The sequence below is a fragment of the Suncus etruscus genome, chromosome 9 (assembly GCF_024139225.1).
Source record: "Suncus etruscus isolate mSunEtr1 chromosome 9, mSunEtr1.pri.cur, whole genome shotgun sequence".
Lineage (NCBI taxonomy): Eukaryota > Metazoa > Chordata > Mammalia > Eulipotyphla > Soricidae > Suncus > Suncus etruscus.
The window spans coordinates 109,368,706-109,429,653 of NC_064856.1; the positions used below are offsets into that span (position 1 = coordinate 109,368,706).

Consider the following 60,948-nt stretch of genomic DNA (forward strand, 5'->3'; position numbering starts at 1 on the left):
CCCTCCCAGAGCAGCTCCTTGTTCTGTGGGCCCCATGCATCTCTTACTTCCAATGTATCTCTTACTTCCGAGATCGGACACAGCTTCAAGATCAGTGCTCGGCACCTCCTGTCCCCTCGCCTCCAGGCCCACTTGTTTCCCACCAACTCATTTCATTCTCATCTTTGTGTTTCAGGACAAGTGCACGATGTCAGTGGCCCTGTGAGTACCCATGGGCTTTGTGTCATGGGGCGGGCCCTGAGGTAGCACAGTTGTGGGGGACCCTCCTAGTTGGACCTTTGTATGGCCTGGGCCTTTCACAAGCACCATGGGCCCTGCCACACCCCCTTTAAGCACCCTGAATCTGGCCAGAATTCTGAGTTGTTGCAGCTTCTAGCCTGAGTGAAAACAGCTGAGATGGGGTGTGTGTGACGTAAAGAAATGGGTGTGAGGGGCCAGAGAGATAGCATGGAGGTAGGGTGTTTGCCTTGCATGCAGAAGGATGGTGGTTCAAACCCCGGCATCCCATGTGGTCCCCTGAGCCTGCCAGGAGCGATTTCTGAGTGTAGAGCCAGGAGTAACCCCTGAGCGCTGCCGGGTGTGACCTCAAAAAATGGGTGTGAAAGGGAAGGGAGGGGTCTGTCCCCCCTGTGAATGCACAAGATGCTGGGCTCAGCCCACTGCCGTTGGCACAGACCCCAGTAAAATTTCACATGGTCCCAGGGCTTAGGAACATCTAGGGGGGTGGGTTCCCCGGGGCTTTGGGGCTAGCAGGAAAGCTGAACTCAGGACCACCCATCAGAAACACCGAAACAGCTTCTTGGGGCCTGTCCTTGGGGTCTTGACTCCCTGGGAAACGGCTGTTTGTGCTTCAGGACCCTAGAAACAGCTTTGAGATGCAAACTGTTCCTGTGGTGGCTGTGAACGGCCAGTACAACCCCGAGGAGACCCACAGTCTGCTCTCTGGGGGAAATTCAGACTCCGCCCCGGACTGTGCCATCTCTGTAGTGCCGGAAGTGATGCCCCAGAGTGGGTCCCCCGAAACCCCACCGCCTGTCCAGGTCACACTGGAGCAGGTACGTGAATTGCAGGCTCCTCTGAGGGTGGCAGTGATGAGGACATGGGTCCCTCGCCCAGCTTGTGATTGTGCACCAAACCCCGCAGACAGTGTCTCCTTTGCCTCCTCCTCATCTCCTGGCATCCCTGACCACCGGCCACTGCCACTTTTCCTCTAACCCAGACCTCTGGCCACACTGCATAGATCGCTTATATACTGGATGGATCCCACCTCCCCATAGTGATGTGGCTTTATGATTGGTCCCACCTGATTCAAGCAGCCAATCAGCTACTATATGCTAATAAGATGCAGTGTGGGCTCACCATTTTGGTTTCACCTGCCCTCAGTTGGGTTTGTAAAATGAGTTCCTGTCCCTTTTGCAAATTTAGTCTGCAGAATGCCCAATGGCATTCAGTATGCAGATGAGTGTTGTGAACCGCCTATCAGCCCTTGGTCCTGTGCCCTTTCTCCATCTTCCCAGGGGATACCTGACTTCCTTATAACTGGAGTGTTCCCCTGAGGACCTTGGTCCTGCTCTGTCCTTTGGCCAGATAAGTTTGTTCGTTGACATAGGGTACATAGGACACCCCCAAGGGGCCACCTTTGTAGGGCTAGCTTATGCTGGGAAAGATAAGCCCAGGACATCCCACTCCTAAGTAAGGACAGCTGGGTAACAGAGTCACTGTCCTTGCCCACAGACTTACCAGTTTTCTAGGGAACCCTTTGGGTCCCCAATGACCCACTGGACATGAGGTCATTAGCACATATGTGAGAAGCCAGATTTGGTCTCAGAGTCTGTTTTCTTTTTCTCTCTAGGAACCCGGATGCACCTCAGTTGCCAGCAGCCTCTAAACAGTGGTGAGTGATGGGACCCTTGGCTCTGGGCTTGGGGGGCTCAGGGAGAGCTATGTGTTGAGGCTCACTTCTCACGGCACAATCAGTGGGGACTCTGAGGTTTCGTGGGGTTCCTGTCACACATTCCTGTTTTCCTGATCAGATCTGGGGGACTCTCCCAGTGCACAGGGTTTAAATTCGATAAAGGAATCCTCAGCCATATAGAGCACCAGACTTGAAGGGGCTGAAGTGATAGTCCAACAGTACAACATGTAGCTTGGGAACATGAACATGAAGCAATCCAGGTTCCATCCCCAGCTCCTCTTCTGCAAAAGCCTGCAGAGCGTGATTCCTGAGCACAGAACTAGGAGTGAGCTTAACCATCGCCAGTGTCACCTGAATATTAGAAAGCAACAAAGTTGTAAAAGGCACCAGGCTGGAGATCCAGCTGGCCCTGGGGTGCCTGTGCAAGCCTTGGTTCCTTGTAGAGGCTGAAGCTGGCCTGGACCACGGTGGGGCTTTAGCAATGGAGGCAGAGTCGCCGCAGAGCAGAAAGACTTAGGAGCCACTGCTGGGCCTTCCAGAAGCTAAACAGACTCTTTCTCTCTTTATTCCTCAGCCTCAACAGACTTGACAAGATGTATTTTCCTCTACTTTGTTTTTGGGTCACACCGAGTGTGCCCAAGGCTCAGGGATCCTGACTCTGCACTCAGGAATCATTCCTAAGGGTGCTCAAGGCCCAGAAATGAATGCCAGCGCGAACCAGAGTATTGCCCCCACTGTCTGGTCACTCTACTGGGCCGTTGGAGCTGCCAAAAACTGGTAGACGGAGGGACTGTGAGTGAAATTAAGCTTTGGAAGGAGAGAAACAGGAAGCACTTGACAGAGCCCTGTCCGCAGATGCTTGTGCCAGCAGGCGACAGCAGGGGATGGTGCGTCTCTTCAGACTCAGGTGGCCGACTGTCCAAGAGCCAGGCCTGTGTTCAGGGATGCCCTCCAGCCTGGTGCTAAGATCTGAGACTTCCTGTTCACAGGTGGCTGTGTTACTTTCTTTAATTTTATGTTGTTATTTTATTTGAAAATAACTTATTTTTAGTTCAGTAAAGTAGTACTAATACTGTGAACTTGGGTGGGATATTTTTATTTTTTGGCTTTCTAAGCCTCACCCAGCAAAACTCAGGGACTTAGACCTGGTGGTGCCTGGAACCAAACCTGTGTGAGTGGCGTGCAAGGCAAGCGCCTCTGCCACTGTCCTGCTGCTCTGTCCCGGAACTGTGATGGGTTTTGTGTATATCACCAACCCATCACCATTAGTGCAAAATCCTTTGTGCAAAAAGACAGCTACTGGTGCTCCTCATGGTGCTCGAGGGACCAAACCCAATGGACCAGCTATCACAGCGTGGATCTCACATGCAGAGCCTGTGCTCTGCGACCTGTATCTCAGCTCCAATTCCCATCCAGGGTTCCCTGGGACTGGGCCTTTTTGCAGAATCAAAGTTTTAGAACGGGGCCAGAGAGATAGCATGGAGGTAAGGTGTTTGCCTTGCATGCAGAAGGTCTGTGGTCTGAATCCCGGCATCTCATATGGTCTCCTGAGCCTGCCAGGAGGGATTTCTGAGTGTAGAGCCAGGAGTAACACTGAGCGCTGCCAGGTGTGACCCAAAACCAAAAAAAAGTTTTAGATCAATTTTCTAAGGGGTGCACTGGTGAAGGGTGGTGGTCTTTGCAAGACTGAAACCCAACTACAATCATATTTGTAATCAAGCAGTTTGAATAAAGATATATATTTTAGGGCCCAGAGAGATAGCACATCTGCTTTTGCCTTGCAAGCAGCCGATCCAGGACCAAAGGTGGTTGGTTCGAATCCTGGTGTCCCATATGGTCCCCCGTGCCTGCCAGGAGCTATTTCTGAGCAGACAGCCAGGAGTAACCCCTGAGCACTGCCAGGTGTGGCCCCCCCCCCAAAAAAAAAGATATATATTTTAAAAAAGTTGCCTACACAATCATTTAGCCTACAAGAGACTTGTAACTAGAATTTTAAAAATAATTACAATTCACCAGTGAGCCAATTGACAAAGAGGGTATATTTTCCAAAAGAGGGTACATATGTGTCCAATAAGCACATGAAAAGGTGCACAATATAATTGTACATGAGGAAAATGCAAATTAAATTCCAGTTATACTTAACACAATGCTGATAAAAATGACAAACAGCGGGCCCGGAGAGATAGCACAGCGGCGTTTGCTTTGCAAGCAGCCGATCTAGGACCAAAGGTGGTTGGTTCGAATCCCGGTGTCCCATATGGTCCCCCGTGCCTGCCAGGAGCTATTTCTGAGCAGACAGCCAGGAGTGACCCCTGAGCACCGCCGGGTGTGGCACAAAAACCAAAAAAAAAATTAAAAAATGACAAACAGCAAGCAGTGGTGAGAATATGATGGATCTAGACTCATATGTCACTTGTGAGAATGTCACAGTGTTTAAATTGTTCAAACTCTTTCAAGAACAGTCCAGGAGTAACTAAAGAAGTTTAACATGACTGTATAACTCTGCAATTCCAATCCAGAAACACGTACAAAAATTTGTGCACAAGGGCCAGAGAGGTAGGGCCTTTGCTTTGCATGCAGAAGGACAGTGGCTGGAATCCTGGCATCCCGTATAGTCCCCCAGCCTGCCAGGAGTGGTTTCTGAGCATAGAGCCAGGAGTGCCGAGTGTGACCCAAAAACAAAAAATTTGTGCATAATTGTCCCAAGCTCATAATAGTGAAAAATGGAAACAAGTGGAAATATCTGCCAACCAATGAAAGGATCCAGATCATACATGATATCCATAGAAGTAATATTACTTGGCCATACAAATGAGTGAAAGAATCTATTATGGTGGGGCTGGGGAGGTGGCGCTAGAGGTAAGGTGTCTGCCTTGCAAGCGCTAGCCAAGGAAGGACCGAGATTCGATCCCCCTGCGTCCATGTGGTCCCCACAAGCCAGGGGCAACTTCTGAGCACTTAGCCAGGAGTAACCCCTGAGCATCAAACGGGTGTCGCCCGAAAAAACGAAAAAAAAAAACAAAATCTGGGCCCGGAGAGATAACACAGCAGCGTTTGCCTTGCAAGCAGCCAACCCAGGACCAAAGGTGGTTGGTTCGAATCCTGGTGTCCCATATGGTCCCCCGTGCCTGCCAGGAGCTATTTCTGAGCAGACAGCCAGGAGTAACCCCTGAGCACCGCCAGGTGTGGCCCAAAAACCAAAAACCAAAAAAAAAAAAAAATCTATTACGGATGAACTGAGATGTGGATAAATCCTGAAAACATGCTACATGAGTGGTCTTATGTTATTTGACTCCTCTTAAATAGTGTCCAGTGCTGCAGGCGGCTTCTGTCCTAAAGCGCCAGTGGGATTTCAGTGAATCCACTTCAGGGAGAGTGGGTTGATAGGGCGGCGAAATATGAAATAAATAATAAACACACAAATACTGTATATGGGGTCTCGCATCTTCAGGCATAGACGTGAGACAAGTTTAATCTCCAGGTTGGGAGTATGTAAAGGGACAATCATTAAAAAAAATAAATAAAAGTTTCTAAGGGGCAGAGGGATCCCTTCCAGGTGCTAAGGATCCTCTGCTACAGGGGAGGGGCTGTGACAAGGTCCCCTGGGGCTCCTGCTCCTCTGTATATCTCCCTCACCCCTGTGAACAAATACTTTGAGCAGGCTTTTATTGGCCCAGTGCAAAATGGTCTTTCTTTTATTTGTCTTGTTTTGGGGTCACACCTAGTGACGCTCAGAGGTTACTCCTGGCTCTGCACTCAGAAGTCACTCTTGGCTTTGGGGGGCCATATGGGATGCTGGGGATCGAACCCCTAGGTTCATCCTGGATCAGCCACGTGCAAGGCAAATGCCCTACTGCTGCACTTGGCTCCCGCCCCAACACAATGGTCTTTCTTTGATAGGGGTTTGGGGGCTTGTCACTGCTCAGGCGTCTCCCCTGCTGGGGCTCAGGCAAGCGCCCTCTCTGCCTGCTGTGCTAGAGCTCCAGCTCTGTTATTACCCCCAGGATTTCTGCGCCCTCAGAGCCCCCTCCATTCCTCTGACTGATTGTGCTGGAGAATCCTTGCTCCCACTCCGTGGATGTCCTACTGACATGCTGCCTTGGCTGGGATCAGGTTCCTAGATGTTTTTCTACTTCTTAGATTCCCTCGTTTTGGCTTTGAGGTTGGTTGTTGAAATCTGTCCTGAGCGTGACCTTTTCTTTTGCAACTCAGAATTGTTACAGCTCACGCCCATATGTTAATGTGTTGTGAGACTTTGCTCTGTGTCATTGTAAACGTCCTTCCCTGCACCTGTGACTGGCTTACCCCTCTCAGACCCCCTGTTTAGAAAAGATTAAACTTATCGCACTCCTGTCAGAAGGTGTGTTGGCCCCACATACTTGTGTGTGGTTTCATTATTTCATATTTCATATTCGTCCTCTCGTGTACCCGCTTTCCTCTCGTGAAGGATTTCGTTCCCACTAGAGAGGCTGAGACGCAAGATGCCTGCAGCACATGCCCAGCATCCCCAATGGTCCTGAGCATCGCTGGGAGTGGCACCCAAACCGAAACCAAACACAATGTATTGTCAAGTCAAATAAGCATATGTGTGTGTGTGTGTGTGTATTTTTTTGTTTTTGTTTTTGTTTTTTTTGTTTGTTTGTTTTTGGGCCACACCCGGTGACGCTCAGGGGTTACTCCTGGCTATGCGCTCAGAAGTCGCTCCTGGCTTGGGGACCATATGGGACGCCGGGGGATCGAACCACGGTCCATCCTAGGCTAGCTCAGGCAAGGCAGGCACCTTACCTCCAGCGCCACCGCCCGGCCCCGTAGTTTGGTGTTTTGGGTCACACCCGGCAGCGCTCAGCGGTTACTCCTGGCTCTATGCTCAGGAATCGCCCCTGGCAGGCTCTGGGGACCTTATGGGATGCCAGGAATCAAACCATCCTTTTGCATGAAAGGCAACCGCCTTACCTCCATGCTATCTCTCCGGCCCCAAATAAGCATATATTTTAGGATCTATGTTTCACTTGCAAAGATGCAGCGAGGTGGCTGTGTGTCTGAGCAAGTCGCCCACATCTCTCTGAGGCATCCTACCCTATGTGTTCTCAAGCATGGTCCTATTCTTCCCAATAAAGTTGGTGCTCCAGAGGATCTCTCTCTCCATGTGGGAGAAGGATCCCCGGCCCCCTTTTATCTTTCCAGCTTTTTTTTTTGGATTATTTACTGGATCTTCTTTGTTTCCAGACCTGCTCCCCCTTTCCTTCCCTACTCTCCACTCCAGGCTGTGGTCCTGAACTTCCTAATATTGACCCCTGGTCTCAGAAAAATGCTCTCTTGCTTTCCTGGCTTTCCTTCACTGGGTATCTGCTTAGGAGTGGAAGGCTTGCTTTTTGGAGTTCCTCTTCAAACACAACCTCTTTTTCCCCCTTAACCATGTGTGATTCTTTCCTGCATCAGCATTTGCTTCTAGATCTGCTTCTCTCCAATATTCTGGTCATGAGCATGATGTTCCTTCACACTTCTTTTCTACTTTTTTTTGGGGGGGCCCCACCCAGTGATGCTGAGGTGTTACTCCTGGCTTTCCACTTAGAAATCGCTCCTGGCAGACTTGGGTACCATATGGGATGCTGGGAATCAAACCCGGGTCTATCCCAGTTCTTCATTATGCAAGGCAAACGCCCTACCACTGTGCAATCTCTCTGGCTCCCTTTTCTTTTCTTTTCGGTTTTTGGGCCACATCCGGTGGCGCTCAGGGGTTACTCCTGGCTGTCTGCTCAGAAATAGCTCCTGGCAGGCACGGGGGACCATATGGGACACCGGGATTCGAACCAACCACCTTTGGTCCTGGATCGGCTGCTTGCAAGGCAAACGCCGCTGTGCTATCTCTCCGGGCCCTTCTTTTCTTTTTGGTTTTTGGGCCACACCCAGTGACACTCGGGTTATTCCTGGCTATGTGCTCAGAAATCGCACCTGGCTAAGGGGACCATAATGGATGCCGGGGATTGAACAGTGGTCAGTCCTGGGTCAGATGCATGCAAGGCAAATGCCCTACCACTGTACCACTGCTCCGCCCTCCTTTTCCATTTCTTTTTTTTTTTTTTTGGAGGGGGTCACACCCAGCAGTGCTCAGGGGTTACTCCTGGCTCTACGCTCAGAAATCACTCTTGGGACTTCTTTCTCTCTCCCTTCCTCTCCTTCTCCCTCCCCCTCCCTCTCTCTCCCTCTCCCTTTTTTTCTCTTTTCCTCTCTCCCTCACTCCCCCTCTCCCCTCCTCTTTCTCTCCTTCCCACTCCTCTCTCTCACACTCTCTCCCTCTCTCTCGCTCTCTTTGTCTTTCTCGTCTCTCATCTCTCTCATCCCAGTAGCCCAAAAGATGAGAAAAAAAAAGGAAAGGAAGGGGCCGGAGAGATAGCATGGAGGTAAGGTGTTTGCCTTTCATGCAGGAGGTCATCGGTTCGAATCCCGGCGCCCCATATGGTCCCCTGTGCCTGCCAGGAGCAATTTCTGAGCCTGGAGCCAGGAATAACCCCTGAGCACTGCCAGGTGTGACCCAAAAACCAAAAAAAAAAAAAAGGAAAGGAAAAAAGAGAAATCACTCCTGGCAGGCTCAGGGGACCATATGAAATGTCAGGATTCAAACCACCATCCTTCTGCATTCAAGGCAAAAGCCTTTTCCATCTATCTCCCCAGCCCCCTTTTCCATTTTTATTTATTTTTTTTTGGTTTTTGGGCCACACCCGTTTGACGCTCAGGGGTTACTCCTGGCTATGTGCTCAGAAATCGCCCCTGGCTTGGGGGACTATATGGGACACCGGGGATCGAACCGCGGTCCGTCCTACGCTAGTGCTTGCAAGGCAGACACCTTACCTCTAGCGCCACCTCCCCGGCCCCCCCCTTTTCCATTTCTAAATAAATTGTTATAATTTCAAAATCAAGAAAAACTGTGGGGGCCGGGCGGTGGCACTAAAGGTAAGGTGCCTGCCTTGCCTGTGCTAGCCTCGGACGGACCGCGGTTCGATCCCCCGGCATCCCATATGGTCCCCCAAGCCAGGAGCGACTTCTGAGCGCATAGCCAGGAGTAACCCCTGAGCGTTACCGGGTGTGGCCCAAAAACAAAAAAACTGTGGTTTGTGTTGTGAATATGCTCCTATTCAGCCCGTGTTGTCTTTTTTTGTTTGTTTTTGGGTAACACCCAGCAGCGCTCAGGGTTTACTCCTGGCTCTACACTCAGGAATCGCTCCTGGCTGGTTCAGGGGACCACTTGGGATGCTGGGATTCAAACCACCTTCCTTCTGCATGCAAGGCGAATGCTCTACCTCCATGCTATCTCTCTGGCACCCTCTGTTGTCTTTTAACTTGTTTTCATTTTTTGGTTTTTGGGGGGCCATACCCAGGAATGGAGCTCAGGGATGACTCCTGGCTCTGCTCTCAGAAATCGCTCCCGACAGACTCCAGAGACCCTATGGCAGGGGTCTCAAACTCAATTTACCTGGGGGCCACAGGAGGCAAAGTCGGGGTGAGGCAGGGCCGCATAAGGAATTTCACCAAAAAAAAAAAAAGTCCTCAGACGTCATTATTAACAGTTTTAATTATTTCTTCTGAACATGAATAGAACATTGAGTGAAGATCATGAACAGTTCTTCTGAACATGGCATCTTTTGCCTATTCCTTGCTGCCAGAGACTTGACAGTGCTTCTTCTCACAAATCTGAACCACATTTGGCTTTAGAGAGGAAGCAGTTGAGACCCTCAGTATGGCTGGAAGATGATCATCATTAAATCTAGACCTGTACTTTGACTTATTGAAGTTCAATGTGGAGAATAACTTTTCACACAAATATGTGCTCCCAAAAAGGCACATGGTGTGCTTGAACATTTGGGAAAGCTCAGGGAAACAGGGGGGCAATTCTCTCAAAAATTGCCCATGCATGTCTGCTTTTCCACTAATCTACTGAACTTGGCTTTGAGATCAGAGTTGCATTGCAGGTCAATGAGCTCCATTTGAAGCACAGGAGGGGCATCTTGCACATCAAAGGAAAAGGGGTCCACAAAAATTTGGAAAGTGGCTCTGTGCTTTTTGAAGTCTGCAAATCTATGATCAAATTTCTTCTCTAGATTAAAACTAGCATCAACGTATTTCTCACCACTGAATGGTATTCCTGCATCCACAAGTTCCTTGCATGCTGGGAAATGGCAAAGGTTTGTCTGAGAGAGCTGGGATTTCCATAACACAAGTTTTGTGGAGAATGCCCTCACATCATAGGCAGCACTGATAAGCTGCCCCGAGCCTTGTAACATCTTGTTCAGTACATTCAGCTTATGTGTGATGTCAACAAGAAAAGTTAAATCCATGAGCCATTTGTGATCACTCAACTCAGAAACAGCATTCCCATCCTTCTCCATGAAGGCTTTCACTTCTTCTCTCAACTCAAAATATCTTTTCAGGACATTTCCCCTGCTGAGCTAATGTACCTCGGTGAAATAGAGCACATCTCAATATTCTGACTCCATTTCCTCTAAAAAAGCACAGAACCTCCTGTGCTTTAAGCCCCTGGATCTGATTTGGTTGATGCATTTCACAACAACAGACATCACATTGTCACACGGCAGGCATTTACTGCAAAGGGCCTGCTGATGGATAATGCAAGGTTTTTTTTTTTTTTTTTTTTTTTTTGGGTTTTGGGTTTTGGGCCACACCCGGCGGTGCTCAGGGGTTACTCCTGGCTGTCTGCTCAGAAATAGCCCCTGGCAGGCACGGGGGACCATATGGGACAACCGCCTTTGGTCCTGGGTTGGCTGCTTGCAAGGCAAACGCCACTGTGCTATCTCTCCGGCCCCAATGCAAGTTTTTTTTTGAACAAGTGCCACCAGTCCATTTTCCCTCCCTGTCATCAATGGCGCTCTATCGGTTATTATTCCAACAAACCTCTTCCATGGCAAACCTGCATTCTCAATGGCATCACACAGATGTCGAAATATCTCATTAGCAGTGGTCTGGCCATGCATTGGAATTATTGTGAGCAGCTCCTCTGTCACTTCAAAATTGCAATCAACACCACAGACATAAATTGGGAACTGCACAGTGTCTATTATATCTGTGCCCTCGTCAAGAGCAACTGAGTATGCATCAAAACATTTGGCTTTCTCACACATTTGATGATAAATGTCACTTGACATGTCAGAAATGCGCTCTGCCGGGCCCGGAGAGATAGCACAGCGGCGTTTGCCTTGCAAGCAGCCAATCCAGGACCAAAGGTGGTTGGTTCGAATCCCGGTGTCCCATATGGTCCCCCGTGCCTGCCAGGAGCTATTTCTGAGCAGACAGCCAAGAATCACCCCTGAGCACTGCCGGGTGTGGCCCAAAAACCAAAAAAAAAAAAAAAAAAAAGAAATGCGCTCTGCCACAGTGTTGGCAGAAAGGCTGAATTTGGGGGCCGGAGAGATAGCATGGAGGTAAGGTGTTTGCCTTGCATGCAAAAGGTCAATGATTCAAATCCCAGCATCCTATATGGTCCCCTGTGCCTGCCAGGGGCGATTTCTGAGCATACAGCCAGGAGTAACCCCTGAGTGCTGTCGGGTGTGACCCAAAAACCCAAAAAAAAAAAAAGCCAGGCGGTGGCGCTGGAGGTAAGGTGCCTGCCTTGCCTGCGCTAGCCTTGGACAGACCGAGGTTCGATCACCCGGCATCCCATATGGTCCCCCAAGCCAGGAGCAACTTCTGAGCGCATAGCCAGGAGTAACTCTTGAGCGTTACCGGGTGTGGCCCAACCCCCCCCCCCCCAAGAAAAAAAAGGCTGATTTTGCTAAACTGACCTTTCTTTTCTGGACAGATAATACTTGCAGCCTGTAACATGCATTTTTTTTTAAAAACAAACTCTCTTTCTGTGAATGGTTTCCCTGCCTTAACAATCATCTCACTAACCATGTAACTATGCAACATTCTCTTTGGTTCGTTTCTTGAAAAAATCTTGTTGCCTCATTAGACATGCTTTAAGACTGGTAACCCACTTGGCTCTCTCATTTCTTTGATATTTTGCACATTCTTCAGCATGTTTAGTTGAATAATGGTGTTTCAAGTTGTATTCCTTGTGCACTGCAACTTTCTCTGAGCAAATAAGACATGTGGGGATGCCCCTGTGCTCAACAAAGAGATACTGTGTCTCCCACGTTTCCTGAAATTGTCTGTGCTTGTCATCAATCTTTCTCTTCACTGCAGGCTTTGATGAAGTCATGATGAAGGTATGACAAAATCTAATTCTGTAATAAACTTCTCTCACTTCTCTCCCTTAGGCCTCCGATAATACAAGGGACAGTGGGCAGGAGCAGTGGAAATGATGTCTGCGCTAGGTGCCAAGTATTCGCGATTATTTGCTGTGGGAAGCTGTGTGGACCTAGAGCAAAATGGAGTCTTTGAGACCATTTTGTCTTGCCTACGTGTCCGTTGGACACAAGCTCAGGGCACAAAGGAAATAGCTCACCACAAAAGTTAAATATACACAAAATTATTTCACCAGATGGCTAAGAAAGATAACATCTACTGAACCCTAGCAACTACTGGCAAGAGCCAATCAGCTTCAAGGCCATTTCCTGCCGTTAAGCTCCACTAACTCCCCTCTCTTCCCCTTGCCCATTTCCTGCCTTGCCCATTTCCTGCCGCTAAACTATGTAGAAAAGAATGTACGGTTAAGATGAAGCAACGGAAAAATTTAGAGATATGCTGTTAGACCTTGCCTTATTTGGATTAAGCCGTTGTTTCAAGCCTGATGGACAGGCTGGACATGCGCCCCCCTTTGTGCGCTCTCTATATAAGCAATATAAACTTGCTCTTGATCAGCATAAGTTGTCCTGAGCCTGTTCCTATTAACTTCTTACAGTTTTATTACAGCAAAAGACCGGAGCTGCTCGAGAAACCTACGAATAACTAGCGACCCCTTTTCCAACAACTCCCGCGGGTCGGGGGTCACAATTTGCTTACCGAATATTCGCAACAAAAAAATCGCAAAGAGTGCCCGGGGAGATAGCACAGCAGCGTTTGCCTTGCAAGCAGCCGATCCAGGACCAAAGGTGGTTGGTTTGAATCCCAGTGTCCCATATGGTCCCCCGTGCCTGCCAGGAGCTATTTCTGAGCAGAAAGCCAGGAGTAACCCCTGAGCAATGCTGGGTGTGGCCCAAAAAAAAAATCGCAAAGAATTGCATTAAACATTTGCATACCCCGAACGGAACTGCTCAGGGTATGCGAATGTTTAATGCTATTTTTTTTCTTACTAATGCGATTTTTTTTGTGTGTGTGTGTGTGGTTTTTGGATCACACCCGGCAGTGCTCAGGGGTTTTCCTGGCTCAGAAATTGCTCCTGGCAGGCATGGGGAACCATATGGGACGCCGGGATTCGAACCGATGACCTCCTGTATGAAAGGCAAACGCCTTACCTCCATGCTATCTCTCCGGCCCCACTAATGCGATTTTTATTGCGATTATTCGGTAAGCGAATAATCGCGAATACTGCGAAATTTGAAGGCCAGCCACAGGCCACAAAATGTTGTATGGAGGGCCTCAAATGGCCCGAGGGCCGCGAGTTTGAGACCCCTGCCCTATGGAAATACCTGGGTCCATCCTAGGTTGACAGCATGCAAGCCAAATGCCATAACGCTGTGCTAACATTCCAGCCCCTTAACTTATTATTTATAATGAAGGATATGTGTTCGAGTCCTGACGCGGTCGCAAAAAAAAAAAAAAAAAAACAACAACAACAAAAAACAAACAAAAAAAAAATGAAGGATATGTGACGGACAATCACAACTGGGCTTGAAGCATCCAGTGTGATGGAAGCTTCAGACTCTCAAGCCCAGCCCTGCTCACCATGTCCAGGCTCCTGATCACAGGGACACAACAAAGATGCCAGGAACGGTAGAGGGCATAGAACCAGGCTCCCAGCATGCTCGAGATCATGGTAGCCTGGTGAAGGCCAGTCCTTCCTGGCTGCTCCCAGGGAGGGGTCTGACCTTTCTTTTTTTTTTTTTTTTTTTTTTTTTTGGTTTTTGGGCCACACCCGGTAACACTCAGGGGTTACTCCTGGCTATGCGCTCAGAAGTCGCTCCTGGCTTGGGGGACCATATGGGACGCCGGGGGATCGAACCGCGATCCGTCTCCTAGGCTAGCGCAGGTAAGGCAGGCACCTTACCTTCAGCGCCACCGCCCGGCCCCAGGGGTCTGACCTTTCTGATTCCACCAAGGGTCAGAGTCTGTCCCCCTGACTCCTGGGGTGGACTTGAAACTTCTCCTTTCTCCCCAGCCTTTACAGTCTTTGGTAGCCAGATCCCAATTTCTCAGATTCTTTTGCCCATTGTATGCAGGGACTCAAAAAGCTCTACAACCCTGTCCGGGGGAAACCTTCCATGGCTGCTGGTTGCACCCCCAGAACTGCAGCCACACCTTCTTTTTTTTTGTTTTTGTTTTTGTGTCACACCCAGCAGCGCTCAGGGGTTACTCCTCACTCTATGCTCAGAAATTGCTCCTGGCAGGCTCGAGGGACAATATGGGATGCCGGGATTTGAACCACCCTCCTTCTGCACGCAAGACAAATGCCTTACCTCCATGCTATCTCTCCGGCCCCAGCTACACCTTCTATTGTGGAACAGCAACAGGCAAGGCCATCTAGCTGGGTCTGATGTGCTCTGGGCAGCCTAGGGCTTGTTTTCAGTCAGATCCCAGCCTGAGATTCTGCCCAGGATACCTGGAAAGCAGGGCCAGGTTGGAGTTCCTTGGCCACAGTGGGGTCTCCCTCCAGATGCAACTGCTTGGCCACTCAGGGTCCCATCACCCGCCCGTGTCTTCCTTCCACATTAATAACTATGAGGACGACTTCTGCCTGGAAGCAGCGTCACAACCACAACCCAATTCTATTACGAAGGACTCTGGGGCATGAGCCTTAGAGCCTTTGCCTTTCATGTGGTGCTCAGCTGATCCAGAATGGAACAGGGTTTGATCTCCAGCATCCATATGGCCCCGTCCTGCAGAGCCCCTGAGCACAGCTGTGTGTGGCCCCCAAACCAAAAACCAAAACCAACCAAACAGCAAAACCCAACCAGGGATGATCTTTGTTTGGGGGCACAACCAAGTTCTGGGTTGTAAACCAACATCCCAGTGCAGCAGGGGAGTGGCCGGTCATAGGGATTTGGGGCCCCAATGGAGAGGGAAGGATAGTTAGGGTCCAGATTCCCCCATGTCACTGTGCTGTGGGACCTGCTTTCAAGGTCTCCTCGCAGGAAACTGGTCACCTCTTGCCCTTTTGGTTTCTTCCCTAGTGCTGCAGCTCCTCCTCCTCCTCCTCTTCTTCCTCCTCCACTTTCCTCCTCATCATCTTCTTCCTTCTCCTCCTCGCTGCTGCCTGAGGCTGTCCTGCTAGTCACTTGTTCCTACACATCACAGTCCCAAACTGGCTGGGGTGTCTCAAGCACCCACCAACTCACTGCATTGCAGCCAGCAACCTCTCCTGGGCAGGGAAGGAGGCCCACCCTGCCCAGGCACCCCCACCTCCCAATGTACCTCCTCTGATCCCACTGTCTCCAGAGACTCATGGGGGGGGTATGGGTGTGTGTGTGTGTGTGTGTGTGTGGGTGTGTGTGTGTGTGTGTGTGTGGGTGTGGGTGGTCACCCTCTAAGTCTGGCCCTGCAGGAAGGTCTGTGCTACCCCTTGAGTTCAGCTTCTGAGAAAGTTCCCCTTAGGGCCTGGAGACATCCCTACAGTTGGCAGCTTGGGTTTGGAGAACCTGCCCATCCCATCCCCCAGCTTCTTTTTTTTTTTTTTTTTTTTTTTTGGTTTGTGGGCCACACCCGGCGATGCTCAGAGGTTACTCCTGGCTGTCTGCTCAGAAATAGCTCCTGGCAGGCACGGGGGACCATATGGGACACTGGGATTCGAACCCCATCCCCCAGCTTCTGTCTTTGCTTTCCTGTGGAACTGGGCAGTAATTTGAGTGACCTCGTGTTTGGACTTCTGTCTTTCTGTCCTCATAACTCAGAGCTCTGAGTTCTGTCCTCTGTCCAGTTACTGCCCTGAGTCAGAGCCTGCAGATTAGAGGCACCCCCATATCTCTGTACCCATGTGAGTGTGGAAAGCCACGTGTGGACTCTTGTTTGATGATTGGAGTACACCTGGCTGGCAGCACTCAGGGACCATGAGGGATTCCCCGGGATCAAATCCGGGTAGTCCTGGGTTGGCTGAGTGCAGGGTAAACTCCCTATAGATGTGCTACGGCTCTACCCTTGGTGATGGTGATTAATATGATATGACCCTCAGCCGAAATTCAGCTGCTGACAAACTGAACAAATAAACTCAGAGAAGATGTTCAGAGAAGTGACTAGAAGGAAAGTAATACACCTCTCACCCAGAGTCAATGTGCGAGCAATTCTACCCCTGAGAAACCCTAGAAAAGTGATGCCTGTGAGAAAACAGGCAGGAGAGGGAGGCCATGGTCCTTCCAGCAAATCTGTTCGGGAAAACCCAGCCAGCTTCCAACCAACGCCATAAATCTTCTCACCAACACCAGGCGGGAGTTCCAATCCTCCACCCACCCCAGCAACTGCTTTCAGTTAGATCCCAGGAATCTCTATTGGAGAGATTGGAGATGTCTCCTCTCTTCAAGGGACGGGCCCTATTTCTAGCAGTCACAACCAAGAAAATGTTCTGTCTTTGTACACAGAAGCCTATAGAAAATGATCTTGGGGGGCCGGAGCGGTGGCCCAAGCGGTAAGGCGTCTGCATTGCCTGTGCTACCCTAGGATGGACCTTGGTTTGATCCCCCAGTGTTCCATATGGTCCCCCAAGCCAGGAGCGATTTCTGATCGCATAGTCAGGAGGAACCCCTGGAGCATCACCGGGTGTGGCCCAAAAACAGAAAAAAAAAAAAAAAAAGAAAAGAAAAGTGATAATTTCCTGTGTCAACGTTTGCTCCCAGACCCACGTCTCACCAGACCCTCGTTTTGGAATCTGGAGCTCCACTTATAGTTTCTGATTACTGGACCATGTTCAAATAATGCAGCTCAGGAAAGCAAGTTTGAGGCCACTTGATGGCCATGGAGACTCAAATTCTAAGTAAAGCATACAAGCCTTTACCCAAGTTTATACACACACACACACACACACACACACACACACACACACACACACTGTTTTCTGTTATGTATATGATGGGCAGATAAACAAAAGAAAGAAAAAATACCAAGACCCAGAGTGATTGCTGGTGCCATTTATTTTAGAAAGAAATGAAAGAGAAGAAAAGACAAAGTGTGACTTCCAAATAAATGCTGGGTGGGATGTAGGGTGACCCCTAAACCTTAACACAGCAAAGCTTGTAAGTCTTGAAATTCTGGCGGCAAGTGCCTCTCCGCCGCTCGAATAATTTGCAGAAGAATCGCCTGCAGGAGCAGACAACGAGTCCCCGCGCTTCTGTGGAAGGAGCAGAGAGATTGCCAAGGGCAGTTAGGAGGGGACCCCAAGAGCATCTCCTGCAGGTTCTTGGAGCACCCATCCCCAGTCATGAGAGTGCCCGGGTTCCAGCAATGTACGGGACAGCCTCTGGCAGGCGAGGCTCATGTGGGATGAGGGTTTCCTCCAGGCTGCTCTGGGTGCAGATTCCTGCACATGCCTGAGCCCACACACCCTCACCCATGTGCACAGCCCCAGAGGACCCTGGGCCCCGACATACATAGCACTTCTCACCTGCTGCCTCTCTCGAGAGACCCTGGTCCCCATAGAAGGACATGGCCATGTCCTGGCCCTCATCCTCGTCCTCGTCTTCAGGCTGGTCCAGCTCATCCCTCAGGGGTCCCTGGTCCTGGGTCAAGTAGTCCTGCTTGGCTGTCAGGGCCGTGGGCTCCACCGGGCCAGTCACCCACTCTGTGTTCCTTCCCAGGGGCTCAGCCTGGCCGGGCAGGCCCAGGACAAGAAGGGCAGCAAGCAGGCTGAGGGTCTTCATGCTGTAGTGCTCAGGGCAGGACAGGATCAGCGAGGGAGTGATGGAGTGATGGTGATGGAGGGGCCACTCTGGGATTTATAGTCTGAGGGGGGTGTAGACACACAGCTGGAGGGGAGTGTTCATGTGTGTTTGTGGGTTGTGGAGGGCGGCCGCCACTTTGTCCTCAAAGATGCTTTGATGTCCTTTGTCCTGCTGTCACAGGCATCACTGTGTGTATCGAGGCTACCCCGGGGTCAGCCGACAGAGCAGATAAGAGGGGTACTGGCCTACCTCCCACCTGCTGTTATTTACCTGTGGGGTCGGCCCCCCTCTCTGATCTGGGGCCAGCACCCACTTTTAGCAGCTCTGGGCTGTTCTCTAGTGTCTGATCTCTCTCTACGTGCTCTCTCTCCTGGCAGGACCCCTCATGCTCCTGGTGGTCTGGAACCCCCGGCCAGCAGCTCTGAGCTCTGGACTCTAGCTATGCATGCAGTACTGAAAGGGCAGCCTGGGCTCACAAACTCCCACACAGCGCCCCCCCAGAGCCGACACCCCAGAACCTCCCAGACATTTCCCTGAGTCCTGAGTCATTCCATTCCTGGAGCCCAATCCCCAAACACAAAGTGGGAGCCGACCCTGCAGGTAAACAGCAGCAGATGGGAGGCTGGCGGGGATCCTTGATCTGCTATGGGCAGACCCACTCGCAGGGGAGGCTTTTGAGTCACACCCAATGGTCCCCACAAGCTACTCCTAGTTAGGGGCTTTGGGTCGCTCCCAGCAGTGTTCAGAGTCACTGGGGGTCAAATTCAGGCACGTGGAAGGTAAGTGCCTTAACCTCTGCATTCTTTAGTTCCTAAGCACCATCATTTTATGGTATTATATTTGCTAAAACAAAACAAAAACAGAATGAAGAAACCCCACAGAATGCATTTTTGGAGAAGGCAATAGGCTACAGGCAAATCAATGTTTTTTTTTTGGGGGGGGGGGACAAACCTGGCAGTGTTCAGGGGGGTTACTACTGGCTCTGCACTCAGGAATTACTCCTGGTGGGCTCAGGGCACTGTATGGGATGCTGGATATGCCAGATGGTGGAAGGCAAGTGCAGGCAAGTGCCTTCCTTCTGTACTATCTCTCTGGTTGCAATGTCTTTTTGTTTTGTTTTGGGGCCATATCTGGCATTCAGGGATTAGACCTGGCTCTGCAGTCAGAAATCACTCCTGACAGGCTTGGGGAACCATATGGGATGCTGGGGATCGAACCCAGGTTGGCTGTGTGCAAGGAAAATGCCTCACCCACTGTACTATTGGGCTGGCCTCCCACGTTTTTCTTTCTTTTTTGGTTTTGGGCCATACCTGTTTGACACTCAGGGGTTCTTCCTGGCTCTACACTCAGAAATCACCTCTGGCAGTCTCAGGAGACCATATGGATGCTGGGATTTGAACCACCGTTTTTCTGCATGCAAGGCAAACACCTTACCTCCATGCTATCTCTCCGGCCCGAATTCCCACTTTAAAAAAATTTTTTTTTCTTTTGGTTTTTGGGCCACACCCGGCGGTGCTCAGGGGTGACTCCTGGCTGTCTGCTCAGAAATAGCTCCTGGCAGGCACAGGGGACCATATGGGACACCGGGATTCGAACCAACCACCTTTGGTCCTGGATCAGCTGCTTGCAAGGCAAACACCGCTGTGCTATCTCTCCAGGCCCACTCCTGGCTTTGTACTCAGAAATTGCCCTGGTGGGCTCTGGGGACCATATGGAATGCCGGGAATCAAACTAGGTCCTTCCTGCAAGGCAAACGCCCAGGACTGTGCTATCTCTCTGGCTCCCTCCTATTTCTTAAAAAAAAAAAATACATATTTGGTATTTGAGCCATCACTGGCAGTGCTCAGAGCTAACACCCAGCTCTATGCTCAGGTAGTCCCTCCTGGTAGGGCCAGGATGCTGGGGACCAGTCCTGGATTGGCCACATACAAGGCAAGCATTTTCTCTATTATACTATTTCTCTGGCCTGCAACTGTACTTTTTTTTGGCCATACCCAGTGGTGATCAGGGTTTATTACTGGCTCTTTGCTCAGAAATTGCTCCTGGCAGGCACAGGGACCATATAGGATTCCGTGAATTGAACCTGGGTTCATTCTGGGTCTCAGCCACTTGCAAGGCAAATACCCTGCTGCTGTGCTATCGCTCTGGTCCCTGCAAATGTACCTTTATCTTAAACTTGTTTTCATGTTTATTAAGGGCCAGTGAGATACTGCAGGGGTTAAGGAATTTGTCTTTCACGTGACTGACCTGTGGCCCAAAAACCACACACACACACACACACACACACACACACACACACACACACACACACACACACACATTCTCTTTGTGATTATTAAGAGCAGCATTTTCTTTAACTTTGATTAATTGGTTTCTGGCCCACACCCAGAAGCACCAGGGATTACTCCTGCTCTGCACTCAGGAATCACCCCTGGCAGGCTGGGAGACCATATGGGATGCCGGGAATCGAACTGGGTCCCTCCCAGGTTCAAGGCAAAGGCCCTACTGCTGTACATCTCTCCGCCCCAAGAGCAGCCTTTTGATACAAAACTTTACTTATGAACCAAAGCAATAGCACAGCAGTAGGACATTTGCCTTGCATGCAGACGATCTGGGACAGATCCAGGTTCGATCCCCAGCATCCATATGGTCCCCTGAGCCTGCCAGGAGTAATTTCTGAGTGCAGAGCCAGGAATAACCCCTGGGCACCACCGGGTATTGCCCCTTCCAAAAAAATACTTTACTTATGTTTTTGTTCTGAAGCCACACCCAGTGGCTCCTGGTGGGCTCAAGGAATAACCGTATGAGGTCGTGGGAATTGAAGTCCAGCCAGCCACGTGCAAGGGAAGTACCCTCCTTGCTGTTCTAGGGTTCTGGCTCCACCAACCTGCTTCCTGAACGATTTTGTAGAGCTAAAGTGATCCTGTGCTGTTTTTCTCTCCAGATCCTCTGATTGCTTGGGTGTAGAAATAAAAGTAGCCCAAAGAGTGTTTGCCTTGATTTGGAAGACCAAGATTCGGGTACAATTCCCAGCACCCTATCTGTCCACCCAAGCTCTACCAGGAGTGACTCCTATGCTCAGATAAAGCAAAAGCAAGCCCTGAACTTCACCATCTGTAGCCCCAAAACAAAATCCACGGGCTGGAGTGACAGCATAGCAGGTAGTTTGCGTTGCAGGCCACCAACCCGGGACATACCTGGGTTCGATTCCCCGAATCCCATATTGTCCCCCCAGCTGGCCAGGAGCTGTTTCTGAGCACAGAGCCAGGAGTAACCGCTGAGCACCACCTGGCATGGCCCAAAAACCCAAGCCCCGCTAAAAAGCGAACCGAATAACAATCCTGTGCTATTTCTTTATTTGGGAGGGCCACATCGGTGGTGCTCAGGGATTACTCCTGGAGGTGCTCAAGGACCGTAAGTGAGCCGAGGAGCGAACCCTATTCGGGTTCGTGTGCCAGGCAAATGTCCTTCTTTTGCCATGGCTCTAGGCCCTTTGGTGTCAGTTCTCAATCTGAAAAGGGCATCTGCAGGGTTCTCAGCCAGGCGCAATACTGCATCATGCCGGCAGAGGGGCGCAGGGAGACGCTTTTCCCACATCCCGAGTCTGCTGTCCCAGCTCTGACCCTGCCACGCCATCAGGCTGTCAACAGGCTGTCATCAGGCTCTAAAAATGTAGGGGCCCCGCACCCCTCCAGCAATGTTCACCTCACAACCTCATGCCCCGGAGAAGTGGGGTCGAATCCTAGTAAGGAGTTTGATGCAAGGTCCTGGAGCCTGTGCAGGGCTTAACTTTCCTCTGATCCCCACTTTAGTCTGGTCTAACCAGTCTCTGCTCAGGCTGGTTTGGGGGGGAGTTGGGGAGGGGTCCCGTCTCAGCAGTTGAGATGTGGGGCTACACCTTATATCTGCTCTACCTGGATTTTTTTTGGGGGGGTGTTGGGCCACACCCAGTGGTGCTCAAAGGTTACTTTTGGCTCTGAGCTCAGAAATCGCTCCTGGTTTGCTCCGGGGACCATATGGGGTGCTGAGGATCGAAGGCAGGTCCGTCCCGGGTTGGCTGTGTGCAAGGCAAATGCCCTACCGCTGCATCATGCTCTGTCCCCTCTACCTGGATTCTTTTGGGTTCTCTTTATCTCTGAGTATCCCGAGGTATGCCCCCCAAAAAGGAAAGACATCTAGGATTGATCTACGCCCTGGCCCTGTTCAACTCATCTTCCAGGTCAGAAAACTGAGGCCCAAAGCAACTACTGAACTTGCCCCAGGAGACAGAAGCTGAGGAGCGGGGATCCAGCGGAAACCTTGGCATATTTGTTGAGGGCGTGTGCAAGACACCTTAACTTTGTAGGAGAGTAACTGAGGTGCAAAGTGTCTCACAGCTATTTCCAACTTGTCCTTCAACACAGCTGACTCAGTTCTCACCAGGAGCTTCTGAATGTCCAACTTCCTCGCTTCAGCTCTTGAAGTTTGGAAGGCACAATGTTACTTGAATATACGAAACCAAAGGACATTTATTTTGGTTTTCAGGCCATAGCTGGCAGTGATCAGGGTTTACTCCTGGCTCTTCACTCAGAATATACTCCTGACAGGCTCAGGGAATATATGGGATTCCCGGCCAGCTACTTGTAAGGCAAATGCCCTCCCTAATGTGCTATTGCTCTGACCTCATGAAAGGATTTTTTTTTTTTTTTTTTTTTTTTTGGTTACACCCAGCAACACTCAGGGGTTACTCCTGACTCTACACTCAGAAACCACTCCTGGCAGGCTCGGGGGACCATATGGGATGCTGGGATTCAAACCACCATCCTTCTGCATGCAAGGCAAATACCTTGCCTCCATACTATCTCTCCAGCCCTAAGACTTTCTCTTTTTTTTTTTTTAACACACATCAAATGGAAATTAAAAAACATAAGAGATAAAGAGTAGAACTCTCAAAAGTTAACATTATATGTTTAATAAAGCTAGACTTAGGTGTGCCTGTAATCATTTTACATTTGTCATTTGTAGTGAGTGACTGTGATTTTTAAATTGTGATCTACATTGAGAGCAGGGAGAGGGGGCTCCTCCAAGAGCAGCTGGCTGGGGTGCAAAGATTAATAGGACAGCTACAAGGAGACAGAGTACCTCCTCTGTGTCCCAGAAAAGCTGAACAGAGAACTTGAGCACCAGAAAGCAGCATACCAGCAATGACACCCGGTGGCTTGATGAGATACAGCGCTCAGTATCTCAGCTCCTCTGTGTGCCCTGAAATATGAATCAGGACAAGCAGAGGACTGAGTGATGATGACTGGCAGCTGGATGGGATGCGGCAATAAGAGGGAGACAGATCACTCGTCCCTGAAGCTGGAGTAAATTTCAGCATGCCGTAACCAGCGTATAAGATGACCCCCAACTTTTTAATATTTTTCTTGTTTTTTGGGTCACACTCGGCTGTGCTCAGGGTTACTCCTGGCTCTACGCTCAGAAATCGCTCCTGGCAGACTCGGGGGACCATATGGGATGCTGGGATTCAAACCACCATCCCTCTGCATGCAAGGCAAATGCCCTACTCCATGCTATCTCTCTGGCCCCAGACCCCCAACTTTTAAGAAGTTTTTCATGGGTTAAAAAGTTGTCTTATATGAGGCTGGTGCAGTGGCGCTAGAGGTAAGGTGTCTGCCTTGCCAGCGCTAGCCTAGGATGGACAGTGGTTTGATCCCCCAGTGTTCCATATGGTCCCCCAAGCCAGGAGCGACTTCTGAGCGCATAGTCAGGAGTAACCCCTGAGTATCACCAGGTGTGGCCCCAAAACCAAAACCAAACAAACAAACAAAAAATAAGTTGTCTTATACGCTGGAACATATGGTAACTCTTGAAGCCACTGGTTGTGGCCCAAAAACCAAAACCAAAACCAAAACGGGGCCGGAGAGATAGCATGGAAGTAAGGCGTTTGTCTTTCATGCAGAAGGTCGGTGGTTCAAATCCCGGCATCCCATAAGGTCCCCTGTGCCTGTCAGGGGTGATTGCTGAGCCTAGAGCCAGGAGGAACCCCTGAGTGCTGCCGGTGTGACCCAAAAACCAAAAAAAAAAAAAAAAGAAAAAAAAGAAAAGAAAAGAAATGCTGAAATTGAACCTGTGTGCAAGGCAAGCGTCCTACCAGTTATACTATTACCCCGGCCTCTAAAACTGTTTCTTTTTCTTTTTTTTTTTTTTTAACTGTTTCTTTCTTTCTTTGTCTTTGGTTTTGGCCCACAACTAGCAATGCTCAGGACGTACTCCCAGCTCAAGAATCACTCCTGGCACTGCTCGGGGGACCATATGGGATGTTGAAGATTGAACCTGGGTCAGCTGCAAGTGAGGCATGCGTCTTATTCACTGTGATATCTTTCTGGCCCCCAAACTATTTTTTTATGGATTTTGAATCACATCCGGTGATGCTCAGGGGTTACTCCTGGCTGTGCGCTCAGAAATCACCCTGGCTTGGGGGACCACATGGGACACTGGGGGATTGAATCGTGGTCCAGCCTAGATCAGGGCGTGCAAGACTGATACCCTACTGCTTGTGTCACCACTCCGGCTCCCCTAAAACTATTTCTTTTTTTTTTTTTTTTTTTTTGGTTTTTGGGTCACACCCGGCGGTGCTCAGGGATTACTCCTGGTTGTCTGCTCAGAAATAGCTCCTGGCAGGCACAGGGGACCATATGGGACACCGGGATTTGAACCAACCACCTTAGGTCCTGGATCAGCTGTTTGCAAGGCAAACGCCACTGTGCTATCTCTCCGGACCCCTAAAACTATTTCTTACCAAGAAAATAATTGGAAAATGTTTTTGTGGGCTGGAGAGATGGCTAGTGTGACTGGGCTCACTCTTCAACCCTACATAGACCCCAGTACTACTCAGAGTGACCCACAAGCAGAGTCAAATGTAAACCCTCATACTGCTGGGTATGACTTTTCCCTGCCTCCCATAGAAAAGTTTCTCTTTCACAGATAAGAGAATTTTTTAGGGGGTCACGCCCGGCGGTGCTCTGGGGTTACTCCTGATTCTGCACTCAGAAATCACCCATGGCAGGCTTGGGGGACCATATGGGATGCTGGGGTTGGAATCTGGGTCCTTCCACTATGTTTACCATTGTCCTATCACTGCTTACCACTGTGCTATCACTCAGGCCCCACAGATAGAGAATTCACCTGAGTCACCATGGCACTAAAGGAGCCGCAGAGCATGGGGACATGATTTCGAGTCCTGACCAGCCCACCCTCATGGTCAAGAAAGGACTCGCTGTCAGAAACTCACCAATTTATCACTAAGGTCCTCTCCTGCTTGAGATCAACTGAGGGAAGGATCCTCTGCAGTTATCCTGGCCTGCCACAGGGCATGGTTTTTGCCTCTGCTCATCTCAGTCTGGTTAAAAATTAAGTCCAAGGGTAGGCCTGGAGTGATAGCACAGTAGGGAGTATATTTGCCTTGCACAAGGCCATCCCTAATTCAATCACTGGCATCCTGTACAGTCCCTTGATGGTTTTGTTTTGTTTTTTGGGACATACGTGGCAGGGCTCAAAATTACTCCTGGCTCTGTGCTCAGGAGTCGCTCCTAGCAGGCTCAGGGGACCATATGGGATGCCAGGAATCAAATCCAAGTCTGTCCTGGGTCTGCTGCATGCAAGGCAAATGCCTTACCACTATGTTATCTATCACTCCGGCCCCCAGGAGTAATTTCTGAGCTCAGAGAGAGAGATCCAAGATTAGCCCCTGAGCATTGTCAGGTGTGAACCAAAAACTAAAAATAAAAAATAAAAAAAAGTCCAGGAGTTGTAGCATGTTGAGTAAGGCACTTACTTTGCACATGGCCAAACCAAGTTCAGCCTCCAGCTTCCCATGTAAATCCCCTGAGTCCAGTACAAGTGATTCCTGAGTGGAGAGCCAGGAGCAACCCCTGAACATTGAGGATGTGACCCCTTGTTACTCCTCTCCCCCAACTTCCTGTTTTGCTCACCTTGAGAGGCAGGAGGGGGTTTCTGGGGGATGATTGAGAGAGGATTCAGCAAGAGAGGTGGCTGGGGGAGACAGGTTTGAATGCAGGGCTACTTATGGAGCAGGCTTCAAAGGTTTAAAAAGCTTAGGAGCCACACATGGTGGGTAGGGCTTGAATAAAGTTGATGGCTCCTGAAATCTGACTGCCTGTGGATCATTTCCTTGCTGCTACCCTGAACCCTGAGACCCGCCAGCTATAGGAAGTTGCAGGCGTGTGGCCCAGGGCTGGCAGAGGAAGGCCTCTCTCTCCATCCATCCCACCATCAAGGACTTCATAATGCTTATCAAAAACCCCTCAAACGAAAAAACAAACAAATTTAGTCCAACTGGGGAAGGGATTGGTGTTGGAACATTGTATTCCTGAAACCAGTCATGAGTAACTGTAATTCACAGTGACTTCATAAAAAATATACTCAAGGAAGAGCAGGAGAGGGGCTGGAGAAATAGCTCAGCAGTAGGGCGTTTGCCTTCCACACAGCTGATCCAGGATAAAACTGGATTCGAATCCTGGCATCCCATATGGTCCCCCAAGCCTGCCAGGAGTGATTTCTGAGCGTAAAGCCAGGAGTAACTCCTGAGCACTGCCGGGTGTGATCCAAAAACCAAAACCAAAACAAAACAAAAAAAATTAATTAATCATTAATTAACTTTCACTAAAATTTCAAACCTATATGCTGGGGTAATAGTGCAGTGGGAGAGCATTTTGCTTGTTTTAGTTTTGGGTCGCATCTGGCAGTGCTCAGTAGTTATTTCCTGGCTCTGGGTACAGGAATCACTCCATATGATCAGGAACCCTATAGAATGCCAGAGATCAAACCCTGGTTTGGCCCCATGCAAGGGTAATGCCCTCCCTGCTGTGTCATCCCTCCCTTCAGCCTCCAGGGAGGGCATTTTCCTTGCATGCAGCTGACCTGGGTTCAATCTCCGGCATGCTATGTGGCCCACTGAACACTGCCAAGAGTAATCCCTGAAAATCTCTGGTTATGTTTTCCAATCAATCAATTAATCAATATTCAAACCCAGGGGCCAGAGTGCTTGCGCTTGCGGTGGCGCAAGTGGTAGGGCGTTTGCTTTGCATGCGCTAACCTAGGATGGACTTTGGTTTGCTCCCCTGCCATCTCATATGGTCCCTCAAGCCAGGAATGATTTCTGAGCACATATCTAGGAGTAACAATCCCTTCTCAGCCTTTTGACTAAGAGCAAGTGTAGTATCTGTTCTTATCAGTATAGCTAGGGTAACCCCTAAGTGTCACTGAGTGTGGCTCCCAAAAGAAAAAAATTCAAACCTAATGGTAAGGGATGTGCAAGACCCAGGTTAGGTCCTTGGCATCACCTAGTTCCCAGCCCTGCCAGATGGCCCTAGTAGTTGGCATATGCTACTGTTGGCCTATGACCTCTGTACACTTGGGGCTACATTTCCACTGTAGCGTCCAGAGACACTTCCCAAAGGACTTTGTTCCTCTTTATTTATTGTGTTTTGGGCCACATCCTGCAGCCGCTCAGGGTTACTCCTGGCTCTGAGATCAGAAATTACTCCTGGCAGGCTCAGGGGGACCATATGGGATGCCAGGATTCGAACCGCCAATGCTGGGGATTGAACCCGCATCAGCCACGTGTGAGGCATATGCCCTCCTCACTGTGCTATCGCTCGGGCCCCAGTGCCTCTTCCTTTGGATGGGCATAAGGAGAGGAGATGTCATACAGAATCCCCTGGAAAAAGTCCCCAAACTTCACCTGCTGTTCCCAAGGACCCCACACCTGGCCTCCTGGAATAGTCCCAGAACACAGAGGGCTGCATATCTTTACAGCCCTTCCCCTCCTCCACGAGGGCCTCAGCTTCCTCACAACACAGGTCCCCCTCAGGGGGCAGCGATGAGAGGCTTGATGAGAGGGTGCCCTCCCCTCAGTGCCAGGCTGGGAGCTTGGCTCCTGGCATCTGCCCAGCTCCTGCCCTTGCTGTGCCAGGGATCCCCAGGCTGCACCGCACCCCCCTGCCCAAGGATGTCACAGGTTTCTGCTCTGGGTCCCTGTTGGGAACGTGCCTGAGCCGCCATCCTGCATGCATGTTTGGGGGGGCACGTGTGCATGTCCACCAGTACCCCTAAAGAATACTACCCCTAGGAACTTGATGCTTCTGGAAACTTCCCTCCCACTATCACTGCCACTGTCAGTCCTTACAAGTGGCCCAGGGGGGAGAAACTTGGGGTGTTTCTGCCCGCTAGGACCATTTTTATCCCTCAGCCAGACCCTGCGAGGCCACTGAGTCCATCAGAGGCACCAGTTGGGTCTCGGGGCCGCCCCCATTCAGCCACTGGGGGCTTGGAAGGGGCTCCTACGTGCTTAGAGGAGACCGTTCACCCCAATTTCTAGATGGGATTCTTGCTGACCCGGGACTGCACCCGAGTTATGCTGGCTTGCCACCCCTGGCTCGGAACCTGCTCCCCAGGACCTCCTAAAAGGATGCTCCGTCGTTTGGGTGGCTGGCCAGGGTGGCCGGGTCGGCCGCTAGAGCGCCACGTCTAGGCGCGATTTGCAAGGCGAGGAGGGTGGGGCTCGGAGGCCCCGCCCACCCGGAGCCACGCTCAGGCCCCGCCCCTTCCGGGGTCCGCCCCTCCAGGTCCCGTCACTAGGCCAAGCCCCTTTTCCGGGGCTTTGCCGCCTAGGCCCGCCCCTTCCAGGCCCCGCCAAACAGGCCCCGCCTCTCCAGGCCCCGCCCCACCCGGGCTCCGCCCACTATGTCCCGCCCCTTCCAGACCTCGCCAACCAGGTCCCGCCCCTCAAGGTCCGGCCACTAGGCCCCGACTCTCCAGGCCCCGCCTCTCCAAGTTCAGTCAAGTAGGCCACGCCTCTCCAGGCTCCGTCACAGGCTCCGCCTCCTCTAGGATACGCCCCTCAGGGGCTCCGCCAACCAGGCTCCGTCCCTCTAAGTCCAGTCAACTAGGCCACGCCCCTCCAGGCTCCTGCAGCAGGACCCGCAGCCTCTGGGCCACGTCAACCAGGCCTTGCCCTCTCCAGGCCCCGTAAACCAGGACCTGTCGTAAGCCCTGCCCCCTCTAAGTCCGTCAACCAGGCCCCGCCCTTAGCCACGCCATTGGGCTCCACCCTCCAGGTCACGTCACGTCAATCAGGCCCCGTCCCTCCAAGTTCCGTCACCAGGCCCCATAGCCTCTAGGCCGCGTTCAACTAGGTCCCGCCCCCTCCCGGCGGGGGCCCGCCCACCTCTAGTTCCTTCACTAGACCCCACCCCTTCCAAGCCCCGCCAACAAAACTCCGCCCCTCCATCACTAGGCCACGCCTCCCAGGCTCCGTCAACTAGGAACCGCCAAACTCTCGTTTTCGTCACTAAGCCCCGCCCCTCCAGGCCCCGCCAACCAGAAACAGGTCCTGCCGTAGGCCCCGCCCCTCTAGTTTCGTCACAGGCTCCGCCCCCTCCAGCCTGCCAACCGGGCCTTCCGCCTCCAGGCCCCGCCCCTTCGGGCCCCGCCCCTGCCCGGCTCGGCCGGCCGGAGGACCCGGAGCGGAGGAGGCGCCGGAGCCCGAGCCCGAGCCCGCGGCGGCGGCGGCGGCGGCGGCGGCGGCGGGAGGATGTGGTTCTTCGCCCGGGACCCGGTGCGGGACTTCCCGTTCGAGCTCAGCCCGGAGCCCCCCGAGGCCGGCCCGCCGGGGCCCTGGGTGCTGCACCGCGGCCGCAAGAAGGTGAGCGCCGCCCCCACCCGCCCCGTTCCGCAGGCCGCGAGCCGACCTCGGCCTCGCCTAGTCCGCGCCGCCGGCCCCGGCGCGCCGAGCTCGGCCTGTCGTGGCCGGAGCCTCCGGGCCTGGGCGACGTGGCGGGAGGCCCGGGTCACGTGCCTGTCCGTCCGGGCCGTGCCCAGGCTGACCCGGAGCCCGATTTGGGGAGCCCGCCCGACCCCGCCCCTGCCTCTGCCCCTGCCCCACCCAGGCCACCGGCAGCCCCGTGTCCGTCTTCGTGTACGACGTGAAGCCGGGCGCCGACGAGCAGACCCAGGTGGCCAAAGCCGCCTTCAAGCGCCTCAAGACCCTGCGGCACCCCAACATCCTGGCCTACATCGACGGGCTGGAGGTACCCGCAGCCCCGCCCCTTCCCCCCTGCACCCCAGTCTTTGGATGTCGCACTCCTGACCCGCTCCCGGGTCCCCCCTGTGTCCCCTCTCCAGACAGACAAATGCCTCCAAGTGGTGACCGAGGCCGTGACCCCGCTGGGAACGTACCTCAAAACCCGGGCCGAAGCGGGGGGCCTGAAGGAGCCGGAGCTCTCCTGGGGGCTGCACCAGATCGTGGTGAGGCAGTGGTGGTGGAGGTGACTGGGGAGTGGGGTGCAGGGAGGCTATCGGTTCCCCTGGGGTGTGATGGTTCTGGGGTCGTTTGCCCCCCCCACCCCCCCAGAAAGCGCTCAGCTTCCTCGTCAACGACTGCAACCTCATCCATAACAACGTCTGCATGGCCGCCGTGTTCGTGGACCGGGCTGGCGAGTGGAAACTCGGGGGGCTGGACTACATGTACTCGGCCCAGGGCAGTGACGGAGGACCCCCCCGCAAGGGCATAGCTGAGCTGGAGCAGTATGATCCCCCTGAACTGGCAGATGGTGGAGGCCGAGCTGTCCAAGAGAAGTGGTGGGTCATCGGGGTCCCCCTGTGCTCTGCCCTAGGCACTTCTGATGCCCAGCTGTCCAGCTGGGGAGGATTGGGGGGGCCTGGGGTTTATATGACTGCGGGTTTGGAAGCTGGGCCCCCCCCCCTGGGGTGTCTCTGTGCTTCTGTGTTCTCCAATGCTTCTGGGGGTGCTGGGTAGATAGGTTGTGGGTGAATGCAGCCCAGGACTGCCAGGCAGTTAGGGGGGTATCGTGCTCGCGTCTGCCAGGGTCCTGAGCAACTCTGGGTCACTCACTGCCTCAGGTCGGCCGACATGTGGCGCTTGGGCTGCCTCATCTGGGAGGTCTTCAATGGGCCCCTGCCCCGGCCCGCTGCCCTGCGCAACCCCGGGAAGGTGAGTGCTCGGGCAGGGGGCACCCCTCGTCCCTGCCCACTGGCCAGCCCTGGGCTTATGCTCACTCTCTGCCGCAGATCCCCAAGTCGCTGGTGCCCCATTACTGTGAGCTGGTCGGAGCCAACCCCAAGGTGCGCCCCAACCCGGCCCGCTTTCTGCAGGACTGCCGGGCCCCTGGCGGCTTCATGAGCAACCGCTTCGTGGAGACCAACCTCTTCCTGGAAGAGATTCAGGTGTGTGCCTAGCACCCCACTGAGCCCCAGAAGGCCGTGTGGACTGTGGAGGCAATGCGCTGGAGGGGAGGGGATAGCAGGTGTTGCATGAAGGTGCCACCCTCAGCCCTGCCTGCACCCTCTGTCACTGCTGTGGGGGCCGCAGGATGAGACTTGGGGGCAGACCTGGGTTTCAGCAGGGAGACAAGTTTCCAGCCCTGGGAAATCAGGAGTTACAGAAGAGAGGAAGAGGACTGGGAGGACTCTGGGGGCTTCTGAATGGCCCAGAAGCAGGGAACGGGAGCTGGGCCTGGCACGGGGGAATACATGAGTTTTAGCCAAGGGGATATGATGAGGGGGCCTTTGCTCAGCTCCAGGTATCTCAGTTTTCACATCTGTCTAATGGGCGCAGCTATCCATAAGGAGGAGGGGACCCTCCGCTGTCCTCAGTGGAGCAGGACCTGAAACCCGAACTGCATTTCGGGGGGGAAGCTGTTGGAAACACGGGCCCTGTCATCTCCAGGGTACTGAGACATGACGTTGCTCTCCATGGCAAGCTCTGCCTGGCTGGCTGTCTCTTTAAAAGGTGTCCTATGGACACAATGCACTTGTGCCCTATGCCAGGTGATCTGAGGGCAGTGCCCAGGCTCATCCACTCTTAGCTGATGAGTAGGTGTCCCTGCATAGGTAGTGGGGTGATGGCCTCTTTTCAGGGTGCTGAGTGGCAGGTACCAATCATGACAGACCATCCTGGCTACCTCTGAGCTGTGTGTTTGGCATTTTGTTTTTGTTTTTGGGTCACACCCTGTGGTGCTCAAAGGTTACTCCTGGCTCTGCACTCAGGAGTCATTCCTGGTCATTCATGACTCAGGAGTCATTCCTGGCGGTGCTTGGGTGACCATAGGGGATGCAGGAGGTCGAACCTGCTATACTGTCATTCCGACCCTGATGCATTGTGTGGCTTTTGACAAGGTTTGGTTCTCTCTGTTCATCAGTGTTCTTGATTAAATGTAAGTTAGGCTGAAGAAAGAGCCCAGCAAGTAGGGTACTTGTTTTGCGAACAGTCAACCCATGTTCAATCCCTGGCATCCCATAGGGTCCCCTGTCCCCTCCAGGAGTAGTCCCTAACACTGAGCAAAGAGTAAGCTCTGAGCAATGTGGGGTATATATTGTGTGTGTGGTTATCTCAGCGACATGTAGGTGGATGGTCTAGTCCAGGGGTCTTCAGACTTTTTAAAGTGGGGGCCGGATTACGGTCCCTTAGAGAGCTGGAGGGCCGGACTATATGAGCTACTAATTCCTACTCACACTGCACGTATCTTCTATAAATAAAATGAAAACCATTTATAAATAAACAGATCACGCACCAGTATTTCAATGGGAACTGTGGGCCTGCTTTTGGCTAATGAGATGGTCAATGTCCGGTTCCATATTTGTCACTGCCAGCCGTAACAAGTGATGCAAGTGGGCATCAGTTAATCTTGATCTGGTTGGAGATTTCAGATGTTTCATTCTTGAAAAAGTCTGTTCACAGGCATAAGTGCTACAAAGATGGTTACCATTTTAAGTGCATGGTTCCTGATATTTGGACATACACTGAGTGTATATGCTGGCAGGTATCTTGGCAATCAAACAGCGCTCACTGCTGGCGGGCCGGATCAGACTCCTCTGCGGGCCGCATGTGGCCCGAGGGCCGTAGTTTGAAGACCCCTGGTCTAGTCAGTGTGGGGCGTTCACCCTGGTGGCCAGTGCTTAGGACTGGAGCTGTGGAAGTTTGTTTGTTTGTTTTGCTTTTTGGTCCACACCCAGTGACGCTCAAGGGTTACTCCTGGCTATGCGTTCAGAAATTGTTCCTGGCTTGGGGGACCATATGGATGCCGGGGGATTGAACCGTGGTCTGTCCTAGGTTAGTGTGTGCAAGGCAGACGCCCTACCACTTGCACCCTCGCTCCGTCCCCGAGCTGTGGAAGTTTGAAGGCATATCATGGTACACAAAGCATGGCTCTGGTTGTAGGAGGCCCCTGCCCAGCCATGGGGCACTATTACTTTAATTATAAAATATAAAATCTATAGTCCTAATATTGGGGATTTTACAACAGGGTACTCAAACTCTGTCTTCCCCGAACCCTTTAGGATTTAGGGGATGGCCATGGGGAGCTGCTGTAATCTCACTGTGTCTCGGTGTCCTCTGCTTGCTGGATTGGTAATGGCCCCACTATTTGGGGGGGTAGCATGAAATTCCTGTTCCCATGGCTGCCCGAGCCACCGTGGCCGTGGCTGAGCTGTCATCTTTCTTCCGGACTCCTCAGCCTCTGAGCAGTATTGTTCTGGTCCAGTCTGTGTGTGGTTGGGGCCCAAGCAATGATGGAAGTGATTCGTGATACTCTCCTCATTTTGGGGGTTCTCAGGGGACCATGTTGTGTTGAGATTCGAACCTGGGCCTCCCGAGCCCTGCCTTACATGCACACAAGTCTTGGGCCAGAGCAATAGCACGGGATTGGGGGTGTTTTTCTTGCATGCGGCCAACCCTGGTTCTCTCCTTGGTATCCCATATGGTCTGTCCAAGCCTTCCAGGAGCGATTTCTGATTGCAGAGCCAGGAGTAACCCCTGAGCATTTCTGGTTGTGCCCCCCCACCCAAAAAAAAAAAAAACCAACCAAAACCAAAACAACAAGCATACAAGCCCTTCAAATGTTTGAGCACTGAGTACTGGCCCTGAGCACCACAACCCCCCTGTCCCCACCTGTGTCTCTGGTAGTCCCCAGACACCAGGAGTGTCTCCAGGTCTGAGTGTTTCGGAACAAAGTCGGTGACAGGCTAATAACCTTGGGTTGGGGCTAGAGTGATAGCACAGTGGTAGAGCATTTGCCTTGCTTGCAGCCAACCGGGGATGTACCCCAGTTCGATTCCCAGCATCCCATATGGTTCCCCGAGCCTGTCAGGAGTGATGGAGTGTTTTCTGAGTGCAGAGCCAGGAGTAACCTGAGTGCTGCCGGGTGTGCCCCCCCAAAAAAATCCAAAAACAAAAACAAAACAGAATTTTGGGTTCGAGCGTACTTGCATTGTCGTTCCTGCTGATGGTGACCAGCGACTCCCCCTGCTGTGTTCGCCCCAGATCAAAGAGCAGGCCGAGAAGCAGAAGTTCTTCCAGGAGCTGAGCAAGAGTCTGGACTCATTCCCCGAGGATTTCTGCCGCCACAAAGTGCTACCCCAGCTGCTCACCGCCTTTGAGTTCGGCAACTCGGGGGCCGTGGTGCTTACACCCCTCTTCAAGGTGAGAGCCTGGGTGGTAGCTCTGAATCAAGGGCTCAGCTGTTGGAGTGGTGTGGGGGGCAGACTGGTAGTGTGAGGGCAAAAGGAAGGGCAGGGTGACCCACCTGCTGGTGGGTGTTTGCCTTGCACACGGCAGACCTAGGTTTGATCCCCGGCGCCCTAGATGGTCCCCTGAGTCCTACCCGGACTGATTCCTGAGTGGAGAGTCAAGAGTAACTCTCAAAGACAAAACCAAAAAAAAAAAAGAAGGGCAGGTGGCGGCTGAGCCCATGTGGGGGAGTAGCTTCCTAACTGCATTCTGCGGTGCATTAGCCAGTGAGGGTGCATCGTCAGGAAGGCTGGGAGCCTGTGCCTTCCAAATCTTTTGAGAGCCCCACTCTCCCTGCCTCTCTCCAGGTCAGCCCCAGGGTGTCATCTGTGTGTGCCCAGGTTCCCAGGCCTGGGGACTTCTTCACCATTTCCCATAGTCCCTGGCTTCCCAGGCTGCATCCTACCTGCTTTCTCAGATCCCAGCCTTTCTGACCTGGGCACACTCCGATCCCCACCCCAGAAGGATGCTTGTCCCTGTCAGGATGGGGGGGACATCAGGTCTGCCCCTTGGCAGGAAGGACTGAGTACAGGCCTCACCTAGAGGCTGGGTGTGGTGTGGTGGCTGGAAACCCCTAAAGTCCCGGGCAGTGAAGGGGATGCCCGCTGTCTGTGCAGGTTGGCAAGTTCCTGAGCCCCGAGGAGTACCAGCAGAAGATGCTCCCGGTGGTGGTGAAGATGTTCTCATCCACCGACCGTGCCATGCGCATTCGCCTCCTGCAGCAGGTGGGGTCTTGGGCACGGGGAGGCAGCTCTGGGAGGATGCCCAGCTTGTCCAGCGTCCCGCCTCAGACCCCTCCAGCTCCTCACTCGCTCCCTCTGCCCTCTAGGGTGGAGACAGTCAGTCTTCTGCCAGCCCTGGGCCAGTGTCACGTGACTGGGTGGGCGGGCATGGGAACCGAAATGCTGGTGGTCCCAGCTAAAGGATCCTCCTCCAGGCCCTGGTAGACTAGGCAGGTCTACCATTTCCAGAGGGGGCTCCACGCTCTTGGCCTGTGAGGCTGGCCCTCCAGCTCCTAGTCCCTGCCCGTCTGGCCCCTCCTCACCCCCCATCCCAGGCCTGCTAAGGTGCAGTGGGGGGGTGAGGGGAAGTAAGTGGAGGGAGGGGCTTCTGACCGACCCCCCCCACAACCCCCTGCAGATGGAGCAGTTCATCCAGTACCTGGACGAGCCCACGGTCAACTCCCAGATCTTCCCGCATGTTGTGCATGGCTTCCTGGACACCAACCCTGCTATCCGAGAGCAGACAGTCAAGGTGGGGTGGCCAGGCTCTCCCAGAATTTTCCCCAGCTTCCCTGGTCCTCTGTTTCTACTTGTAGGTCTGTGCAGGTTGGGGAGTGCCCCATCCTATGTAATTCAGGCCATGAGCTACTGTTGGTGCCGGGCAGGGTACCCTCCCTGAGTATCTGCCAAGCAGATGGGTTGTACTGGGCAGAGCTGTCAGGCGAAGGAGGTGTGGGTAGGCCCTCACCGCTCTAGTCTACCAAGTACTCTGGGAGGCTTTGTTATTTGTCTTGGGGAGCCACACCTGATGGTGCTCAGCAAACCACAGGGTACCAGAGATTGACTCTGGCCTCCCACATGCAAAGCAGCTCGAGGGTGTCATCTGGGGGACGGTGGTGTTGGTTGGGACCACACCCAAAGTGCCTAGGACCTGTTCTGGACTGAGCTCAGGAGTGACCCCTGCAAGGCCCATGATGCTGTAGGGTTGGCTGCATGCATGGCAAGCACCTACCTCCTGATTCTTGGGCCCAACATGGCTTTTTAAACATTTGTGTGTATTGATCGTTTTTTTTTTGGAGCCAAGGATGGAATCCTGGTGTGTGCTGTGCCTCTGAGTCCTCTAGCCCCTCCTGGGGCCCCAGGTGGCTGGGTGTTGGGGAGCAGCACCTGGTTCAGCATGGGTCCAAGCATGAGGGAAGGAGGTATGGGGCAGGGAGCTGACCTGAAGGAAGAGTTACCAGAGGCTTAAGAAGCGCCCAGATATGAGCCGCTGGGAAAGGGGTGCTGGGCTGCTTCGAGGAGAAGGCTCTCAACAAAGGGGTGTTGGGCATTCAGGCGCCAACAGGGAGCCTAGGTGAACATGGAGGCCCTGTTGGAAGGGCCTGAGCAGGTGGGGCCTGGTCTTCGTGTCTGTTGGTGTGTGGGGGACAGGTCAGCTCAGCTCTAGCAAGCTTACATGTGAGGTTCTGGGGGTCTGGTGAAGGGTGTGGCTTGGGCACTGCCAGGTGGGAGTGGGAGGAAAAGGAGAGGCTGAGGGGGGCACGGTGGGAGCACAGCAAGCTGATGTGTGGGGGAAGACGAGGAACTTGGATGCCAGGTCAGTGTGGGAAGGACAGAATTGCCCTGGAGCCCTGGCTTTATCGTGTCTGCAGCCTGAGCCGCAGGTTGAGAGTACATGTGTGTTTGTGTCTGTGTGTGTGGAATGCCATGACAGGTGGGGACTCTAAAGGGGCAGAAATGGGGTTCTGAGCAGGATCGTGCCTGCTGTCTCCTCCCCAACTCCGCAGTCCATGCTGCTGCTGGCCCCCAAGCTGAACGAGACCAACCTCAATGTGGAGCTGATGAAGCACTTCGCGCGGCTGCAGGCCAAGGACGAGCAGGGCCCCATCCGCTGCAACACCACCGTGTGCCTGGGCAAGATCGGCGCCTGCCTCAGCACCAGCGTGAGTATGCCTGGCCCAGGGGTGCATCGAGCCAGAGTGGGGCCCAGAGCCCCAGATGATGCCCCTATCAGGTGCCCGACCCAAGGATGCAGTGAGCCTGGAAGCTGACCAGCCTGCTTGGCTTTCTTGGCCCAGGGCCATGTGCAACCCCTCAGCTTGGGTACCCTGTTGGCTCCAGTGACGCAGAAGGAGGGCAACTCCCCATAGCCACCCTTACTCCAGCCACTGTCCTTGGAGCAGCCTGAGCCCCCATCTGTGAGAAGCCAAGGTCCAAAGCTTTCCCAACTCTCCCCACTTAGTTGCTTGGGTGTTAAATGGGTGCCCTCCCATCTATTCTCTGGACCTTCTCCCCCACCCCCAGACCAGACACAGGGTCCTCACCTCCGCCTTCAGCCGGGCCACCAAGGACCCGTTTGCGCCCTCCCGGGTGGCAGGTGTCCTGGGCTTTGCTGCCACCCACAACCTCTACTCCATGAGTGACTGTGCCCACAAGATCCTGCCTGTGCTCTGCGGCCTCACCGTGGACCCTGAGAAGTCTGTGCGGGACCAGGTAAGGCGCTCTGGGGCCGGCATCCAGGGATACAGGGGTCCTGCGGCCAGATGGGCTCGTGGGAACCCTGGAGTCCCCAGCCCTGCCTCTCTGTGCCCCCAGGCCTTCAAGGCGATTCGAAGCTTCCTGTCCAAACTGGAGTCCGTGTCTGAGGACCCCTCCCAGCTGGCTGAAGCGGGTGAGTGGCCACTTCAGTGTCACCAGTGGGAACCCAATCTCAACCCCCTCACCAGCAGCCACTGTGGCTTATCTCGGGACTGCCCGGCCTCTCTGTCCCCCCAGAGAAGGACGTGCATGCGGCCTCCAGCCCTGGGGCCGGGGCCGCCGCCGCCAGCTGGGCTGGCTGGGCCGTGACGGGGATGTCCTCACTTACCTCCAAGCTGATCCGCACGAACCCTGCCACTTCCCCCACCGAGACCCCCGCTGCGCAGAGACCCCCGCCTGAGGGTGAGTGTTGGCTAGGCTCATCTGTGCGGGGTTGGATGGGGGCAACTTGGAGTACAGGACAGGGGTAACCCCATCGTGAGTCTCCTCCCCATGCACCCGCCACACCCAGCCGAATTGCCTATCCTGGGGAGCTCAGTGAATCTCTGCTCTCCAGGCCTACCCGCCCCGGCTGCCACCCCTGTTCCTTCGCCGCCAGTCCCCAGCCGCTGGGAGACACAAGAGGACAAAGACGCAGAAGATGACAGCGGAGCTGCTGACAGATGGGAGGACGAGGACTGGGGCAGTTTGGAGGTGAGAGGGCCCGGGCACCCCTGAGCTCCAGGTCCTCCCTCTGCTGCCACTCTAGGAGCCCATCATGTAGCTTCACACTATATCCATCATATAATGGAACTGTCCTGTCACACCACTGCCACTGAGCTGAACCCCTGCCCCAGTTTTTGGGGTTTTTTTTTTTTTTGTTTTAGGCCACACCTGGTTGCACTTAGGTTATTCCTGGCTCTGCACTCAGAAATTACTCCTGGCAGGCTCCGGGGACCATATGGGATGACGGAAATCAAACCTGGGCCCGTGTGCAAGGCTGAGCTATTGCTCCAGCCCCTGAACCCCATCTTTTCCTCCCTATCCTCCCCACCCGGAGAGGCGCTTCCCAGGCCCGAATCTGACGGGGGTTATGGTAGGCTGAGGACAGCGGGACCGCAGTGTAGGATGCGGGTGGGGGGCAGAGCTGAGGCCCAGGAGAGCAGACATGTTTGAGAATGAGCTTCAACCTTGGGGAGCCAGCAGAGGACGACCCCCAGTCTGCACGTGCCAGGCTGAGATATGGGGTCAGTGGCGCCCTCTCCACACTGCAGCAGGAAGGTGAATCAGCACTGGCTCAGCAGGACGACTGGAGCAGCCGGGCACAGGGCAGCGGGGCCGGGCAGGTGAGCTGGGCAGGGCTGCTGGGTAGAGGGGACTGGGCAGGGCTGCCCCCCATTCTTGTTTCCCCATGACAATGCCTCCCTGTCTTGCAGACCAGCAATCCGGATCCCAAGACCCCGGAATCGGACTGGAACAGCTGGGAAACCGAGGGCTCCTGGGGACAGGGCTGGCAGGAACAGCCAAGCCCGCGGGAGTCAGCCCCGGAGGGCACACGGCTGGCCAGCGAGTATAACTGGGGTGGCTCAGAGCCCAGCAACAAGGGTGATGACCCTTTTTCCATGCTGTCTGCACGCAGGGAGACTGGCGGCCAGGTAAGTGAGTGGTTTGAGGCAGTGTCCCTTCCCTTGGGGGGCGGCCCCTTGGCCCTCAGCCCCACTGGCACATCCTTCTCTTCGCAGTCACGGAGAGACTCTTGGGGGGACGACAACTGGGAGGGCCTGGACACTGACAGCCGTAAGTGCGGGGGCAGCAGAGGGTGCGGTAGGTGTGGCCGGTGGATTCGGGGACCCCACCCTTGGACAAGTCCCTCTGGTCTGCCCTCAACCCTGTCCCCCTTCCTGTGCCCAGGGCAGACCAAGGCGGATCTGGCGCGCAAGAAGCGAGAGGAGCGTCGCAGAGAGATGGAGGCCAAGCGGGCCGAGAGGAAGGCAGCCAAGGGCCCCATGAAGCTGGGGACCCGGAAGCTGGACTGAGCCACTGGCCTGGGCGCCTCCCGGCCCTGTATTTATTGTACAAACTGTGATAATCAAGCCACAATAAATTCTATTTCACAACCGCGGTGCTGGGCTCAGTCTGGCAGCCTGGACAAGGAAGGCTGGGGTCCCGCTGCTGCTGCCGATGGCGGAGGGCGAGCCCATCCCGGACCGGACCGAAAGTCGGCTTGCTTCGAAGCGGAGGAAAGAGGCGCGATCTGGTTGGTCACTTCCTAGGAGCCGCCCCCGGGAGGAAGGCCAGCAGCCGCCCCTGGACACCACCCTCCAGACGAGGGCCAGCGCAGAGAGGGTCCCCGGGGCTGAGCCCCACGTCGGGATGGAAGCGAGAGGCCAAGTTCGCCCGCCCGCTCGCGTGCTGGGGCGGCGTTGACCTAATCTCGGGAAGGGGCGGCCGAGGTCCCGGGACCTCCGAGCGGCGTCAGCGGAGGCGCTGGGGGATGCAGGCCCCGTGCGGACGGCTGCGCGCAAAGCCGGCTTTGCAGACGCAGCGGAAGGAGCCGTTGGTGTTCACGCAGCGCTCGCTCTTGCACAGCAGCCCGCGCTGGTTCAGCTCTCGGCACTCGTCGATGTCTGCGGGGACAGGGGGAGGCGGGATGTGAGATTGCGATTGCGGGAGCGTCAGTGACAGCCCAGGACCCTTCAGCCCGGGGTCTGAAAGGGAAGCCCCGCCCATGACCCCACCCAGCCCTCTTATTGGGCTGCCCGTGGCCTCGCCCATAAATCCTATTGGACCACCCGAGGCCCCACCCACCCTCCTATTTGGATCACCCATGGCCCCGCCCACATATCCTATTGGGCCTCCCATTACCACGCCCCATGAATCCTATTGGACAGTCCACGCCCCGCCCCATCCATCCTATTGGGCTGTCCAGCGCCCCTTCCATCCCCCTATTTGACCACCCACATCCTCCTATTGGATCGACCATGATCCCGCCCACACATTGGACCGCCCACGGCCCCGCCCCATCAATCCTATTGGATCATCCCCACCCACCCTCCTATTGGACCGCCCACGGCCTCGCCCCTCCATCCTATTGGATCCCCTGCACCCCTATTGGACTGCCATGGTCCCGCCCATCCATCCTATTGGACCATCCACACCCGCCCACCCCTCCTATTGGGCCGCCCACAGACCGGCCCCGCCCCACGCCCGACTCACCCACGCAGCGGCCGCGCGAGGCGTCCAGCTGGAAGCCGCCGGGACACTCACACACGGTGCCGCCGGGCCGCTGCACGCACCGTCCGTTCACGCAGCGGCACTCGTCGGAGTCCTCCTCGGAGCTGTCCTCCTCTGCGCGGGGCCCGGGAGAATAAGGACGTGCAGCCGGGCCCGGTCGATCTCAAGATCGCAGCCCCGTCCCCTTCCCTGCCCCGGAGCCCGCGGGTGCCCGGCCCCAACTCACCCCGCGGGGGCTTCCCCAGCAGCAGCGGGCTGGTGTCCCAGAAGGAGTTGCTCTCGCTCTGCGAGGTCGGGCACTGGGTCCCTGGGTGGAAGGAAGGGCGGCGGGGACAAGGTGAGCCCCGAGAGAAGTCCCGGCCCCCCTCCCCGCCCTCCCCCGGCCCCAGCGACCGACTCACCGGCGCCCCGCGGCGGGCAGGGCCGGCACTGGGCCCCCCAGCCCCGGCCCTGCCGACAGCAGCAGTCGTCGAAGGTGAGCGCCGGGCCGGCCAGGGGCCGCGCGCACATGCCGTCCTCCCCGCGCTGGCCCCAGCACACGTCCCGCCTCTCCGGGGCCCGCTCTGCGAAGGGAAGGGGCTTCGCGTCAGCGCCCCAGCAGCCCCGAGGCCCAGCCGGGCTCTGGCCCACCCGGGGCCCCCCACGGACGGACGCACGCACGCGGCTCTCGGGAGCCCGGACCGCCCTGGCCCTCACCGGCCGGACTCTCGGGGAGCTGGCAGTCCCGGCCGGAGGGTCCCGGCACCCAGGGCGCGCGGCACTCGCAGCGGTAGGAGCCCGGCAGGTTGACGCAGCGGCCGAGGCGGCAGGCCGCGGGGTCCTGGCACTCGTCCACGTCTGGGGGCACGGGCGGGGGGCGGCGATCACCGGCCGGCCCACGCCCCACGCCCCGGCGCAGGCGCTCCCCGCTCCCCCCGGCCCGGCCCGGCCCGGCCCTCACCCATCTCCTCCGGGCTCAGGCACTGGCGCTGCACCGGGCTGTACTCAGCGGGCGGCGTGCAGGCGCAGCGGTAGCCCCCGCGCGTGTTCTCGCACACGCCGTTGCGGCAGTTGGACTCGTCCAGGCACTCGTCCACGTCTGGGCGGGGAAGGGGGAGAGCGGAGTCGGGGTACCGAAGGGACCCCAGGAGCGGGAGACGGCGGTGTCGGGGTGTCTGCCCCGGGGTCTCCCGCGCTCGCCCCCGCGCTCGCTCACCCACGCACTCCAGCAGGTTCCCGTCGTAGTAGAAGCCCTGCTTGCAGTAGCACTCGTAGCCGGGCTGCGTGTTCACGCACTTGCCCTCCTTGCAGATCTCCGCGCCGAACAGGACGCACTCGTCGATGTCTGCGGGGCAGCGAGCGGTGGGTGGGGAGCGCGCGCCCGGGATCGTGGGTGGAGTTTACAGGAGGGGCGGGAAGAAAGTCGGCGCTGTGGGCGGGGGTAACCCCGGTGCCGAAACGGGATTGGGTAATCCGCGTGGGGCGTGTCAGTGGGCGGGGTGTGAGTTGTGGGCGGGTCTTGCCCATACCAAAATGGGATTGGTCGGCCAACGTAAGGCGTGTATGTGGGCGGGCCTTACTTCGGTACCAAAACGGGATTGGGCAACTAGCATGGGCGTGTCCGTGGGCGGGGCATCATGGGCGGGCGTTACCCCGGTTCCGAAATAAGATTGGGTAGCCAGCATGGGGCGTGTCTATGGGCGGGGCACGCAGCGTGGGCGGGTCTTGCCCCATACCAAAATGGGATTGGGCAGTCAGCATGGGGGCGTGTCTGTGGGCGGGGCAGCGCGGGCGGGCCTTACCCCGCTGCTGCAATGGGATTGGGCAACTAGCACGGGGCGTGTCTGTGGGCGGGTCTTACCCCGGTTCCGAAATGGGATTGGGGCGTCTGTGGGCGGGCCCTGTCCCGGTACCGATATGGTATTGGACAATCGGCGGGGGCGTGTCCATGGGCGGGGCATCACAAGTGGGCCTTACCCCGTACCGACATGGGATTGGCCAACCAGTACGGGGGCGTGCCCGTGGGCGGGGCGCGGGGCTTACCGCGGTGGGCTGGGATGCCATAGTTAACGATGCTGTTGTCTTGCGTGTAGCCCTTCCCGTCGGGGCAGAGGCTGTGGAACTCGGCTGCAGGGAGGAGCCGGGCCGTGGGGGAGGAAGGAAGCGGGCGTGAGCCCAGGCATGCCAGGTCCGCCCTTCCGCCCCATTTTCCACCTCCCCTAGCCAGGGCGGGCCCGCTTTCCCCAATCCTCCACTCGCCAGCCCAGAAAGGAAGGGAGGCTGAGGGCAGGGCCAGGCCCGCCTGGTACCGACCGGAGGTGTAGAGCGGGCAGGGGTAGATCTCGCAGTGGTCTCCCCAGCCCGCGCCCAGCGAGCAGCAGCACTCCTGCTGGGTGACGTTGGTGGCCAGGACGCTGTCGCAGAACACCGTGTCGTCGAAGTTGAGATAGCACTCCTTCTTGTGGTGGGGCTGCTCCACTTCTGGGGGCGGGGGGCGCAGGAGGGTCGCTCAGAACCCTAAGATTGTCTTTTTTATTTTTCCCTCAGGGCTTACTCCTGGCTCTGCACTCAGGACTTACTCCTGGAGGTACGCAGGGGAACCATATGGGATGCCTGGGAGGGAACTTGGGTGGGTGGGGTACAAGGCAAGCCAACATTTCCCACTGCTGCCCCGTTTTCTAGCTCCCTTCAGAGATCAGCTCCACCAGCTTCTCCCCAGCCAAAGGAATTCCTTCCTGTTCCCAGTATTGAGTACAGTTGGGTCTGGAGACATCTTTGAGCCTTACAGCTGACTTTAGGGAAGAGGGGGGACTCACCCTCACAGCCGTGCTGGTCCTGGGTCGGGGTGAAGCCCTCATCACAGACACAGACGTAGGAGCCTTGCAGGTTCTCGCAGGCCCCGTGAGGAAGGCACAGACCTGGGTCCTGGCTGCACTCATCTATGTCTGCAGACAGGGGAGGGAGGGGCCCCTCAGGGGGAAGCCAGCACTTTCCCTCGGGGGTGGCCTTACACAAATCCAGGTCCCACATTTTCCCCTTGGATTCAATGTTCCCCCAACAGGAAGTTCACTCAGCCTGTCTGAGTGCAGGAATAGAAGTATATACTTCATCTGTGAGTTTCATCGAATTTTCAAAACGACCATCGAAGAGGGGCCCTAACATCTCAGCATGCAAAGACTTCCAGGGGGTGTCCTAAAATTTTCAAACCTCCTCACCCTTGGGCCAGAGGGATAATATAGCCAGTAATGCATTTGCCTTTCACAAAGACTACATGGGTTTGATCCCAGGCACTTCACATGGTACCAACAGAGTACCAAGAGAAGTGATTCCTGAGTGCAGAGCCAGGAGTAAGGCCTGAAAACCTTCATCACTCTTCAAAGCAGTTTATTTCCAACATCTTTCCAGGACCAGTGGTGGTCCGGGCCACAACTGTTGAAAAAAAAAAAATCTTTTTTTTTTTTTTTTTTGGTTTTTGGGTCACACCCGGCAGTGCTCAGGAGTTACTCCTGGCTCTAAGCTCAGAAATCGCCCCTGGGGCCCGGAGAGATAGCACAGCAGTGTTTGCCTTGCAAGCAGCCGATCCAGGACCAAAGGTGGTTGGTTCGAATCCCGGTGTCCCATATGATCCCCGGTGCCTGCCAGGAGCTATTTCTGAGCAGACAGCCAGCAGTAACCCCTGAGCAACGCAGGATGTGGCCCAAAAACCAAAAACCAAACCAAACAAAACAAAACAAAAAAACAGAAATCGCCCCTGGCAGACACAGGGGACCATATGGGATGCTGGGATTGCTGTGCTATCTCTCCAGCCTCCAGCTGTTGAAATTTTGAAGACCACTTCCAATAAATACTCCCACTCTGAAAAAAAAATACTCCCACTCTGACTCTACATCAGGCATTAGGGTTTGCTCCCATACAAACACCACCAGCTCCCTCAAGCTCTTGGTGCTCTGAGAATACTACCCCAGTCTGTACTTTCCTCTGCCTTGGGAACCAATTTCTGCAGCAAGTTCCTATTCAACTGTCACCTCTCCAATGCAACCAATCGTGAGTCCAGACCTCCTTTCAGCATTCAGCACCCTGGACTCTGAGAGTCGGTTTCGATGTTGGCCTTCTCTGCTGAGAGCCTGGATCATTGCTCAGTAATCGAGTCTTAGCATCAAAGCTGGCAGCCAGTAAACGCCTGCCAGTATGTTAACACCCGCAAAGGGCTTAGCACAGAGCCTGACACAGGGAGCTCCACAGTTCCCGCCAGTCTGATCATTAATGTTGGGGGGGGGGAGTGGAAAGGAGGGGCTAGGGATGTAGCTCAGAGGTAGAGCGCTTGCCTGGCACGCGTGACAACCTGGGTTTGATCCCCGGCACCGCAGCAAGAAAAGAAGAAAAACAAGAGTGGAAATTTGAATGAGAGGATAGAAGGAAAGACCAAAAAAGATCAGCAGCGTGTCTTGAAGATGGCTGCTCCCTGTCACTCCCCTCAGGTGCTCTCAGCCTTACCTTGGCATTTCCTGCCGCCCACCAGCCGGTGGCCCTGGGGACAGAGACATCGGTAGGAGCCATTGGTGTTGATACAGTCTCCCCCAATACAGGCTGCAGGGAAGTCGCACTCATCGATATCTGTGGGGGGTCAAAAAGGTGGAAAATCTCAGCCACTAATATTATCCCTGAGCTACCAAAGTTTCTCGCCCTAACTGGAGCTGCACCCCAAACCCCATTAGATCTGCTGGGGCTGGAGCTGGCGATGCACAGAGAGTCCTGGACTTGGATCCTGGGTCTTGAGTTTCTGGTGAGAGGAATAGGTCAGTCCCCCTACTAGTCTCCCCTTACCCTCACAGCGGCTCCGGTCCCTGGACAGATGGTAGCCGGAAAGGCACTGGCACTGGAATGACCCAGGCGTGTTGGTACAGAGGCCATTGTCACACACGTCTCCAGAGTCACACTCATCCACATCTGTAGGACACAGGGCAGATCAGGGTCTTGGGTGCCCAGGGTCAGCACAGCCAAGTCCCCCTGCTCCCCTGGGACACGCATGCCAAGTGATGTGTGTGTGTGTGACAGGACAGCTGCTGCCAGACACTCTGGCCCAGCCTGAAACCAAAGAGTTAGGGTTTCCCCATCCTTTGTCCCTTTCCACCTTTACTCCCTGCCCCCAATGCCTTGTGCTTCCCCACAGCCTCTCACTTCCACTCTAACGCATTCCCCTTCTTTCAGGTAAATCCTGTGCATTTGGGGTGGGGTGGGGTGGTGGTGATGGTGGTTTAGGCCATACTCCGTGGTGCAGAGGGCTTCTGGCTCTGGGCTAAGGGATCACTTCTGTTAGTGCTCCGAGGATCATCTGAGGTACCCAGGATCAAACTGGGTCTGGCTTCATGTCAGCCAAGCACCTTAGGCCCTGTACTGTCTGTTCCCATATGTGGCCCCAAAGTACCTTCAACTTCTGTGGTACCGGAAGTTGCTATCCTGGAAGCACATACTTTTCTACATTCCTGCTGGAGACTGGTCCTTGGCTACACCCAAGCCCCTTCCAACCATGCCCTGCTACACTGGGCCCCCTTACCAGCTCCCTTGACTCTGGTACTATCAGCACCCATCTCTCAGTGTCTCGCCTGTAGCACCCACCTCAACCTACAAATGTGGGGCCTAGGTGTGACTCCATGTCAGAGAACTCTTATCTGAGGTCTTTGGTCACCCTCAAAGTTTCCCACATGCAAGTGGCTGGCAGAGATGCCCCAACGTACATGCCAGCCTCTGTGCCCTTCACTCCAGCATCAGCCACACTTCTCATTGCTCATTTCTGCCCCACTATGGGCATCTCAAATGCCCCTTCCTCCCCTCTGTCTCTTTTGTCCTCAAGTCCTCTCCTCACCCGGGCCTTTGGGCTCATCTCCTTTCCCCTCATCAACTTGCCTCTCAGCCTCTGGGTCCTGAGTGCTGATGGGGACTGGGGCAAGCCAATTACGGGGCTAACAAGAGACTTTGCGTCTCCTCAAACCCTGAGGACTCTATCCCACTGGGTCCCCGAGGAGCCCCCAAACTGGAACCTGGAGGTTCCCTCCTTCAAATTCTCCTTTACCTGGACATCTGTTAAGAACCGAGGCAGTTTTCAGTTTTCACCTCGTTTCAGCCCATCTCATCATCGTCCCCACCCCTAGGCCCCGACTCTCCTCCCCTGCACCCAGATCTCTGGACTGTCTCCCACATACCATCACTCCCACACGCAGTGCCTGAGAACTCTTAACTCGGATGCTAAATCCTCTCCTCTCCCCCTTGGAATGTTTCAAATGTTTCGCCTCCCAAGATTTTACCCCCAGAGGAAATTCTAGTGGCCTCCTTCTGGATGGGGCGCTCTGAGAACAGAAGGGGTCGCGTCCAGCGGTTTGACGGATGGGATTCCGAGGAGGGGGTGTGAAGCTGGGACTCACCCAGGCAGCTGCGGGCGTCGGGGGCAGGCGCGTAGCCCTGGGCGCAGGTGCAGCGGAAGGAGCCCGGGAGGTTCTCGCACCAGCCGTGGGAGCAGGGGTTCCCCTCGGCGCACTCGTTCACGTCTACGGCGGAGAGGCCCCCTCGGATGCTGAACCCACCGCACGCACCAGGATCCGGTGGGCCAGTGACGGGGACCAGGGGATGTCACCCGCCCACCTGCTCCGGGAAGCCCCGTCCCGAGGCCACGCCCTCTCGGTCGCCAGGGCAATCCGCCCACGGCGCCGCTGATTGGCCCTAAGAGACCACGCCCCCATTCCAACCCCGCCCCTAGTTTAGGCCCCGCCTTCTCCCAATTTGGTGCGCGATGGCTTCCGGTCGCCAAGGCAACTCGTCGAGGGCGCCGCTGATTGGTCTTCGGAGACCACGCCCCATGCTAACCCCGCCCTCCGTCTAGGCCCCGCCCCTCCCGATCTGAAAGGCGTTGGCTTCCGGTCGCCAGGGCAACTCGCCGAGGGAGCCGCTGATTGGCTTTCGTAGACCACGCCCCGCCCAGGCCCCGCCCTCACCGCGACAGGCCCCGCCCCCTTGGCTGCGGTAGCCGGGCTGGCAGGGGATGCACTTGAAGCTGCCGGCTTTGTTCTCGCACTTGCCGTCGGGGCACGCCGCGGGGTCCCGGCACTCGTCGATGTCTTCGGGAGAGAGAGGGAGGGCCGGGGCCCGGCTCAGACGCCGCGATCGCGGAGCTCCTGGTCCCCGGGAGTGAGCGGGGCAGGAGTTGGGGCCCTTCTCCGCGCCCGGGGATCCCCGCCCAGGGCGCCCCCGGAGGCCCTGCAGCGGCCTCTCCCACCTTCGCACACGGGCGGCCGCGAGGCCTTCAGGCGGTAGCCGGGGTAGCAGTTGCACTTGTAGTGGCCGGGGAAGTTGAGGCAGAAGCCGCCGTCGCCGCACACGTGGGGCTTGGCGCACTCGTTCAGGTCTGCGCGGGAATATGGGGGCGCGGGAGCGGATCGCGCGCGATCGAGGGGGACCGTGGGGGCAGCTCCCCAGCTCCGGCCCCCGCCGCCGCCCCGGCCGCTCACCCACGCACGACCGGCCCCCGGCGCCCACGTGCAGCCGGTAGCCGCGGTGGCAGTGGCAGTTGTAGGAGCCGCCCGTGTTCATGCAGATGCCCCGCCCGGCGCCGCACGGCTCCGCCTCGCACTCGTTCACGTCTGGGGACACGCGAGCCATCACGTCGATCGATCAGGGAGGACCGGCCCCGCACCCTCCCCGGGGTGTCCTTCCCCCTGCCCGCACCCCCCGCCGGCCGCGCTCACCCACGCAGTAGCGGTGCTGCGGGTGCGACCGGTAGCCCGGGTTGCAGTGGCAGGAATAGTCGGGCGGGCCCGGCACGCACTCCCCGTGGCCGCAGATGTTCTGGTTCAGGCGACACTCGTCGGTCTCTGCGGACACGGGCAGGGGCCGCTCGGTGAGGGGGGCAGGCCTCGACCACCATCGACATATGGCTCTGGATCTCTGCGCACTCCTACTGCAGTCCTGATTTTTGTCCCCCAAATTAAGACCTAGCCCCAGATGAGCTCCCCCAATTCTGAGCCCAGATCTCCAGAAAGCTCTGTCTCCGCTCCAGTTGTTTGATTTGGAGGGGGCATTTTGGGCCACACCCGGCGGTGCTCCGCGGTTACTCCAGTCTGCACTCAGAAATCACTCCTGGCAGGCTTGGGGGGGACCCTATGGGATGCCGCAGATGGAACCCGGGTAGGCCGCGTGCAAGGCTAAAGCCCTTCCCGCAGTGCTGTCGCTCTGGCACCGTGTTTAGTTTTTGTCCTGGTTTTAGGCCACAGCCAGCTGCTCTGCTCAGGGATCACTCCTGCTGTGATCAGAAGTAATGCTGGCCACTTCAACCCCAGTAGCTGCATTATTTACTTATTTTAGAAACGAATTTATTTTCCATCAGACAGGATTTTTCATTCCTGTTTCAGTCTGGAAAGAACAACTTAATACCATTCAGTGGCCTGAGCAGTGGGAGCTGCAGATCAGTCATTCGAGGGGCTCTGACACCCCTTTTCCTCAGTCCCCAACATTTTTTTTTGTTGTTGTTGGTAACTGTTGGTTTACAAGACTATATTTTAGGGCAGCAATTGCACACCACACGTCCACCACCAGATCACTTCGATATTTTACACCCTTCAATCTCAAGAGCTGGTGAGATGGGTAGGGTACCTTGAGTAGGGTTCCTGCCTTGCAAGTGGCTGACTCAGCACCCCATATTGTCCCCGGGGCCCCACCAAGAGTGATCCTTGATTGCAGAGCCAGGAGTAATTGCTGAGCACCACCAGGTGTAGCCCAAAAACAAAACAAAAAAAACCTTTCAATTTCAGTCATAACTATTATCTCCTTCCCTAGCGACTCCCGACACACCTCCCTGGGGTGGCCCACCCAAGTCTTCTCTCAAAGAGCTCATCTAAACTCTGGGGCTCAGTCAGAGGCTCTCAGGCAGCTGTGAAGTTCACCCACATACGGGGTGATTTGGTTTAGCTGCGTGACCTGGGGAGAGTGACTGGACCTCTCTGATCCTCTTCTCTCATCTCAGCACTGTGGCAAGCTATGCTCGCTCCACAGAGTCTGAGAAGGCTGGATGATATTCAGTACGTGAAGCCGTCAGTCAGGGCCTGGCACTGGGCAATGGCCAGGCAGAGCTGGCATGAAGTCCAGTGCCCCAAACCCTGAACTTCCCACAGCCTTTGGGAGGAAACCCAAGCCTCTTAAGCAGGCAGCATGCGCCAGCCCTCGGGTTCAGAACACGGGTCTCTGTGGTTTCCTCACACCGCTGTTCCATTTTCCATGCCCAGGAATGTCCTCCTCGGCCTACACACCCTTCCTTTCCCTTCCTCACTTCTCTTTTCATTTTCAACACTCCTTTCGGCCCAGTCAGAATGTGTCCTGTCCTGCTACCCACTGCATACATACTATCACAGACCAGATATTCCTTCCTTCTCAGATTTGTATGTATAGAGCACTTAGGAAACATTTATGAAGCATGCTTCATGTTTTTTTACTAGATTTTTACTCACTTCTTTGTTGCCTTCTACTCCATAAACACAGGGTATTTCAGTCTGTTTTAATTAATTAATTTTTGGTTTTTGGGCCACATCTGGTATTGCTCAGAGGTTACTCCTGGCTCTGCACTCAGAAATCACTCATGGCAGTGCTTGGGAGGGGTCCTAGGGGGTACCTGGTTGCAAGGTAAATTGCCCTTCCTATTGTACTATTACTTCAGCCCTTTCCTTTTTATTTCTTTTGGTTGTTGTTTGTTTGTTTGTTTTTGGGTCACACCCAGCAGCGCTCAGGGGTTACTTTTGGTTCTACAATCAGAAATCGCTCCTGGCAGGCTCGGGGGACCATATGGGATGCCGGGATTCAAAACACCGTCCTTCTGCATGTAAGGCAAATGCCTTACCTCCATGCTAGCTCTCTGGCCCAAGACCCTTTCCTTTTTCCTTTTTCTTTGTATCCCTAGCACCTAAATAGCACTTGGCACATAGCAGCTACTTAATGTTTGTTGAAGGAGGGAGGAAGAAGAAATGTCTCTGAACTGGCCACACCATGACAGTACCCAGCATCACTGGAGGGCAAAAGGAGATCTCTGCGGCCCTCAGTGGCTTTCCCAGTGCCAGGCCCCGACCAGTAACCCACCTAATTTTGGAGGCGCGCAAGCCTACAAGGGCAAGGCCTACAGGTGGGTGGGGACGTGGCCTAGGCGGCGGGTCTTACCTGTGACCTGAGTTGGGGCGATCTCCACAGCGCTTCGGGACGGGGGCAAGTCGGGCAGGAAGCGGCGCATGGTGGGCGGCGAAGGCCGGGAGATGAGCTCTGCGGGCGGCAGCAGCGCACACCCAGGGGTGTGCATGAGGATCGGGGGTTGGGGATAACACATTTGGCCCCCCGACTTTGACGCCGGAACACACACACACACAAACACGTCCCCACACACATCCCTGCAAGGTCCCTGTGGGGTCCCGCTCACCCGGGTAGGGTCTGGCCAGAGCAGTGGTGGCCGTCGGGTGGCTCTGCTGAGCTGCCGGTTCCTCGATCGCTGGCTAAGAGTGGTGACAGCAGCAGCGTGAGCCCTGGGCCCCGCATCTCCCCGCCCCTCCCGCCTGGGCTCTCGTACTCACAGCGTTGGTGCTCACCCCTAGAAGGGAAGCAGAGGGGTGCGTTAGGATTGAGCTGGAAGAGACAGGAAGGACAGTTGGGTCTGGGCCTAAGTTTTGCAAAATGTAAAAAACAAAAATTTGGGGCCGGAGAGATAGCATGGAGGGTAAAGCGTTTGCCTTTCAGGTCATCAGTTCGAATCCCGGCATCCCATAGGGTCCCCCGAGCCTGCCAGGAGTGATTTCTGAGCATAGAACCAGGAGTAACCCCTGAGTGATGTGTGACCCCCCCAAAAAATATTTTACAGGGGCTGAACCAATAGTAAAGTGAGGAGGGTGTTTGTCTTGCACATGGTGACCCCGATTCGATTCCTGGTATCCCATCTGATGCCCCAAGCTCTGCCAGGAGTAGTTCCTGAGTGCAGAGCGAGGAGTAACTCCTGAGCACTATCTGGTGTAGCCTCCAAACCATGATGATATATGCATCATTGGGCTAGAGAGATCCTGTAAACATTTGGGTAGTGTTTGCATGTTTGACCTGGCTTTGATCCTCAGTTGTCCTCCCCTCCACTGTACATTTCCCTGAGCCCACCAGGAGTAATCTCTGCGCTCAGACACAGGAATAAGCCCTAAGCACAGCGGTACATGGTCTCCCCCAAAACAGACAAATGAACAAACTAAAACTGTGCAAGTCATGTCTCAACTGGTGATCTGGCTCGGCGACAGAGCACATGACATGACAAGGGGGAGAACCAGCAGCCAAGAAGCATTTGCATTGGCCAGAGAAATGCTACAAAGGTTAAGGCCCCGCATGTGGCAGAGCCCTGCTCCATCCCTGAACCGCCCAAGGTCTCATGAGCACCAGCCAACGAAAGTGGCCTAAGCCTCCACCCCCATCCAACAATAAACAAATAAGGGATTTGCCGCAGGGGTCAGCAAAACAAGCTGGAGCTAGTGGTGATCCGATCCGTGGGTGCTGGAACAAGGCCCAAATCCCTGATGGGCAGGGGGTTGCTAAGGAACAACATGTGGGTGGAATCATGCCCTGGTCTGGGGAGCGCAGGGGTTCCGTGGTCAGAAGCCCAGATCTGCAGGGCCTGTTTTTTGTTTGTTTGTTTGTTTGTTTGTTTTTGGGTCACACCCAGCAGCGCTCAGGGGTTACTCCAGGCTTTGCACTCAGAAATCACTCCTGGCAGTCTCCGGGAACGCTATGGGATGCCAGAATTCAAACTACTGTCTGCCCTGGATCATCTGAGTGCAAGGCAAACGTCCTATCATTGTACTATCTCTCCGGCCCTGCAGGGCCTGTTTATAGGAGTTTTTTGGGTTCAAGACTCAGCTCTGTTGGGATGGGTTTATGCTTAGAACCTTGACTAGGAGGAAGGGTTAGACTCCGAGGTTCCTGGGTCGGTTGGTGGGTTCAGGGGTCTGATCTTTGAAACTGGTACCAGACCTTTCTCTTCTTCCGTGTCCTCAGGTGGCAGTGCCCGGCTTGGGGTCTCCGGCAGCTGCTGGGGCTTGGGTGGTCCATCAGGGTGCAGGTAAAGAGAAAAGTCGCTTTCACCCTGGATGGTGAGGGTCTGGTGGGAGGTGAGGATGTGATACCCCTTCCCAGCGGGGCAGATCTCCTTGAAAGCAGCTGCAGCCAGAACAAGGGGCAGAGGAGTGAGTGTTCCTGGGCAGGCAGATGGGCACGAGGTCCTCACCCCCATGCTGGGAAGTCACCCAGCCTCTCCCCCAACCCCATGTGCCCTGGCTCACCAGTGCCATCGGCTGGGCAGCGCTGGCACCGCACACCCCAGGCCTTGCCGACGCTACAGCAGCAGAGCTGGCGGGTGAGGCGGGTGGTCAAGGGGTGCTGGCATTGGTGCTCGGGGCTCACCATGCGGAAACACAGGCTCTTCTCCTCGGGCTTGTCCGCTGAGGGGCCAGAGCACATCATGGACAACTGGGTTCAGTGCTGCCCACCCTCCTTCCCAGCCCAGGCAACCCTCAGTCCTGTTCCCCCATATGACCCTGAATCCAGGTGACGTTAGATAAGTTGGAACTGTGACACCTGGCCTGACCAACCCCATTTTTCTGCTCTCTTCACCCTTCCCTCTTCACCCCACCTGCCCATCCTTCCAGCTATCTATGACCCTGGCCTTTGCAACTTCTTTTGGGGGGGCGGTCACACCAGCGATGCTCAGGGGTTACTACTGGCTCTGCACTCCTGGGAGGCATGGGATGCCAAGATTCAAACCACAGTCTTCCTGGATTGGCTGCATGCAAGGCAAATGCCCTACTGCTGTGCTCTCTCTAGCCCTGATCCTTGCGACTTCTGACCCACAGATCTTAGTCTCTCTGCTCTAGATCTGGACTTTTAGTTTTGTTTTGTTTTGTTTTCTGCTTTTTGGGCCACATCTCAGAGTACTTAGGGGTTACTCCTGGCTCTGTGCTCAGAAATTGCTCCTGGCAGGCTCAGGGGACCATATGAAATGCCAGGGATCCAACCCGGGTCCGTCCTATGTTGGTCACATGCAAGGCAATTGCCCTATCGCTGTGCTATCACAATTCTGGACTTCCAGAATTCTACATGACCTTTTTTTTTTCCTTCTTGGTTTTGGGCCTTCCCTGGTGGTGCTCAGGGATTGGTCCTGCCTCTGCACTCAGATAAATTACTCCTGGCAAGCTCATAGTACCATATAGGATGCTGGGAATCAAACCTGGGTCAGCTGCGTGTAAGGAAAACGTCCTATCCGATGTACTATCAGCCTGCCCCCCAGCCCTGCTTTCACTCTTGCTCTTCTCGAACCCTATCCTGGCATCTAGAAATCTGGCCGCTCCTCCCTGGTGCCTAGGAACCTCCTAGGAACCCAACCCCGACACCCCACACCAGTCTCACCTATGCACTGTGTGCGAGAGGGGCCCAGGCTGTGTCCCGGTGGGCAGGCACAGCGGTAGGATCCGGGTGTGTTGAGACAGTCACCGTGGCGACACAGGCCGGGCATGGTGCACTCATTGATATCTGCAGTGAGGAGACCAGAGGCTTAGCCCCAAGTCGAGTTGGGAGGTCCAGCTGCTCCAGAAACCTGGGGATGCCCCTGTTGCCCTCACCCGTGACCTTACCCTGGCAGTGGGTGCTGTTGAGTCTCTTGTAGCCCTGAGGGCAGTCAGCACCCATGTCCCCGCGGAGAGGCCCTGGCTTCTGCACCCCTGTATCTACAGAGAGAGGGGAACATGGCTGGGGGACCGGAGAGTGGCGGCCAAAGGCAGGGTGGGAAAGGGACGAGACACTCACACTGTAGTTGGGGACACTTGTGGCACTTGCTCTGGCCCCAGGCGGTGCCGATGCTCCCGCAACAGTCCTCCTGCTTGGTGAGGCCGGGCAGCGGGGTGCTGCCACACTGGGGAGGTGGGCAGAGATCACGCGGTGCCCCCACCACCCCTCTACCCCCCATTTCCTGGGCCCTTCCCGCCCCCCCTGTAGGTAGGCCTGCAAGCCCCGAGTTCTGAACACTGCGGTATGAGCAGAGACCCAGGGACCACTCACGGGCTGCTTAGGCAGCGTGTCCTGGAAGCAGCGACCCAAGGGCTTCTGCGTGGCTGGCCGGGGGTGCGAGGGCTTGGGGTGCGGCAGCAGGTGCTGGGAGGGAGCTGAGCCCTCGGCGTTGGAGCCCTCAATGCGGTGCACTTGGACGGAGGCCTCGGGTGGGTGATGGACGCGGACATTGACCACGGGGGGCGGGGCCTGCACTGGGGGCGGAGCCGGGTTCAGGGGCGGGGCCTATACTGGGGGCAGAATCATTTGTTCATGGGTGGGGCCTGCATTAGGGTGGAGCCGGGTTCAGGGGTGAGGCCTATACTGGGCAGAATCATTTATTCATGGGTGGAGCCTATACTGGGCAGAATCATTTATTCATGGGTGGGGCCTATACTGGGCAGAATCATTTATTCATGGGTGGGGCCTATGCTGGGCAGAATCATTTGTTCTTGGGCGGGGCCTGCATTGGGGCGGACGGGGCCTATACGGGGGGCAAAGTCAGGGTTCAAGGGCCCTTGTCCACCACCTTTGAGTGCCCTCCCCCCCACCCCTGGGCTTGCAGGTGGTCCCAGTACCTTCCGCTGAGATCTGTCCGGGTCCGAGGGGCACCAGGAAGGCCGCGTGCTGGGCTGGGGGCCCCTCGCCCGGGCCCGGCGGGTCTGCGATCACCTGGACCGCGTAGATGGCGTGTTTGCTGGCTCCCGACTCGCCCTCGGCTGCCAGCGCGCTTGTGGACAGCGGCCCCCCGCGGCCGGGGCCTGACCCCGGCCCCGAGCCTGCGGCCCCTCCGCCAGCTCCGCCACCGGTGGGCACTTGGCAGAAGCGCCCCGTGAAGTCGGGGGGACACAGGCACTGGTTGCGGGACGAGCACTGGCCGCCGTTCATGCAGGGCAGCGGGCACACCACTGGGGAGGGAAAGAGGGTGAGGCCTGGCCTGGCCCCCCAACCGCGCCCTGCATCATTCCATCACCCTCTTCCTCTCAGCCCACTGGCTCTGCCCGCCCGGGGAAACTGGATTTGGGTGTGTGTGTTGCTTTTTGTTTTGTTTTTGGGGCTACTCCTGACTCTGAGCTCAAAAATCACTCCTGGCAGGCTCGGGACCATATGGAATGCCAAGGATCCAACCTAGGTCAGCTGCGTGTAAGGCAAATGCCCTACCGCGTGCTATTGCACCAGCCCGGGTTTGTTTTTATGGGGTCATATCTAGCGGTGCTCAGGGCTTACTCCTGGCTCAGGTCTCACTTCCAGCAGGTTCCAAGGAATCAAAGGTGAACCTGGGTTAGCCACATGCAAGACAAGAACTGTCCTACCTCTCCAGTCCCTCACCCCAGCCTCCCCATCTCTCCTTAACCTAGGCCCCAGGGACTCAGGTCTCCCCCCCAACAGCATCCCCCGTGATGTTCTGGGCTCCCCGCTGTCCCTCTGAGCTACTCCAGAGTCCCTGAGCCTTACCTCTGCCTTGAGGCCCTCCAGATTACTGTCCCTCTCCTGCTTGTCACCTACAAACACCCCCGAGCTCCCAGACCCTTATCTGGACACTTGAAGGATCTCCACAATCCCAAGAGAGCCTTCTGCACACCACAGTTCATACGCCTCCTTTTCCTTCTCTAGCAAATGAACTCCGGCCTCTGCGCCTGTTCCTGCCACTTCCCATTTCTACATTTTCACCTCAGTTTTTTTTTTTTGTTTTTTTTTTTTAGCCATACCCAGTGGTGCTCAGGAATCACTCCTAGCGGCCCTGGGGGACCTAAGATTCCCACTGTACTATCACCCCAGCCCCTCACATCAGATTTTTCATGGGGTGAGGTTCTGAGGTCCCAACCAGCAGTACTGGGGTTCACTCTGCCATGCAGTGCTCAGGGTGCATTCTCAGGGGTCCCACATGCCAAGCTTATGCTCCTGCCCCTCAGCTTCTCTCCGGCCTGTGTTCAAACCTGATTCCCTTGCTCTCAGCCTTGCCTCCAAGAAGCCTTTCCTGCCGCCCCCTCACCCTGTAGCCTCTCTCTTTCTCTGTGTGTTTTTGGGCTATATACTCAGCCATGCTCAGGGGTTACTTCTGGCTCTGTGCACAGAAATTCCTCCTGGCAGGCTCAGAGGACCCTATGGGATGCCGGAGATGGAGCCCCTGGGTTGGCTGCATGCAAGGCAAGTGCGCGCCCACTGTGCTATCGCTCCAGCCTCTCCCTTCATCTCCCACCGCTGCCCAGCTCTGCCTGGCACCTGGCTCCGTTCTATCTCTGGCTCCGTTTTATCGCTGTCTCCTGTGCTGCCAGGGAAGGAAATCGAGGCGCATCTCACACCCAGCCCAGGGGCCCAGCCGCTGTCCCTCCTGTCCCCTGGCTGCCCTCCTGGACACCAGCTGGTCGCCTAGGGAACCACCCACAGGCTGGGCGTGAGGGGCCTGGCTGAGCTGCCCAGCCCGGTGTGCATCCTGTGGCCCACAGGCGGCAGAGAGGTGTGTCCAGCCAGGGGAGGCAGAAGCTTCTCTTTCCTGGCCCCCCCTAGTCACCCACAGCGGTGAGAGTGACCTCCCAGTGACACCCGCCCACTTGGGCCTGGGCACTGAGCCTGGGGGATGTGGGCAGCGTGGATGGAGACAGGAGCCGGGACAGGGCAGCCAGGGCAGGGGCAGCAGGCGCTCTCATGCAATCAGTCATCCAGTCCCACACGCACACACATGTCCGGGCCCCTGGAACACTCCCTAGTGACTGGGATGGCTCATACAACACAGAGAAACACTGACTAGCTGCCCCCACAATGCCATAGCCCCCAGCAACTCACAGCCCGAGGTAACAGGCAGAACTGGGGCCCCACTTGCTGCTGTGCTGAGGACAGGAATGTGGGTTGGGGGGCTGGGCTGTTTTGCTGGTTCCATCCTGTGCTGGCCCTAATTACCGGTCCAGGAGGGTGATTACTACTGCGACACCCCCCCCACAAGCACAACCCTGCCTGGCAGAGTGGGGGAGAGCCGTGCATGCATGTCGCAGGCGGGCTCTGTGCACAGAGGGAGGGGGTACTCCTGGCAGGACTGGCGGGGGGGGGTCATCTCTGGGGAGGCTGAGCTGTGGGACTTGGGGAAAAGTGGGGGCTGGGACCCTGACTGAGTAAGCCCTCCCCTCCAGGCCTGCCGCCCACTTCTGAGGCCTCTGGTCCCTCCGGCCCGGCCCGTGCAGACCTGCCACCTCCTCCAACCAGAACTCAGGAGTTCCCTCTGCCCAGGGGTTCAGACATTTTTCAAGACTTTTCAAGCTCCTTCCAGCCAATGGATTTCTGGGAGGCTTCTGAAACCTTCCCAGAGCCCTTCTGTCCCCTCTCACCTCTTCCAGCGTGGCTGACCCCGCTCCCTCCAGACCCAGGCCCTGCCCGGAGCCCCTTCCCCGGGGGTGGGGTGTCCCCTACATCTCCCCCACAACACACACTCTCATGTCCTCACCCTCCCTAGGCCTCACCCCCTAGCAAGCTAGGGGCCAAATTGGGGCCTCGGTGGTGGTGGTCCTCGCTGGGCTCTGGGGCCCTAGCTGTCGCCTGCCTAGCAGGGGTGCAAGACCTGGCCTAGGGGTCACCCAGCCGGATCCTCCCAGCCCATCCCGCACCCCCAGAGCTCCCCGCCGGCCCTCACCCACGCGGAAGCCGGAGCCCGTGAGCGTGTCGGTGCTGTGTCCGTTCTCCCCGATGAGGGTCATGTTGGAGCCCTGCTGACAGCTGTCGCGACACTGGCCCTTGACGCACGTCCGCTTGCAGATCACCGGCGCGAAGACCACCTTGAAGCGCTCGCGGGCCAGCGCCCCGCCCCCGGCCCCGCCGGCGCCCCGCTCGCCCGCCGGACCCCCCGAGCCCCGCTGGGGCCGCAGCAGCAGCAGCAGAAGCAGCAGCGGCAGCGGCAGAGGCAGCCCCAGCCCCGCCGGGCCCCGCGCGCGCATCGCCGGGCCCGGGCCGCCTGCAGAGCCCGGGGCGCGCGGTGGGGACTCCCGGGGAGAGGCGCGCGGGGCACCCGGGACCCCCCGAGCCAGCCGGAAGCCGGGCCGGGCTGCGGGGCCGAGAGCCCGGAGCGTGGAGCCAGCGGGGGCGAGCAGTCGTTTGCGCGCGCGGCGAGGCCGAGGAGCTTGGGGCGCTGGCCCCGCGCCACCGGCTCTCCACCCGGGGCGCTTTTATTTTTTGGCACCCCCTGTTTATTTTTTCCTCCTCCTTTTCGGTGCTCGCGTTGCCGCAGCCGCCTGGTGGAGAGGGGGTGCGGGCTGGAGGGAGGGCGGAGGCCGGAGGCGGGGCTGGACCCGCCCCACCCCACCCCAAAAAACACGCCCCCGAACCCCTTCCAGCGGGCCCTCACCTGGGAGTGCCCACAGCCTGGCCCGGCCCGGCCGCTGGATTCCTCCGGGCGGGGGCTGGGGGGAACCCCCGGGCTGGCAATGTTGGGGGCGGGTGACAGTCGGCGCCACCCCAGGGAGAGGGGACTGGAGAGCGGGATGAGAGACCCAGGAACCTATATCCTCTCCTTGCTACCCTCCCAACTGCACCCCGCCTCGCAGATGGGGTCCCCAGCGCCCTCAGTTCAAGTTCACTCTCTGCAGAGAAAAGGAGCCCTCAGTCCCCAGGCCTAGCAACCAGCAAGGTCCTGGGAAGAAGCCCAGAAGAGGGTCCAGAAGCGAAGCAGAAGGAACAAAGCTGGAAAGCCAGCTCTTCTGAGCGGGGTACCCCCCTAATCTGCTCCCTCATCCCCCTTCCCTAGGGTGCTGGTGCCCACTGCCACCTCCTCCCCCGCTGGCCTTGTCTGGCCCGGCTGGCTGGCGGGCCTGGCGCTGGGCCTCAGACGCTCCGGAATCGCCAAGCTCTGAGCTCAGGGCCTGGCCCCCTTCCCGGGCTGACTGCCGGAGATTGGGGCGCTGCTCAGAGCCAGGCCGGCCGGGAGGGGCACAGCGGGGGCCCCAGGGCAGGGGCTGGCAGGGCCTGGAGGAGCCGAGCCTGGTGGTTGGCCTGCAGTGGTGGCCCAAAGCGTGCCCCCCGCCCCGGCTGGTTCTGAGAACTCCCTTGGGTCCAGTTTCTGACTCACCAGAGCTCAGCTGGGGAGCGGGCAGGCGGGTAGGTGGGTGGTGTGGTCAGGCCTGGCCGCTGCCAAGTCAGGGTGACACCGAGGCCTCTCCCACTGGGCCCTGGGACAGTCTGCAGGGTAGGGGGCCTGGTGGGGCCAGGAGGTGGCTTTGAGGATGAGTGTATTTGGATGATGGGGGATTGAGGGGAACCCCCAGGATGTGGCTCTGGGAATGTCTGATTACTGTGCGCGGTAAGGGGTCACCCATGTCCCCTCACTGCTGAAATCCAAGAGAAGTGGACCAGCCGCCACTCCCCCACACTGAGTCAGGACGCCCTAGGTCAGACTTGGGGCTGGTAAAAGGAAGCCTGGGGGAGCTCTGCGGGACTGAGAGGATAGGGGTGCAGGGGAAGAAAATGATCAGATTCATTGCTTCCAGGTTGTTTTTTGTTGGTTTGGTTTAGTTTTAGGGCCACACCCAGAGGCACTCTGGGGTTACTTCTGACTGCGCTAAAAATCACTCCTGGCGGTCAGGAGAGATAGCACAGCGGTCAGGCGTTTGCCTTGCAAACAGCTGATCCAGGATGGATGGTGGTTCTAATCCCAGCATCCCAGATGGTCCCCTGTTCCTGCCAGGAGTGATTTCTGATCATAGAGCCAGAAGTGACCCCTGAGCGCTGTCAGGTGTGACCCCCCAAAAAAATCACTCCTGGCAGGCTCCAGGGGACCCTATAAGATGCTGGGGGTTAAACCCAGGTCAGCCATTTGCAAGGCATGTTTTCTGGCCCCTTTGTTTTTGGTGTTGGTTTTGGGGGCACCCAGAAGTGCTGAAGGACTACTTCTGGGTCTGGCCCAGTGCTCAGGAGTGACTCCTAGCACTGTTCAGAGGACCACAG

The 60,948-nt window shown here is 55.8% G+C and overlaps 3 protein-coding genes and 1 pseudogene across 6 annotated transcripts; 2 read left to right on the forward strand and 2 right to left on the reverse strand.

The window, feature by feature from the left end:
- Nucleotides 1–17,223: 17,223 nt before the first annotated feature.
- LOC126018780 (neutrophil antibiotic peptide NP-3A-like) lies at nucleotides 17,224–17,871 on the reverse strand. Its single transcript, XM_049780873.1, has 2 exons — nucleotides 17,616–17,871; nucleotides 17,224–17,342 (listed from the first exon to the last, which is right to left on the reverse strand). Exons 1-2 carry the CDS (start codon nucleotides 17,869–17,871, stop codon nucleotides 17,224–17,226), a joined length of 375 nt encoding a protein of 124 aa, XP_049636830.1.
- Nucleotides 17,872–27,076: 9,205 nt separating this feature from the next.
- Nucleotides 27,077–27,299, forward strand: LOC126019559 (uncharacterized; annotated as a pseudogene).
- A 2,121-nt stretch (nucleotides 27,300–29,420) lies between these two features.
- On the forward strand, nucleotides 29,421–39,836 carry SCYL1 (SCY1 like pseudokinase 1). 2 transcript variants are annotated; one of them, XM_049780118.1, is made up of 18 exons: nucleotides 29,421–29,599; nucleotides 29,844–29,984; nucleotides 30,079–30,201; nucleotides 30,308–30,534; nucleotides 30,817–30,907; nucleotides 30,985–31,140; nucleotides 34,235–34,393; nucleotides 35,098–35,205; nucleotides 35,621–35,734; nucleotides 36,990–37,145; nucleotides 37,507–37,695; nucleotides 37,798–37,873; nucleotides 37,978–38,142; nucleotides 38,297–38,433; nucleotides 38,994–39,065; nucleotides 39,156–39,374; nucleotides 39,462–39,516; nucleotides 39,631–39,836. In XM_049780118.1, exons 1-18 carry the CDS (start codon nucleotides 29,489–29,491, stop codon nucleotides 39,753–39,755), a joined length of 2,424 nt encoding a protein of 807 aa, XP_049636075.1. In that variant the 5' UTR covers nucleotides 29,421–29,488; the 3' UTR covers nucleotides 39,756–39,836. The 2 variants fall into 2 exon arrangements, with proteins under 2 accessions (XP_049636075.1, XP_049636076.1); XM_049780119.1 differs by having other exon boundaries at nucleotides 38,997–39,065.
- On the reverse strand, nucleotides 39,669–58,812 carry LTBP3 (latent transforming growth factor beta binding protein 3). 3 transcript variants are annotated; one of them, XM_049780115.1, is made up of 28 exons: nucleotides 58,646–58,812; nucleotides 55,602–55,931; nucleotides 55,036–55,238; nucleotides 54,784–54,889; nucleotides 54,612–54,704; nucleotides 54,388–54,510; nucleotides 53,265–53,423; nucleotides 52,957–53,142; nucleotides 51,528–51,544; nucleotides 51,377–51,449; nucleotides 51,124–51,222; nucleotides 48,669–48,794; nucleotides 48,432–48,563; nucleotides 48,200–48,328; nucleotides 47,919–48,041; nucleotides 47,352–47,474; nucleotides 45,757–45,879; nucleotides 45,427–45,546; nucleotides 43,749–43,877; nucleotides 43,246–43,413; nucleotides 42,976–43,059; nucleotides 42,149–42,277; nucleotides 41,894–42,031; nucleotides 41,650–41,790; nucleotides 41,355–41,516; nucleotides 41,180–41,260; nucleotides 40,936–41,067; nucleotides 39,669–40,346 (listed from the first exon to the last, which is right to left on the reverse strand). In XM_049780115.1, the coding sequence occupies exons 1-28, from the start codon at nucleotides 58,707–58,709 to the stop codon at nucleotides 40,195–40,197; spliced, it is 3,645 nt and encodes a 1,214-aa protein (XP_049636072.1). In that variant the 5' UTR covers nucleotides 58,710–58,812; the 3' UTR covers nucleotides 39,669–40,194. The 3 variants fall into 3 exon arrangements, with proteins under 3 accessions (XP_049636072.1, XP_049636073.1, XP_049636071.1); XM_049780116.1 differs by lacking the exon at nucleotides 41,650–41,790; XM_049780114.1 differs by lacking the exon at nucleotides 51,528–51,544 and having other exon boundaries at nucleotides 51,377–51,450; nucleotides 52,956–53,142; nucleotides 58,646–58,795.
- Nucleotides 58,813–60,948: the final 2,136 nt, after the last annotated feature.

Coding starts and splice junctions, on each gene's coding strand:
- LOC126018780 (XM_049780873.1), bottom strand. CDS start 17,871: ATGAAGACCCTCAGCCTGCTTGCTGCCCTTCTTGTCCTGGGCCTGCCC. Junction 17,343..17,615: donor TCTCTCGAGAGAGGCAGCAG/GTGAGAAGTGCT, acceptor CTCCTTCCACAG/AAGCGCGGGGACTCGTTGTC.
- SCYL1 (XM_049780118.1), top strand. CDS start 29,489: ATGTGGTTCTTCGCCCGGGACCCGGTGCGGGACTTCCCGTTCGAGCTC. Junction 35,735..36,989: donor TCCGAGAGCAGACAGTCAAG/GTGGGGTGGCCA, acceptor CCAACTCCGCAG/TCCATGCTGCTGCTGGCCCC. Junction 38,143..38,296: donor GCAGAGACCCCCGCCTGAGG/GTGAGTGTTGGC, acceptor TCTGCTCTCCAG/GCCTACCCGCCCCGGCTGCC.
- LTBP3 (XM_049780115.1), bottom strand. CDS start 58,709: ATGACCCTCATCGGGGAGAACGGACACAGCACCGACACGCTCACGGGC. Junction 42,032..42,148: donor GAACCTGCTGGAGTGCGTGG/GTGAGCGAGCGC, acceptor TTCCCCGCCCAG/ACGTGGACGAGTGCCTGGAC. Junction 41,261..41,354: donor CTGCCCGCCGCGGGGCGCCG/GTGAGTCGGTCG, acceptor CCTTCCACCCAG/GGACCCAGTGCCCGACCTCG.